Source organism: Triticum aestivum, chromosome 1D (assembly GCF_018294505.1).
Source record: "Triticum aestivum cultivar Chinese Spring chromosome 1D, IWGSC CS RefSeq v2.1, whole genome shotgun sequence".
Lineage (NCBI taxonomy): Eukaryota > Viridiplantae > Streptophyta > Magnoliopsida > Poales > Poaceae > Triticum > Triticum aestivum.
In genome coordinates this window covers 391665580-391737668 of record NC_057796.1, presented here as the reverse complement: position 1 = coordinate 391737668, position 72089 = coordinate 391665580, and the positions used below count along the sequence as shown (strand labels likewise).

The 72089-nt window shown below is 50.0% G+C and overlaps 1 protein-coding gene and 1 pseudogene across 1 annotated transcript; one reads left to right on the top strand and one right to left on the bottom strand.

The window, feature by feature from the left end:
- The first annotated feature begins 19404 nt into the window (after positions 1-19404).
- LOC123170728 (uncharacterized) lies at positions 19405-50944 on the top strand (annotated as a pseudogene).
- A 2851-nt stretch (positions 50945-53795) lies between these two features.
- On the bottom strand, positions 53796-55397 carry LOC123159504 (cytochrome P450 89A2-like; the record flags this gene model as incomplete). The annotated part of the gene is made up of 1 exon (XM_044577343.1): positions 53796-55397. A coding segment is annotated over one exon (1485 nt), but the record flags the coding sequence as incomplete, so codon positions are not given.
- Between the last annotated feature and the right edge of the window lie 16692 nt (positions 55398-72089).

The window sequence follows — 72089 nt, the reverse complement described above, 5'->3', positions numbered from 1 at the left end:
CATGTCGCCCGGCTTTCCTCCGCCAAGGCACGACGGCCAGACCCGTTTCTCGGGGTCGCCGGACGTTGGCTTTTTCGCACCGTCCACACCGCGCCCCGCGGCCGTCATCGACCTCAACGTCACGCCTGGGTCCAGCAGCGGCGGCCGGCCGTCCGTCGAGATGCAAAGAAAGCAAGCACGGGCACCGTTCACGGGCACCTTGCCGGCCCCCGCGTCTTGTTTGACGGAATGCCAACACCAACGCCACCGGTCGACGACCCCTTCTACAACCAGTACATGGAGGACGTGATCTTCGAGGGTGGGCAGGGCCGTGCCTACGACCCCGACGAGACCCAAAGTCAGGATGGCCGCGCCCAGTACGTCCCCGATGAAGAGGCCGACGACCGTGCTAACTATGACCATGGTGACTCGTGGCATGAAGACGATGACATCTATGTCGAAGGTGATGGTGATGAAGAAGAAGGCAATGACGTTGATATTAGTGGCGAGCCATTGTTCATCGACGAGCTCACCAAAGAGCGGAAGCACAAAAGAAGAGGAAGAGCATTCGCACGGGTTCATATACACAAGATGAGGACAAGTTGATTTGCCAAGCTTGGATGGAGATTAGCCAAGATCCGAGGACCGGCGCGCAACAAAAGGGCATTGTTTTTTGGACGAGAGTCCACAAAACATTCCATGAAAGGAAGATGTTTGAGCCCTACCAAATTACAAGCAACCGTGGCATCGGCTCGATTCAAAAGAGGTGGTTGTTCATCCAACAAGAGTGCAACAAGTATTGCGCCGCATTTGAGAGTGTTGAAGCACGGCCCGTGAGTGGTCTCGGTGTTGGGGACATGGTATGCTCTCCTCTTCCTAGTCCATTCCTTGCTACGGCCATGAGACTTCGTCCTTGTACATGTTTGCATGTTAACTTGTTGTTGATCATGTGGTGTAGGCATTTCAATCTTTGGAGGCATTCAAGGCCCGGCACAATGACAAGCCATTCACCCTTACGCATTGTTGGACGATCATCAACAATTGCCCTAAGTTCAAGGACCAATACCGTGAACTTCAAAGGAAGAGAGGATTGAAGACGGCCAAGTTCGCCGGAGGTGGAGATGGCGAGGCGTTGAAGAGGCCGAGGGGCAAGACCAACTCCAAGGTTGACGACATACGTGATGCCTCATACATGGCATTGCATGACACTTTGCATGGCATGATGTCTCAAAAGGATGTGAGGGACGAGCAGAAGCGGCAAAGCAAGGACGAGCAAATGAAGCAATACCTAGACCTTCAAAGGAAGAAGCTTGAGATGGAGGAGGCGGCCAAGAGGAGGAAGATCGACATGGAGGAGGCGGCCCGGCAAAGGCAGCTCGACATGGAGGAGGCGGCCCGGCAAAGGCAGCTCGACATCGAGGCCGACAACGTCAAGGCCAGGCAGAGGCAGCTCGACATCGAGGCCACCAATGCCGCCACCAAAGCGAAGGAGGTGGCCCTTGCGATCATGAGCGTGGACTTGTCGAAGATGAGCGAGAAGACGAGGGCCTGGTTCGAGGCCAGGCAGAAGGAGATGCTCGACGCCGAAGGCCTGAACTAGGTCGTCCGATCGGTCGTGGCTGTTCTTTTTGGAGACTGGCATGGGTGCCGCCCGCCCGCTGGGCCGCTGGCTGTGTGCCGGCGAGAAAAAATTCATTTTGGAGGCCGGCTGTGTTGCCGGCCGCTGGTTGTGTTGCCGGCGAGGACAACTATTCATTTTGAAGGCTAGCTGTGTTGCCGGCCGCTGGCTAAGTTGCCGGCGATGGACGTGTAGGCCGCTGGCTCTGTTGCCGGCGTGATGAACTGGGGCCGCTGGCCTGATGAACTAGGGCTTAGCATTTCAAACGTTGCTCTTTTTTAAAAATAGACGCGGACAGGATGAGGCAAACGGATGCGGCCGCACGCTGGGCGCACGGCCACCGCATCCCAGGACACGTCCGGACACGACCCCATTGCCCTACCCAAATGGACAGAATCCGGACAAAATGAACATCCATTTGCGATCGTGCGGTGGAGTTGGCCTAAGTCTTTGTAGAGATTTCACGATGAACCACATGCAGATGTATATAGATGCATTTTAGAGTGTAGATTCAGTCAGTTTTCTCCAAATGTAGTCCATAATGAAATATAAAGACTTATATTTAAAAACGGAGGAAGTAGTAGTGACTGATTTCCCTTTAATTGGATTGAAGTTCGGGTCCATGGCGATTGAGTAAAGGGTTGCCAGGTAGCTGCATAAAAATCTCGTTGATACCTCGACTAGTGGGGCGGGCTTTGAGTGGATGCACTGATTGAACTAATCTCTGGCAACATCCATTCAACCTGCAAAGATCTCCAAAGTTGTTGTGCATTCGGACACAAACAGAAGACTTGGAAGGTGTCTTCGTCCTCTGAGCCACAAACCGTGCAGTTTCAGAATCTGTCAAAGTTCTTCCGTGTTTATTGCACCATGTAGCAAGTGAGTTAGTAAGAGCAATTCTAGCAGACCCCACATCCCGCCGGCTCGCAAAACGCGTTTGCAGTTCGCGCAAAACCGCTTTTGTAGGCTGGCTCGGGCTGGCCCAGATGCAGAACCCCCCCCCCAAACGGATCCGTAAAAACGTATATTCGCGGAATATACCTTTTTACGGGTTGGCTTTGCGGGTGAAAGGATCGATATAGTTGACTAGAGGGGGGGTGAATAGGCAACTAACAATTTTTAGCTTTTCTTTACCAATTTAAACTTTGCATCAAAGTAGGTTGTCTAGATATGCAACTAGGTGAGCAACCTATATGATGCAACAAAAACAAGCGCACAAGCAAGAAAGGGATACAACACAATATAAGCGTGCACAAGTAAAGGTAAGAAATAACCAAGAGTGGAGCCGGTGGAGACAAGGATGTGTTACCGAAGTTCCTTCCTTTTGAGGGGAAGTACGTCTCCGTTAGAGCGGTGTGGAGGCACTATGCTCCCCAAGAAGCCACTAGGGCCACCGTATTCTCCTCACGCCCTCACACAATGCGAGATGCCGTGATTCCACTATTGGTGCCCTTGAAGGCGGCGACCGAACCTTTACAAACAAGGTTGGGGCAATCTCCACAACTTAATTGGAGGCTCCCAACAACACCACGAAGCTTCACCACAATGGACTATGGCTCCGCGGTGACCTCAACCGTCTAGGGTGCTCACACACCCAAGAGTAACAAGATCCGCTAGGGATTAGTGGGGGGAATCAAATTTCTCTTGGTGGAAGTGTAGATCGGGGCCTTCTCAACCAATCCCGAGCAAATCAACAAGTTTGATTGGCTAGGGAGAGAGATCGGGCGAAAATGGAGCTTGGAGCAACAATGGAGCTTTTGGGGGAAGAGGTTAGTCAACTTTGGGGAAGAAGACCCCCTTTTATAGTGGGGGGAGCAATCCAACCGTTACCCCCCCCCCCCACTACAGCCCCGCAGAGAGCGGTACTACCGCTTGGCCAGCGGTACTACCGCTCCCCCGCGCGGTACTGCCGCTGGGCCCAGAGCGGTACTACCGCGGTGCTCAGGGCGGTACTACCACACACGAGCGGTACTACCGCCCCCACTGCCGCGGCTAGTACCGTGAAACCCGACACGGAAAAAGACCCCTCGAATCGAGGCGGTACTAGCACGAAGCCGCAGCGGTACTACGGCTGGGGGCTACAGCGGTACTACCGCTGTGGAGCGGTACTGCTGCTTGTAGCACCCAAGCGGTACTACCGCTCCGGCCCGCGGTACTACCGCTGGGACCAGAGAGGGCACACTGAGAGAGGGGAACGAGCTCATCAACGAAGCGGAAAGGCTCGGAGGGTGTGCAAAGGAAGTGTATGTGATGATTCCACCCTAGCCTTTCCAAAGCGGACCTCCTCTTGATAGTACGGTGATCCCTACGAAACTAGTCCACCAAACTAATTCGAAAGTACTACACCGTCTTCACTTCAAACTCCGAGGGGAGGGAATCGTCTCTTGCCAAAGGATGAATCTCTGAAAAACTCAGTGCACACGATTAGTCCGCAAAAGCATTGTCATCAATCACCAAAACATCTAATGGATACAAATGCCCTTACAATCTCCCCCCTTTTTGGTGGATTGATGACAATACGGGATTTGCACAAACAGGAACAGACAAAGGACATAAGCAGACCCCAAATCTCTAAAATATAGACGGGCTCCCCCTAGATGTGTGCCACCAAGATAAGTGCTTTGGACTGCACGTCACACATACTAGGATCAACACTCCCCCTGTATTTTAGATACCAACAACCTAAGCGTGATACATGAGAGCAGGAAATATGACATAGTAAGCATGCTACTCATGAGATACTAAATGACAAGAGACATAGATAAAGATAAGATAAGGATAAGGTTGCATATGTCTCACACCATATGTCTGGAACTTAGGTCTCACGGAACACAAAACCAAACAAAGCAAATGGAAGCAAACACAACGAAAGCACACAGACACACTTGCAACACAACGACGCAAATCCCTAAACTCTCTCCCCCTTTGGCATCGAGACACCAAAAGGGGCAAAGAGCGCTCCTACGGCTCCAGGTGAGAGCATGCTGAGGATCTCGAACATCAGTACTCCGCGTGATCGTCTGCACCGCCGTCCTCGGTCGGAAACTGCTCGGCATCTGAATCGGTCCACGGATAGTGCTGCTGGATCCACTCCTCCTCCTCAGTGATGTGACCCTCAGAGCCGCTGGTGACTATCACACCTAACTGACGCATAAGCTCCTTGTGGCGTCCCCTGGCATTCTTCTCAGCCACATGTGTCATGTACTGACCGTGAGACTCCATGCAAAACAGCTTCTTCATCTTGAGCTTGAGCTTCTTTGCCCAAGAGGGCTCTGCCTCATAAGGCACATAGTCATGGTCAACACCAGTATCAGCCTCGCCCTCGGTCTCCATGGCAGCAGCAGAAGAAGGAACCCCAGATTTAGGAACGGAGGTGCCCCAATTGTCCTTCTTCCTCAGACGCTTGATCTCATGAGAAACCAACTCTCCAGTTTCCAGCAATTCCTCGGGATAGCTACTTCTCCAGGCCTTCTCAATGATCAACATGATAAACGGAGCATAAATCGGGCACTTGCGCTCAGAAACAGCAGACAGAAGTTCAGACCACATAACATGAGAGATGTCCAGGGATTCGCCAGTGTTTGCTTCCTTCTCACGCTGGCAGAAGAGAAGCATGTCCACGAGATAGGAGTGAACCATGTCCAGATTCCCGATACGAGGGAAGAGAGTCTCGCGGAAGATACGGTGAAGGATGTCCAGAAAGGCAGACAACTCATAGGTTTCCTTCTTGGTCTCAGGGTTGATCTTCAGAGTACAGTAGGGCCAGAGGGCTTGCTTGTGAGTGGAGGTAACATTGCGGTGAGGACGGAACCCGACTGGAGTCTTGAGCCCTTGATCTTCCACCTCAAGCAACTCCATGAAGGCCTTCCACTTGACAGCTAGCAACTTCCCATTAGTCATCCAAGTCAGAGTCCTGTCTTCATCAGTTCCTAGGTGGACAGTGGCATAGAACTAAGCCACCAAATCTGCATCAAAGTCCTTGTTGAACTGCATGATCCTGAGAATGTTCAACTGAGAGCACATCTGAAGGGCATCACCAAAGTACTCCGGGTCCTTCTCCATAGCATCCATGTTGATGGAATGAACATTGACAAAGAGGTTCTTCTTAGCCTTTATGACGTCAAAGTAGGTGGCATACTGAAACCGGTTCCAGAACGGGCGATTGACAAGGTTGGATTCTTGGTCTTCCTCATATGGGTTGCGGCGACGCTTGTCCAGAATTCCTTGGCAGTCATCTCAGTCACCTTCTTGCCAGTTGACTTCGGCCTGTTGGCAGTCTTCTTCTTGAGATGAGGATTAGCACTTGAGGAAGCACCCACTGGCGGCGGTGGAGCACTGGAAGAACCACCTGCAGACTCAGATGAGCGGTACCGCTTTGACGTTGAACGCTCGGGGTTGACACGGCAGACTTGCTGCTCAGGATGTTAATCACCTGGAACCAAACACACGGATACACGAAACCACCAGAAGGAACGATCAAAACCAAATAAACACAACAAACATGGATCAACATGCGGTAGGGAATGATGGAACTGGGCATCCGGCTGTAGTACCGCGCCTGCACAGCGGCAGTACCGCTCCAGCGGTAGTACCGCGCCATATGGGCGGTAGTATCGCTTAGTGCCGCTCGTGCGGTAGTACCGTGCAGGAGGGGCGGTAGTACCGCCCAAGACGGGGCACGAAGGATCCCTACTGCCATGGACAGATCCGGCACTACCGGGGATGCCAAATTCAAAAATAAACCTACCAAACACCAATCCAAAGAGTCTAGTTGCCTTCTCCAACCTACTCAAGCCTAGATTTGGCCAAAAATCTAGAGATGCAACCACTACTGCCCCTAAAACACGAGATCTGAAAACTAGACAAGAAGAGAAGAGGAACGGGGGCAATACCGGCATCCATGGCAAGAGGACGAGGTGGGGATCGACTCCACCGAGGGAAAAGGAGAGAAACGGTCCGGAGACGGAGGGCCGCCGGAGCCCTCCCACGGCGAGATGGCACTGGAGAGACAAAGAGGAACGAGGGGACAAAGCAAATAGGTATGGGGGGGAGGAAACCACCCCTGCCCACGACTTAACCCCCTGGTCCCGCCCCTCAGCGGTAGTACCGCGGTGATGGGCGGTAGTACCGCTTAGAGCGGTAGTACCGCGGCTGAGGGTGGTAGTACCTCTTATGCACCTAAGCGGTAGTACCGCGCAGCAACAGCGGTAGTACCGCGCAGCAACAGCGGTAGTACCGCCCAGCGCAACTCAAAACTAGACTCAACAAGCACGGCACAAAAGAAAAGAAAAGAAAACGACGGCAAGAAGAGAAAACCAAGAGACACCCAAAGAACACTAGCAAGAGGTCAGAAGACACACCCCTTCAAGAAAGGGGCGGTGGACGAGGCCACCTATGTTTGAGTCAATTGGTATGGCACCGCGAAGAATTATCCTTGGGCCCATGACCAAAACTCGTCTTTGAAGCACAAGTACCATCCAAAATGCCTAATGCGAAAGAGTGAGATTAGTTTATGCATTATGGGGGGAGGAAGAGTTCATTTAGAGAACAACACTCCCCCTATGTCCATTCCTACACCTAGACAAGAATGCATGATGAATGTGAGGGGTGTGCAAAGGTTCAAACCACATTGCTCGAATCAATGATATTTAGCTCATGCCTTAACTCGCGAAATCTTGCTTCATCCAATGGCTTCGTGAAAATATCTGCAAGGTTATCATGAGTGTTGACAAAGTTGAGCTCGATCTCCCCTCGCCTAATATGATCCCGGATGAAGTGATACCGAATCTCAATATGCTTCGTCTTGAAGTGTTGCACCGGGTTGAGAGAAATCTTGATGGCACTTTCATTGCCACACCAAAGAGGCACTTTGTCATAAATGACACTGTAATCCTTTAAAGTTTGCCTCATCCATAAGAGTTGTGCACAACAACTCCCGGCCGCCACATACTCCGCTTCGGTGGACGAGAGAAACACACAACTTTGCTTTTTAGAAGACCAACTTACCAAAGAGCAACCAAGAAATTGGCACCCTCCGGAAGTGGACTTCCTATCCACTTTGTCTCCCGCCCAATTGGAGTCCGAATAACCTACAAGCTTGAAGTTTGCTCCTCTGGGGTACCATAAGCCAAAGTTTGGGGTATGAGCCAAATATCGAAAGATTCGCTTGACCGCCACAAAGTGGGTTTCCTTAGGTGCGGCTTGAAACCGTGCACAAATTCCCACACTCAACATGATATCCGGTCTAGATGCACAAAGGTAAAGCAAGGATCCAATCATGGAGCGATATACCTTTAGATCCACCGCTTTACCATTGGGATCGATGTCAAGTTGGCACTTGGTGGGCATTGGAGTGGAAGCTGGCTTGACATCACTTAGCTTGAATCTCTTTAGCATGTCTTGAGTGTATTTGGCTTGGTTGATGAAGATTCCTTCTCTTCTTTGTTTGATTTCAAACCCGAGAAAGAACTTCAACTCTCCCATCATAGACATCTTGAACTTTGAGGTCATGAGAGCGGCAAATTCTTCATTGAAAGCTTTGTTAGGGGAACCAAAAATAATATCATCAACATATAGTTGGCATACAAACAACTCCCCTTTGACCTTCTTAGTAAAAAGAGTGGGGTCCATTTTCCCGATTTCGAATCCACGATCTTGTAACAACTCCGTAAGATGCTCATACCACGCACGTGGGGCTTGTTTAAGGCCATAGAGCGCCTTATGGAGTTGACACACATGATCGGGGAAATAGGGATCTTCGAACCCGGGGGGTTGTTTGACATACATCAACTCATTTATGGGACCATTAAGAAAAGCACTCTTCACATCCATTTGTTGCAACGTGAAATTATGATGAGAAGCATAAGCAATCAACAAACGAATAGATTCAAGGCGAGCGACAGGAGCAAAGGTTTCACCGTAGTCGATACCCTCGACTTGGGAGTAGCCTTGTGCCACGAAATGAGCCTTGTTGCGAACAATGATCCCATGAGCATCTTGCTTGTTCTTGAATATCCACTTGGTTCCAATGACATTATGGTTCCCGGTTGGCCTTGGCACTAATTTCCACACTTGGTTATGCTCGAAGTTGTTGAGTTCTTCATGCATGGCATTGAGCCAATCCGGGTCCTCGAGCGCTTCATACACCTTTTGGGGTTGGACACAAGAAACAAACGCATGATGTTCGCAATAGTTTGCTAATTGTCTACGAGTGCTTACCCCCTTTCTTAGGCTTCCAACCACATTCTCCATGAGATGACCTTTGGTGGAGAGCTTGGAAGCGATCTTAGCTGCACGACGCTCCAATTCCTCCTCGGAAGTGAAACGAGGATGGGTTACTTGATCATCTTGAGCGTCGTCTTGAGCTTGTTCTTGATCTAGAGCTTGCTCGTGATCTTGAACATGCTCAAGGGGGAGAACTCGACCTTGGGCATCATTTGGTGGATCACCGCCATCTTGAGGTTGATCTTGCCCTTGATCTTGTTCATGGGGTTGAGGGCCTTCACTTTGTTCTTCGGAAGCGTGTGGGTCTTGGGTTGATGATGGATCCACTTGAGTGGAGCATTGTCCTTCTCCTTCGGCCACAAGGGGTTCCTCAATGGGTAGGATATAACCAACACCCATTCTTCTTATAGCTTGGGGAGGAATTTCATCACCTACATCACAACTACCACTTTGCTCCACTTGGGAGCCGTTATTCTCATCAAACTCCACGTTACACGTCTCCTCAATAGGTCCCGTGGACTTATTGAGAACACGGTAAGCATGGGAGTTTGTAGCATAACCAACAAATATGCCCTCATGAGCTCTAGCCTCAAATTTAGACAAACGAACACCTTTCTTGAGAATGAAACACTTACACCCGAACACCCGAAAGTACTTGAGGTTGGGCTTGTTACCGGTGAGTTTCTCATATGGAGTCTTGTTCAAGCCTTTGCGGAGATAGAGCCGATTTGAAGCATGACACGCGGTGTTGATGGCTTCGGCCCAAAAGTTGTATGGAGACTTGAACTCCGCCATCATGGTCCTTGCCGCATCCATCAACGTCCGGTTCTTCCTCTCCGCAACACCATTTTGTTGAGGGGTGTAAGGTGCGGAATATTGATGCTTGATCCCTTCATCACTAAGGAACTCATCCAAGGTGTAGTTCTTGAACTCGGTGCCGTTGTCACTCCTTATTGTCAAGATCTTTGTATTGTGTTGACGTTGGGCTTCATTCGCAAAGTCAATGACGGTTTGTTGGGTCTCGCTCTTCCTCTTGAAGAAGTACACCCAAGTGTATCTTGAATAGTCATCAAAAATCACCAAGAAATACTTCCTACCCCCAAGACTATCAAAGGATGGAGGCCCAAAGAGATCCAAATGAAGGAGCTCCAAAGGCCTTTTCGAGTAAATGATAGTTGTGGGAGGGTGAGCCGTCTCATGTAGCTTTCCTTCGATACAAGCACTGCAAGCACGATCTTTTGCAAAACTAACGTTCGTTAGTCCACTTACATGGTCCCCCTTGAGAAGACTTTGCAAAGATCTCATATTGACATGGGCTAACCGGCGATGCCATAGCCATCCCACGTCAACTTTAGCCATTAGGCATGTCGCGGTCCTAGTGGGTCGCTCCGAAAAGTTAATCACATAGAGACCGTTCTCGACATGCCCAACAAAGGCTACTTTAAGAGTCTTGCTCCACAAGAGGGCCACGGTATCAATATCAAAGAAAGTGGCAAAGCCCATGATAGCAAGTTGACGAACGGAAAGTAAATTTTATGCAAGGGACTCAACTAGCATGACCTTCTCGATCGTGAGATCATGAGAAATGACAACTTTGCCGAGTCCCAATACATTAGAAAACGAGGCATCACCCCACTCGACATTGGTGGGCATAGATGGAATCTTGTGCACGTCCACCACCAAGTCCTTGCTTCCGGTCATACGATTTGTAGTTCCACTATCGAGCAACCATGATCCCCCACCGGAAGCAAACACCTACAAGAGATCAATGCTTGGTTTTAGGTACCCATTTTGTAATGGGTCCTTTGATGTTAGTAACAAGGGTCTTAGGAACCCAAATAGACCATTCAATATACTCATGAGAAGAACCAACAAATTTGGCATAAACATGCCCATCACTAGCACGGCATAGCACATAAGAAGGATTAAAGTCGCCGGCTTTGTTGGAAGGGGTGGCATTGCCCTTCTTGACACCGCCACCCTTCGCATTGTTCTTCTTCTCCTTGGAAGCACCCTCTCCCTCCTTCACAAAAGTTTGCTTGAGAGGAGGAGGTCGTTTGGTCTTGTCATTCTTCTTCTTGTTCTTGGGCTTGGGTGCGAACCCAATCCCCCCCTAGGCCACAACTTCCTTTTGATTGCTCAAAAGGTCGTTGAGGTTCTTCTCGCCTTGTATGCATGACACAAGGCCTTTCTCAAGTTGCTCCTTCAACTTAGAATTTTCCTCAACAAGATGCACATGCTCACAACAAGGATTAGTAGCACTTGCATTATCAACTAACACCATATGAGGAAAGGTGGCTTTCTCCTTAGTTAGCTTCACTTGGAGTTGATCATGACACTCCTTGAGGCTAGCATGAACACCCTTCAAGACTTTGTGAGCCTTGTCAAGAATTTCAAACTCCTCTTTGAGTCTATCAAGATCAACCCCAAGCTTTGCCTTCTCGGAGTTTAGCACACGAGACACAACAAGAGCATGATCGAGATCTTTCTTTAACTTAGCATGATTATCGTTGTATGACTCCTCAAGAGCCAAACGAAGACCACGCTCTTCGTCAAGAGCATTGGAAAGATCCGAAATCTCATCGGCATAGTCACGACTATGCCCCTCCATCTTAGAGATGGTGTCTTCGTGAGCCTCGATCATGTCATTGGCTTCACCAAGTTGTTCCAAGAGAGCGACGAAGTGCTTCTTGGATTTACCCTTGAGTTTACCCATAAAGGTCTCAAACTCATTTTCCTCCACATTTGTCCCCTCATGTTCATCAATGCTACCCGTCGAAGAAGGATGATTAATGATGGTAGTTTTGATGTTGGGGGTTACCTTGTTGGTGGCTTTAGCCATGAGGCACTTGGCGGCGATGTTCTCATTGGGTGAGTCGAAGAGAGACATCCGTGGAGTCATCGCAATGGCCACAGAGGCCATGGCAATCGACTCACCATCTTCATCATCGTCATCATCCTCGTTGTACTCTTCTTGTATGACTAATGCCTTGGGAGAAGTCTTCTTGGTGAAGTTTCTCTTGTTGGGGAACGACTTGGCCTTGTCCTTTCGGATGAGCTTGCCAACATTGTCTTCCCTCTTCTCGTAAGGGCACTCCGCAACAAAGTGGCTCACATTGCCACAATTGAAGCAAGTCCTCACCCGTTGCTTGCCCTTTGTGCCACTTGAATTGTTCTTGTTGAAGTTTGGCCTTGAGTTCTTCTTGCTCCAAAATTGCCTTGAAGCAAGAGCCATGTGTTCATGATAGGCATACTTTGTATCTTCGAGGTTGCCCTCCTCTTCTTCCTCTTCATCCTCTTCCTCCATACTAACCTTGGCCTTTAGAGCAAGGTTGGGATTCTTTACTCTTTGAGAGCGAAGAACCGCATTGTCAGCGGTCTTGTCCAAGATGCTCATAGCAACGAACTCATCCAACACTTCACTTGAGGACAAGGTGTGGAAGTCCGGCCTTTGACGAATGACGGAGGACATGGCTTTGTGGTAGGACATCATTGCCTTGAGGAATTTGCGCATTATCCAATTGTCATCCGTGTCTTTAAATCCATGATCTCGGAGAGAGACCGCGAGTTTGGTTACTCTCCAAAAAAGCTCACGAGGTTCTTCATCTTCTTTCATTGCAAACTCATCGGCTTCATCTTGCACCACTTCATAGTTGGAGCGTTGAATGCTTGCGCTTCCCCGATAGAGGGAAACAACTTGGAGCCAAGCATCTTTGGCCACGGTGTAGGGCCGGAGATGAGGAAGATCTTCGGGTGGGATTGCTTCTTGGATGATGAAGAGAGCATTCTCATTGAATTGATGATTCACAACTTCTCTAGGAGTGAAGTTACTTCGGTCATGCGGATAAAAACCTTCTTCAATGATTCTCCAAAGGTTAGTGTTCACATGATTTAAATGATGCTTAAAACGATAGACCCAAGAATCAAAATCTACATTCTTCTCAGTCTTAGGGGCCGGGCCGGCATGATTCAAATGAGTGGAAGGGAGCGGTCCACCATAAACAGGTGGAGGTTCCACATGGGCAAAGATGTCGGTCCCATTTTTACCACTAGAAGAAGGAGATTTCTCGCTAGTAGCTTCCCCCTTGTCGGAGGTAGCATCCGTCACCTTGTTAGCGGGATCACTCACTTTCAACGGTGCGGTGGAAAGTTTAAGCCCTTCTAAGAATTTATTAAACATGCTTTCGACCTCAGTCGTCATGGAGGTTTTCAATGTGTCCAACGCCACATTGAATTCCTCATGAGAGACCGCGGTTCCCCCATCTCCCATAGACGAGACCGGATTCACACCGGAGTGCTCCTCCACACCGTCTACGACGTCAACCATACTCTTCGGATGGTAAATCCTTAATAAAGAGACGAGGCTCTGATACCAATTGAAAGGATCGATATAGTTGACTAGAGGGGGGTGAATAGGCAACTAACAATTTTTAGCTTTTCTTTACCAATTTAAACTTTGCATCAAAGTAGGTTGTCTAGATATGCAACTAGGTGAGCAACCTATATGATGCAACAACAACAAGCGCACAAGCAAGAAAGGGATACAACACAATATAAGCATGCACAAGTAAAGGTAAGAAATAACCAAGAGTTGAGCCGGTGGAGACAAGGATGTGTTACCGAAGTTCCTTCCTTTTGAGTGGAAGTACGTCTCCGTTAGAGCGGTGTGGAGGCACAATGCTCCCCAAGAAGCCACTAGGGCCACCGTATTCTCCTCACGCCCTCACACAATGCGAGATGCCGTGATTCCACTATTGGTGCCCTTGAAGGCGGCGACCGAACCTTTACAAACAAGGTTGGGGCAATATCCACAACTTAATTGGAGGCTCCCAACAACACCACGAAGCTTCACCACAATGGACTATGGCTCCGCGGTGACCTCAACCGTCTAGGGTGCTCACACACCCAAGAGTAACAAGATCCGCTAGGGATTAGTGGGGGGAATCAAATTTCTCTTGGTGGAAGTGTAGATCGGGGCCTTCTCAACCAATCCCGAGCAAATCAACAAGTTTGATTGGCTAGGGAGAGAGATCGGGCGAAAATGGAGCTTGGAGCAACAATGGAGCTTTTGGGGGAAGAGGTTAGTCAACTTTGGGGAAGAAGACCCCCTTTTATAGTGGGGGGAGCAATCCAACCGTTACCCCCCACTACAGCCCCACAGAGAGCAGTACTACCGCTTGGCCAGCGGCACTACCGCTTGGCCAGCGGTACTACCGCTACCCCTCGCGGTACTGCCGCCGGGCCCAGAGCGGTACTACCGCGGTGGTCAGGGCGGTACTACCGCACACGAGCGGTACTACCGCCCCCACTGCCGTGGCTAGTACCGTAAAACCCGACACGGAAAAAGACCCCTCGAATCGAGGCGATACTAGCACGAAGCCGCAGCGATACTACGGCTGGGGGCTACAGCGGTACTACCGCTGTGGAGCGGTACTGCCGCTTGTAGCACCCAAGTGGTACTACCGCTCCGGCCCGCGGTACTACCGCTGGGACCAGAGAGGGCACACTGAGAGAGGGGAACGAGCTCATCAACGAAGCGGAAAGGCTCGGAGGGTGTGCAAAGGAAGTGTACGTGATGATTCCACCCTAGCCTTTCCAAAGCGGACCTCCTCTTGATAGTACGGTGATCCCTACGAAACTAGTCCACCAAACTAATTTGAAAGTACTACACCGTCTTCGCTTCAAACTCCGAGGGGAGGGAATCGTCTCGTGCCAAAGGATGAATCTCTGAAAAACTCAATGCACACGATTAGTCCGCAAAAGCATTGTCATCAATCACCAAAACATCTAAGGGATACAAATGCCCTTACAGCGGGGTCTGCTCTTTGCGTCGCTGCATCCCGCATATCTTCAGCCCACAAATATCAAATCCAACATATAATTCAACAATCTAAAACAAACTGAATTATTCAAATCAAACATAATACAATAATCATCCGCATTACAAATAATTATTCAAATCACCGTAGCAAACTTAAATAATGCAATACAAAACTTGTCATGAATACAAATACAAATGAATACAAAAATTAGTCACTGTCCAGCCCTTTGCCAATGGTGCTCAATGAGATCTTCCTGAAGTGAAAGTGTGTGTCTGCATTTTCAATCTCCTTGTATGTCTGAAGAAAAGCTGTAATGCGGTTTGGGTCTCTAGCTGGTTTGACACGGCTACCCACATTGTCGTAAAAGAATTCTAAATTCATTCCTCTCTCATCTTCAAGAATCATATTGTGCAGGATAACACAGCATGTCATGATGTTCTTCAAGGTTTTCTTATCCAAAAAACGAGCAGGACCATGGACAATGGCAAACCTAGATTGCAAAACACCGAATGCTCTTTCAATGTCTTTTCGGGCTGCCTCTTGCACCCTTGCAAATTCACATTGTATTTTTGTTTGGGATAATTAGATTTATGCCCCTAGTTGTGTCCCACTCGTCTGTTTTACCCATAATTCCCAAAAGTCACTGGTTCTGTCCATGTCACTTTGCTCCTATTATGCTTTTGCCCTTTGACCGTTTGAGCATCAGTTTGAAAACTTCATAACTAATTCATACTAAATCAGAAAAATGCAAACAAGATACCAAAATGTTCAGAAAAACATCACCTATATGTTATTGTCATTTGCATTCATGAAAAAAGTGTTGGAAAGTGCCCATCCGAGTTTTAGCTCTTATGCTACCACCATGAATAGTAAAATCAAAAAAGTTCAAAAAAAATAAAAAAAAATTGGTGGCAAAGAATGACAAATCTTTTAAGTGCCTGCCAAGTTTCGTCAGGGAATAACATTCGTGGGTGCCGCGGCAAAAAAAACAATCAGCACTCGAAAATAGATTATTTTTTTGCCACGACTTCCATGAATGTCGTTCCCTAATGAAACTTGGCAAGCACTTAGAACATTTGTTGTTCTTCGCCACCATATTTTTTTTGATTTTTTTTGAATTTTTTTAGAGTTCACTATTCATGGTGGTATCAAAAGAGCTAAAACTCGAATGTGCACTTTCCAACACTTTTTTCATGAATGCAAATGACACTGACATATAGGTGATGTTTTTCTGAACATTTTGGTATCTTATTTGCATTTTCTGATTCAGTATGAATTAGTTATGAAGTTTTCAAACTGACGGTCAAACGGTCAAAGGGCAAAAGCATAAGAGGAGCAAAGTGACTTGGATAGAACCGGTGACTTTTGGGAATTAGGGGTAAAACAGACGAGTGGGACATAACTAGGGGCATAAATCTAATTATCCCTTTTTGTTTTGGGTTCTTTGATGCTCTTGACAAATGTGCACCAAGGAGGGTATATACCATCTGCAATATAGTACCCCTTTGTGTATTCATGCCCATTGATAGTGTAGTCACAAGAAGGAGCATCACCACTAGCATGCCTAGCAAACAAATGAGACCGTTGCAACACATTGATATCATTGAGAGTGCCCGGCATACCAAAAAAGCAATGCCAAATCCATAAATCCTCGGATGCTACAGCCTCTAGCACAATTGTTGCATCACGAGACTTGCCACAGTACATTCCTTGCCAAGCATTGGGGCAATTTTTCCAATTCCAATGCATACAATCAATGCTACCTAGCATGCCAGGCCAACCTTTCCTCTCATTAGATGCCATCAATTTCTTTGTGTCATCTTCATTGGGTGCCCGAAGATACTCAGGACCAAAAGCACGGACGATCACTTTCGCAAATCTACGCACAGACTCAATTGTGCTATCTTCACCAATGCGAAGATACTCATCGGCATAGTCAGCGGGAACGCCATATGCAATCACCCGCATAGCTGCAGAGATTTTTTGATATGCACTAAATCCCTTTAAGCCCGCAGCATTCCTTCTTTGAGTAAAATACCGGCAATTTGCCTCGCAAGCTTGAACAAGTTTCACAAATAGAGATCGGCGCATTCGGTACCTTCTCCGGAAGAGGTGCGGAGGATATGTAGGATTCTCCATGAAATAGTCTTGCATCAACATCTCGTTCCCAAGATGGCGATTCCGAGGAATGCACAGACGCCCGACAGTCGATTCTCGCCTCCTCTTCCGGTGCTCGTCTTCATGCTCCTTCACGGCAAGCGCCAGGACTAATGTTTGCTGTCGAAAGTTCGCAAGCATGGTCTCAACATCCGAGTCGTCCGAATCGGACGAATCGGATAGCAAGAACTTCTCGCATGGGCTCAACTCCATCTACACGCACACCGGCGCGTCAATCAACTACACAGCTTGCAAAATCACAAAAAAGGGACTAACCGGTGGCGGGTGATCCCGGGCGGCGACGAGGGGGCGCGCTCGAGGTGGTCGATCCCCGGCGGCGGCGGTGACGGGGGGCGGCTCTTCTCGCCGGATCCGAAGGAGCGGTGCAGCGGCTCGGCGCAGGAGGGTGTGGGGCGGCCCCGCGGCGCGATTCCGCCCGCAGATATGGCCAGAATCGCCGGCGGTGGGCGGGCGGCGGCGGAAGGAGGGGGAAAAGAGCGCGGGGCTGAAATGTCCCTCCCGCCAACTGCTTCTCTCTGATGCAGGGCACCGCAACCGCGAGGGGGAAACCTGCGTTTTCCCGGGTTGGGGTCGGGAATTTGCCGCGCCCCTCAAAATTTTTTGCCGGCCGGGGCGGGATGTGGGGTCTGGTCGGGCAGGTTTTCCGGCCCATAGCCGCATTTTGGCGGTTATTTTGCGGGTCGGGGGCGGATGCAGGGTCTGCTAGAGTTGCTCTACCAACTCGCCAGCCAAATGACGTACCTTTGGAGGGGAAATCACCTTCTCAGCCCGAGCTCAAATGAGCTCAAGTGAACAGTAAAATAAACAAACTTTTTTTTACAAATGTTCTACGAGCATGAAAAAATTGATCATGAAATTACATTTATGAAAGTCGTGGCAAAAACACAAAATCAATGCTCCAAAATGCCTTTGAAAGTAGCATTTTCAGAGTATCGATTTTTTTTTGCCATGCCTCCCTGGAATGTGATTCCAGAGTTAAATTTAGCAAGCTCTTAGAACATTTGTGGCGGAGCAGGGGCGCAGCTTGCTGGCCGACCGAGGTGCGTCGCTGCGGTGTGCGTAGACGACTAGTGGCGCGGTGCATCTCGTCGGGCGGTGGTCGGGCTGTGCCAGATCCAAGCTGGCCGGGTGTGAGACGACGACTGGAGCTTGGCTGGAGGCGTGGTGGAGCGGCGGGTCTAGCGGGGACCGGCGGCGGTGCGGTAGCGCACCGATGGTGGTGGCGGCGGCATGAGCTCATGGTCAGGCGGGGTGACGGCGCTGAGATGGCTCGGCCAAAATGGAGTTCTAGCGAGCAGCGAGCGGCGGATCACACCTCTGTGGTGTGGCGAGTGGCGGTGCGCTCCGGATGGTGCCGGTATGGGAGTTCTTCGTGGTGAGGCATGTCTAGCCATTGCAAAGTTGTCCCTTGGAGTAGGAGACGGACGTCGCGAGCGGTCCTGGACATTGCCGGAGGAGTGGGGTGGCCGTGGTTCTCCGTCCAGGTCGGGAGATGGTGGTGTGGTCGTGGTTCTCCGTCCAGGTCGGGAGATGGCGGTGTGGCCGTGCTTTCCCCCTTGCCGCGTGTGTGGCCGGTCGCCGGCCCTCGGCTTTGCGGCTAAGTCGACTAGGTGTTACAGTGGAAGTGATGTGAGGCTATTTTGATGGTGTCGCCAAGTCCCTGGAGGTGTGGTGAGGTGTGAAGCGCAGATGAAAATCTTGCATGGATATCGTCGGGCCAGCGGCGGTGGCACCTATGGTTGTCATTCCCCTCCTTGGAAGCGTCGTTGAAGCATGTTCGTCATTCCCCTCGCTCTCTTGGGTTGGTGGCTGTCTCCAGGCGAAAGCCTCAATTCGGTGGTGGATCGGCATGATGGCAGCGTCCTCGACGTCGTTCCTCCGTTGAGAGCATGGTGCTTGGAGACATGGCTGCTTCCTTATTGTTCTTCTCTAGTGCTCGCCGATGTCCTTTCTTGATCCTCGGTGGTGCCATGTACGGCCGCCGCCGGTGTGCCCAAGACGGTGTTTTCTTCGGATTGGATCGGGTCCCACCATAGACTTGTCACTTTCTCTTAGGCGTTCAGAGTGGATGCTCCGTCAACAAGAGAAGCTCTGCGAAAGCTGGTGGTCTTTGGAGGTGACCGGCATCGGTCGTGACGTGGTGTTGTGTATTAGCTAGGACATGCACATTTGTGTTGTAGTTTGCTTTTCAGTGGTGTCCATCTTTGGTCTTACTCGAATGTGATATATGTGTGCTATGCTCATTGTTCACAGTGAGTGCTAGTTTTCTTACAATTGACATTCCGCTTTCTATAAAATTATGGTATATGCCTGGACATAATCTAATTAAAAAAACTTTGAGAGTTCGAATTCACCGGTTCACCCCAATCCTGTCCTCTTCTCCACGAGACGATTCGAGCTGAGCCGAAGAACGCCCAATGGGACTCCTCCTTTTGACTAAAGCTGTCAGAGCCGCCTGGACCGAGTCCATGTGCACCAACCAAACCCCCCTTCCTTCTTTCCCCACCGTCTTCGCTCACGAGCAGAAGCACAAACCCCTCCCCCCGTACTTGCCAGCCTGCCACACACAGCGTCGCCGGCAAAATGCCCCTCCTGCTCCAATGCCTCGTCGGCGCCGTCGCCGTCGCGGCCCCCCTCCGCCGCTCCCTCTGCACGGCGGCCCCGCGCCCTCCCTGGGCCATGGTGAACAGCCAGGCAGCGCTGGACGCGTCAGGGGCGCCGTCGCAGAGCGCGCGCGCGCTCGTCGACCTCAACACCACCCCGTGCGTCTCCCACCTCTCCGTCCCCGCTCGCCTCGTCACCCCCGACGGCGACGACATGGGTTCCCTCGTGGGCATCGTCCGCGGCGCGAGCAGCGACGGCCTCCTCCTCCTCGACTTCATCGACGCCCGCCACCGCCCCTTGTGGCCACACGAATTCGCCACGGCCCGCGGCGGCGTGGAACCGGAGGGCAAGCTCTTCGTCTGCAACCCTCTCAGCGGCCAGCTGGTCCGCCTCCTGTTAGATCCAACACTCTCAGGATCACACACACGAGGTGGACACAAGGAGGAAGATGACTAGGAAGAGACACCACACACACGAACGCTGGTGAGGCAGTTTTGCGACGCGTAATCTGTGCGTCTTTTCTGGCTTTCCTTTTATTCCTTCCTAACCGAATTGCTGCCCACGATCCGGTTTCCCCGTGCCATCCCACGGACAGATCGTGCTAGCTGAATAACTGAATTACAACGACAAAGTAAACACTACAGCTAGTCTGTCGCACCACGTACAGAGTGTGCGTTATTGTTACAGAATATAACAGAAAAACAAACTTCAGTGCAACTGGGTTAATTTCAACATTTCACCCCCTTAAACCAGATGCACTGACTTGACCAGTAGCATGCCAATCTTCTTCTTCAACTCTTGAAAGCGAACTCTGGGTAGTGCCTTCGCTAAAATGTCAGCATGCTGTTCTTCAGTCGTCACATGTTCCATGGCGATAGTGCCATCTTCAACACAGTGCCTCACGAAATGGTACCGCACATCAATGTGCTTAGTTCTTTCATGGAATACAGGATTCTTGCATAGGGCGATAGCTGATTGATTGTCAACTCTGATCACTGCTCTTTCTATCTCTTGATCAAGTAGTTCTCCTACCAACCTTGCCAACCACACGGCTTGACCAGCAGCAGAGGCTGCAGCCACATACTCGGCTTCGCACGATGACTGAGCAACAATTTTTTGCTTTTGGGAGATCCAGGTTACAGGGCACCCCCCAAAATAGAACAATACCCCTGAAGTACTTTTTCGATCATCGATGTCTCCTGCCAAATCACTATCACAATAGCCCAGCAGCCAAGGACCATTTACTCTGCACCTCTTGTAGCTGCAACCGAGGTCTAGTGTCCCTTTTATATACTTGAGGATATGCTTAACAACCACCATGTGCTCCACTGTAGGCCTTTCCATAAATCTGCTCACAAACCCAACTGAAAAACTAAGATCTGGCCGAGTGTGGAGGAGATACCTCAGACTACCAACCACACTTCTGTACTTTGTAGGATCCACGGCTTCAGCTTGACTTTCTTTGCTAAGTTTTAGTCTGGGCTCCATGGGTGTGTGAGCTGAGTTACAATTTGACATTCCCATTTTCTCAAGGATCCGAGCAGCATACGCAGATTGGCTCAGAGTGATTCCATCCGCTGATTGCTCCACCTCGATTCCCAAGTAGTAACTCATCAGCCCCAAGTCACTCATACTGAATTTGGACTTCATCTGTTTTTTGAAATCTGCTATGACACGATCACTGCCACCTGTGATGATCAAGTCATCCACATAAACTCCCACCATCAGCACCGACTCCCATTCTTTTTTCCTGTAGAGTCCTGAATCTGAGGGGCATTTTTCAAAGCCAAGTTCTCTCAAAGTTGCATCAAGTTTGTAGTTCCATGCCCTTGGGGCCTGATGAAGTCCATAGAGAGCCTTATGCAGCTTGTACACCTTGCTGTCACTCCCAGCAACCTCAAAACCAGGCGGCTGACTCACATAGACCTCCTCAACTAAGTCACCATGTAAAAATGCAGACTTTACATCCATATGATGCATCTTCCAAGTGAACTGGGCAGCAAGGGCGACCAACAATCTTACTGACTCGATGCATGCCACTGGAGCAAAAACTTCTTCAAAAGCAATGCCTTGTCGTTGCACGTACCCTTTAGCGACTAACCTCACCTTGTGTTTGATCACATCCTCGCTAGCATCTTTCTTTAGCTTGTAAACCCATTTTAACCCAATCGGGTTATGACCTTTCGGCAGCTCACACAGCTCCCAAGTTCCATTGGATTCTATCGAGCTCAGTTCTTCTTTCATGGCTCTCTGCCAGCAGGTCTCCTTCATTGCTTCAAGGTGATTTGCTGGTTCTTCCAACGCATACAGACACAAACCTGCATCAGCTGCCTTGATCGGCACAGTTTCCTCATAGAGTTCCTCCAAGAATCGCTTTCCCTGTGGTCCCTCGGAGGGTTCGGTCCAGGGCGTTCCTGGTGTCACCGGTGCGTGTCCAGGAGTCACCGGAGAGGCACTGAGATCACAAGGGATTGGCGTTCCAGCACCTATGCGCCGAGTTTTAGCACACGGTTGTGGCGCTACTACAGCAGCAGAATTCACTGCCATGTCAGCGTTTTTCCCTGCCATGACGGGGGTCTCCGGTGCGCCTGCCTCGATGGAATTTGCTGCTCCTCCAGCTGCAATTTCTGGTTCATCTGAATTCAGCTGATCTGGATAGCTTACGACAAATGATTCATGACCACCGCTTGCTGCGGATCCTTGGGAGCCCCAATCCCAACACCTATCCTCCTCGAACACAACATCCCGTGTCACAACCAATTTCTTGCTCTCTGGATCAAACATCCGATAAGCCTTTGAGCCGGTTTCATAACCAATGAAGACCATCTGTGAGCTTCTATCAGAGAGTTTTGACACTCCGGGTCCGACCTTTTTCACATGAGCAACACAGCCAAAGGTGCGAAGATGTTGTACTGACGGCTTACTCTCATGCCATGCCTCATACGGTGTTTTTCCCTTTACACTCTTTGTCAGTGATCTGTTCGGCAAATACACGGCAGTGATGACTGCTTCACCCCAAAATCGAGCTGGCATCCCCATACTTTTCAGCAGACTGCGCGCCATACCCACCACGGTTTGGTTTCTCCTTTCAACCACACCATTCTGCTGTGGGCTATATTGTGACGTGCAAAAATGCTTGATTCCGTGCCGCTCACAGTGCTCTGCAAATTCTCTTGAGGTGAACTCACCCCCTCGGTCTGTTCTAATTGCTTTCAACTGATGCCCACTTTCAACCTCAGCTGCTTTTTGGATTTTCTGCAGTCCACTGAGAGCTTCATCTTTGCTCCGCAATAGAGTAATCCACATAAACCGAGAGTGATCATCCACGAGCAACAAAAAATACCTCTTTTCGCTGGGCGTTTCAGGTGTTATAGGCCCGCACAAGTCTCCATGAACTAGCTGAAGTTGCTCCGTTGCACGGTAAGTGGCCTGAACCGGGAAGGAGAGGTGTCTCTGTTTTGCTACCATGCACCCATCACAGATTTGCTCCACCTGGTCGAGGTACGGCATGCCATGTACCATCTCTTCTGCTGCAAGTGTACGAAGTGACCTGAAATTTACATGTCCATACCTCATGTGCCACAACCATGCTTGATCCTTAGCGTGAGCAAGCAGACACACGGGTTCAGTGGGCTGGATGTTCAGTATATACATCCTGTTCTTGGTCCTATTCACTCGTGCAAGAACATTTCTTTCTCTGTCCCACACGGTCATTACTCCATCCTCACTTGCATACTTGCATCCATTTTCATCTAGCTGGCCCAAACTGATGATGTTGTTCTTAAGTCGAGGAATGAAGTATACATCCGTCAGAATCCAGTGCTCACCCATGAGACACTTCAAGAGAACTGAACCTCGTCCACGGATGTCCACAGCAGAGCCATCGCCAAATTTGACCTTGCCGTTTACTGCCTCATCGAGCTCTGCAAACTTGTCGCGGCAACCGGTCATATGATTTCTTACTCCGGTGTCCAAGTACCAGGAGATGTCCCGATCACCGCTTAGCTTCGGAAGAACCTGCTTCTCATTCAAGAACACTTGTTCCGTCAACTCGATCTTTGCTGGGGCCAGCTCACAGGCTGCGATCATGAGCAGAGGTTGCCCATCTGCCTCCTCCTCCTGGGCAAAATATGCCTGCTCTCGTTTGGGCTCTGGACAGTTAGACTGAAAATGTCCCATCTTATTACAGTTAAAACACCTGACCTTAGTGATGTCGAACTTACGGTGTTTCTTCTGCTTCCCCACGTCCTTGTTCTCGCCGCGCCCGGCTTGTCCGCGGTCACCGCGGCCACCGCCTCAACCTCGACCACCTCCGCGGCCACGACCGGCGTTGCTACTGCCGGCTCCCGGTGGCCCCTTTTTGCCCTTCATCAGCTGCTCAAGGGCTTGTGTCATCAGCATCAGTTGGTCCTCCTTCCCGCCGGAGTGACGGCGCCGGCCGCGCTGGCTCTCTTCAAACGCGGCGAGACACCCAACTGCCTCTGACACGGTCATGGTAGTGAGGTCACCCCACTGCTCGATGGTGGTCACGATGTCCCCAAACCGGCTCGGGATAGCGTTGAAGAGGACCTCAATGATCGACTCATCCGACACCGTCTCGCCAAGCGATCGGATTTCTCCAACGAGCGTCATCAATTTCTGCGCGAACACACTGACAGACTCAGAATCGTCCATCTCCATGCGATCGAGCTGGCGCTTGAGTTGCTTCACTCGCGCCTTCTGGACACGATCTTCGCTGACGCGCATGCGTCGGATGGCCTCCCAGGCGTCGTGAGCAGTCTCGCAGTTGGCCACCGCCATCATCACCGCGTCCGGAACGGACTGGGAGAGAGCAGCGAAGGCCTCGTCATCCTTTCCTTGGTCTAACTCCGCGGTGCCCTCCAACGCCGACCACACGCCGAACGGACGGAGCAGCACTCTCATCTTTACGGCCCACAGACCGTAGTTGGAGTCGTTGAGCATCGGATATTGGATCGGGACGCCGCCGGTCCTCGTCGGCGCGCGCTGGACGACCACGGCGCCATCATCTCCGGGCCTCCTTGCTGGCGGCGTGTACTTTCCGCCGCCGCTGCCGCCGCTGATCTGATCCTTCTTCGGTGACGTATCTCCCATCGCCGATCACCGCCGCCACAACTCCTCGTGACTCCGCCGCCGTGCACCACCTCAGTGAACCCTAGCTCTGGTGCCAAATGTTAGATCCAACACTCTCAGGATCACACACACGAGGTGGACACAAGGAGGAAGATGACTAGGAAGAGACACCACACACACGAACGCTGGTGAGGCAGTTTTGCGACGCGTAATCTGTGCGTCTTTTCTGGCTTTCCTTTTATTCCTTCCTAACCGAATTGCTGCCCACGATCCGGTTTCCCCGTTCCATCCCACGGACAGATCATGGCTAGCTGAATAACTGAATTACAACGACAAAGTAAACACTACAGCTAGTCTGTCACACCACGTACAGAGTGTGCGTTATTGTTACAGAATATAACAGAAAACCAAACTTCAGTGCAACTGGGTTAATTTCAACACCTCCCGGCCCCGGGCATGGATGTCCCCAAAATGGGAAGTACCTCTTTCGGCCTGCTCACCCAATCTCAAGGCTCACACGGCCCGCCGGATAGGTACGTGGTCGGTCAGCTCAGTAAAACCAGTCGTGGGGGGGATGACTAGGATGGCTAAGGTAGGTGACCACACGGGCGACAACACGGGTGACGCGCCTGCTGCGGTGTGGCAGCCATTCGCGGCGGGGATGGCGGGCTGGTCTGTGGTCTGGCGCAGCGCGAGCGAACACCGGGTGAGCGGCGGGGAGGGCCGCGCCGGCTCGCCTGCAGCGGGGAACGGCGGCCGCCACAACCGTTTCTGGGCGCTAGCGGCGGAGGACTCGGAGGAGGAGGACGATGGCGAGGAGCTGGATCCGGAGCGGGGCCTGTGCGCGGTGCCTGCAGGGCCGTCGATTGGAGATTTCGTGGCCTTTGCGGCGAAGCAGAGCGGTGTGGCTTCGAGCTCGGGGCGTGGGAGACGCTTCGCGCCGGGCGGCCGTGGCTCCAGATCCATGGCCTCACGCATCTGGCTGTCGTCGAGGGCGTGCAGCTCGGGCTCGGGTGCTGGCGGTTCGTCGGGGGCGGCGACGCTTATTCGAGCCAAGGCGGCGGCGAGCCTGATGGTGGAGCAGACGGAGTGGACCAGGGAGGACTGGCCGTGCCTGCCGGCGCCCCCTGTGGTGGCGGCGGCGGAGGCGGCGGGGGTGCCGTGCGGTCCGGAGATGATGCGCCCTAGGGTTGGGCCTGATGGGCCAACGGTGGGGGCCCTTCCTGCTCTGACGTCGGGTGTGGGGCTGGATGAGGGTTCTGGGCCTGGGCTGGGGGGACAGTCTGGGGCCTTTTCTGACCCTCCAGTGGGGCTGGGCCTGGAGACGGCCTCGGACTCGCGGTCTCAAGTGCCACATCGGCCCAACGCGCCTCGGCCCGTCACTCGCCCGACCACTGGCTATAAGTGGGTGAGGAGGGGTTGCCTGGATCCCCTTTGAGGGTTTCCAACCACCACTCGCGAGGTGCGGCGCCTCGCTCACTCCGCCCGCACGATCAAGATCTGCCCCCCTCCTCCCCCCCTCCTCCAATCTTTCGCGGCGGTGGTGATGGGAGATCGGCGTGCGGACAAGAGGCCGATGGAGGTGTCAGATCCGGAGGCGGAACGGCGTAGGGAGCGGGAGTTGCGCGACAAGGCGAAGCGCGTGATGCGCGAGCGTTCGGGTGGCCGCAAGGCCAGAGAAGAACATGTTGGAAATATGCCCTAGAGGCAATGATAAATGGTTATTATTATATTTCTTTGTTCATGGTAATTGTCTATTGTTCATGCTATAATTGTATTGTCCGGAAATCGTAATACATGTGTGAATACATAGACCACAAAGTGTCCCTAGTATGCCTCTAGTTGACTAGCTCGTTGATCAATAGATAGTCATGGTTTCCTGACTATGGACATTGGATGTCATTGATAACGGGATCACATCATTAGGAGAATGATGTGATGGACAAGACCCAATCCTAAGCATAGCATAAAAGTGTTGGGAATCGTAGCATAATTTTTAAAATTTTCCTACGCTCACCAAGATGCATCTATGGAGTCTACTAGCAACGAGGGGAAGGGAGTGCATCTACATACCGTTGTAGATCGCGAGCGGAAGCGTTCCAATGAACGTGGATGACGGAGTCGTACTCGCCGTGATCCAAATCACCGATGACCGAGTGCCGAACGTACGGCACCTCCGCGTTCAACACACGTAAGGTGCAGCGACGTCTCCTCCTTTCTTGATCCAGCAAGGGGGGAGGAGAGGTTGATGGAGATCCAACAGCACGACGGCGTGGCGGTGGATGTAGCGGCTCTCCGGCAGGGCTTCGCCGAGCTTCTGCGCGCGAGAGAGAGGTGTTGCAGGGGAGGAGGGAGGCGCCAAAGGCTGTGGTATGCTGCCCTCCCTCCCCCCCCTTTATATAGGCCCCTGGGGGGGTGCGCAGCCCTAGGAGATGGGATCTCCAAGGGGGGGGCGGCGGCCAAGGGGGGAAGGGGTTGCCTTGCCCCCCAAGGCAAGGGGGAACTCCCCCCCTAGGGTTCCCAACCCTAGGCGCATGGGGGGAGGCCCAAGGGGGCGCCCCAGCCCACTAGGGGCTGGTTCCCCTCCACTTTCAGCCCACGGGGCCCTCCGGGACAGGTGGCCCCACCCGGTGGACCCCCGGGACCCTTCCGGTGGTCCCGGTACAATACCGATAACCCCCGAAACTTTCCCGGTGGCCGAAACTGGACTTCCTATATATAATTCTTCACCTCCGGACCATTCCGGAACCTCTCGTGACGTCCGGGATCTCATCCGGGACTCCGAACAACTTTCGGGTTTCCGCATACATATATCTCTACAACCCTAGCGTCACCGGACCTTAAGTGTGTAGACCCTACGGGTTCGGGAGACATGCAGACATGACCGAGACGCCTCTCCGGTCAATAACCAACAGCGGGATCTGGATACCCATGTTGGCTCCCACATGTTCCACGATGATATCATCGGGTGAACCACGGTGTCGAGGATTCAATCAATCCGTATGCAATTCCCTTTGTCAATCGGTATGTTACTTGCCCGAGATTCGATCGTCGGTATCCCAATACCTTGTTCAATCTCGTTACCGGCAAGTCTCTTTACTCGTACCGCAATGCATGATCCCGTGACTAACGCCTTAGTCACATTGAGCTCATTATGATGATGCATTACCGAGTGGGCCCAGAGATACCTCTCCGTCACACGGAGTGACAAATCCCAGTCTCGATCCGTGCCAACCCAACAGACACTTTCGGAGATACCCGTAATGCACCTTTATAGTCACCCAGTTACGTTGTGACGTTTGGCACACCCAAAGCACTCCTACGGTATCCGGGAGTTGCACGATCTCATGGTCTAAGGAAAAGATACTTGACATTGGAAAAGCTCTAGCAAACGAAACTACACGATCTTTTATGCTATGCTTAGGTTGGGTCTTGTCCATCACATCATTCTCCTAATGATGTGATCCCGTTATCAATGACATCCTATGTCCATAGTCAGGAAACCATGACTATCTGTTGATCAACGAGCTAGTCAACTAGAGGCTTACTAGGGACAGGTTGTGGTCTATGTATTCACACATGTATTACGATTTCCGGACAATACAATTATAGCATGAATAATAGACTATTATCATGAACACAGAAATATAATAATAACCATTTATTATTGCCTCTAGGGCATATTTCCAACAGTCTCCCACTTGCACTAGAGTCAATAATCTAGTTACATTGTGATGAATCGAACACCCATTGCGTCCTGGTGTTGATCATGTTTTGCCCTAGGGAGAGGTTTAGTCAACGGATCTGCTACATTCAGGTCCGTGTGTACTTTACAAATATCTATGTCTCCATTTTGAACACTTTCACGAATGGAGTTGAAGCGACGCTTGATATGCCTGGTCTTCCTGTGAAACCTGGGCTCCTTCGCAAGGGCAATAGCTCCAGTGTTGTCACAGAAGAGAGTCATCGGGCCCGACGCATTGGGAATCACCCCTAGGTCGGTAATGAACTCCTTCATCCAGACTGCTTCCTGTGCTGCCTCCGAGGCTGCCATGTATTCCGCTTCACATGTAGATCCCGCCACGACGCTTTGCTTGCAACTGCACCAGCTTACTGCTCCTCTATTCAAAATATACACGTATCCGGTCTGTGACTTCGAGTCATCCGGATCTGTGTCGAAGCTAGCGTCGACGTAACCCTTTACGACGAGCTCTTCGTCACCTCCATAAACGAGAAACATATCCTTAGTCCTCTTCAGGTACTTCAGGATATTCTTGACCGCTGTCCAGTGTTCCTTGCCGGGATTACTTTGGTACCTTCCTACCAAACTTACGGCAAGGTTTACATCAGGTCTGGTACACAGCATGGCATACATAATAGACCCTATGGCCGAGGCATAGGGGATGACACTCATCTCTTCTATATCTTCTGCCGTGGTCGGGCATTGAGCCGTGCTCAATTGCACACCTTGCAATACAGGCAAGAACCCCTTCTTGGACTGATCCATACTGAACTTCTTCAATATCTTGTCAAGGTATGTACTCTGTGAAAGACCAATGAGGCGTCTTGATCTATCTCTATAGATCTTGATGCCTAATATATAAGCAGCTTCTCCAAGGTCCTTCATTGAAAAACACTTATTCAAATAGGCCTTTATACTTTCCAAGAATTCTATATCATTTCCCATCAATAATATGTCATCCACATATAATATGAGAAATGCTACAGAGCTCCCACTCACTTTCTTGTAAACACAGGCTTCTCCATAAGTCTGTGTAAACCCAAACGCTTTGATCATCTCATCAAAGCGAATGTTCCAACTCCGAGATGCTTGCACCAGCCCATAGATTGAGCGCTGGAGCTTGCATACTTTGTTAGCATTCTTAGGATCGACAAAACCTTCCGGCTGCATCATATACAACTCTTCCTTAAGGAAGCCGTTAAGGAATGCCGTTTTGACGTCCATCTGCCATATCTCATAATCATAGTATGCGGCAATTGCTAACATGATTCGGACGGACTTCAGCTTCGCTACGGGTGAGAAAGTCTCATCGTAGTCAACCCCTTGAACTTGTCGATAACCCTTAGCGACAAGTCGAGCTTTGTAGATGGTCACATTACCATCTGCGTCCGTCTTCTTCTTAAAGATCCATTTGTTTTCTATGGCTCGCCGCTCATCGGGCAAGTCAGTCAAAGTCCATACTTTGTTTTCATACATGGATTCTATCTCGGATTTCATGGCTTCTAGCCATTTGTCGGAATCCGGGCCCGCCATCGCTTCTTCATAGTTCGAAGGTTCACCGTTGTCTAACAACATGATTTCCAGGACAGGGTTGCCGTACCACTCTGGTGCGGAACGTGTCCTTGTGGACCTACGAAGTTCAGTAACTTGATCCGAAGCTTCATGATCATCATCATTAACTTCCTCCCCAGTCGGTGTAGGCACCACAGGAACATTTTCCCGCGCTGCGCTACTTTCCGGTTCGGAAGGGGTGACTATCACCTCATCAAGTTCCACTTTCCTCCCACTCAATTCTTTCGAGAGAAACTCCTTCTCTAGAAAGGACCCGTTCTTGGCAACGAAGATCTTGCCTTCGGATCTGAGGTAGAAGGTATACCCAATAGTTTCCTTAGGGTATCCTATGAAGACGCATTTTTCCGATTTGGGTTCGAGCTTTTCAGGTTGAAGTTTCTTGACATAAGCATCGCATCCCCAAACTTTTAGAAACGACAGCTTAGGTTTCTTCCCAAACCATAATTCATACGGTGTCGTCTCAACGGATTTCGACGGAGCCCTATTTAAAGTGAATGCGGCAGTCTCTAAAGCATAACCCCAAAATGAGAGCGGTAAATCGGTAAGAGACATCATAGATCGCACCATATCCAATAGAGTGCGATTACGACGTTCGGACACACCATTTCTCTGAGGTGTTCCAGGCGGCGTGAGTTGTGAAACTATTCCACATTTCCTTAAGTGTGTACCAAATTCGTGACTTAAATATTCTCCACCACGATCTGATCGTAAGAATTTTATTTTCCTGTCACGTTGATTCTCAACCTCACTCTGAAATTCCTTGAACTTTTCAAAGGTTTCAGACTTGTGTTTCATTAGGTAGACATACCCATATCTACTTAAATCATCAGTGAGAGTGAGAACATAACGATATCCTCCGCGAGCCTCAACACTCATTGGACCGCACACATCGGTATGTATGATTTCCAATAAGTTGGTTGCTCGCTCCATTGTTCCGGAGAACGGAGTCTTGGTCATCTTACCCATGAGGCATGGTTCGCACGTGTCAAATGATTCGTAATCAAGAGACTCCAAAAGTCCATCTGCATGGAGCTTCTTCATGCGCTTGACACCAATGTGACCAAGGCGGCAGTGCCACAAGTATGTGGGACTATCGTTATCAACTTTACATCTTTTGGTATTCACACTATGAACATGTGTAACATCACGTTCGAGATTCATCAAAAATAAACCATTGACCAGCGGGGCATGACCATAAAACATATCTCTCAAATAAATAGAACAACCATTATTCTCGGATTTAAATGAGTAGCCATCTCGAATTAAACGAGATCCAGATACAATGTTCATGCTCAAAGCTGGCACTAAATAACAATTATTGAGGTTTAAAACTAATCCCGTGGGTAGATGCAGAGGTAGCGTGCCGACGGCGATCACATCGACCTTGGAACCATTCCCGACGCGCATCGTCACCTCGTCCTTTGCCAGTCTCCGTTTATTCCGTAGTTCCTGATTTGAGTTACAAATATGAGCAACCGCACCGGTATCAAATACCCAGGAGCTACTACGAGTACTGGTAAGGTACACATCAATTACTTGTATATCACATATACCTTGGGTGTTGCCGGCCTTCTTCTTGTCCGCTAAATATTTGGGGCAGTTCCGCTTCCAGTGACCACTTCCCTTGCAATAAAAGCACTCAGTCTCGGGCTTGGGTCCATTCTTTGACTTCTTCCCGGTAACTGGCTTACCGGGCGCGGCAACTCCCTTGCCGTCCTTCTTGAAGTTCTTCTTACCCTTGCCCTTCTTGAACTTAGTGGTTTTATTCACCATCAACACTTGATGTTCTTTTCTGATCTCCACCTCCGCTGATTTCAGCATTGAATATACCTCGGGAATGGTCTTTTCCATCCCCTGCATATTGTAGTTCATCACAAAGCTCTTGTAGCTTGGTGGAAGCGACTGGAGGATTCTGTCAATGACCGCGTCATCCGGGAGATTAACTCCCAGCTGAGACAAGCGGTTGTGCAACCCAGACATTCTGAGTATGTGCTCACTAACAGAACTGTTCTCCTCCATTTTACAGCTGAAGAACTTGTCGGAGACATCATATCTCTCGACCCGGGCATGAGCTTGAAAAACCAGTTTCAGCTCCTCGAACATCTCATATGCTCCATGTTTCTCAAAACGCTTTTGGAGACCCGGTTCTAAGCTGTAAAGCATGCCGCACTGAACGAGGGAGTAATCATCAGCACGCTGCTGCCAAGCGTTCATAACGTCTTGGTTCTCTGGGATTGGTGCTTCACCTAGCGGTGCTTCTAAGACATAATCTTTCTTGGCTACTATGAGGATGATCCTCAGGTTCCGGACCCAGTCCGTATAGTTGCTGCCATCATCTTTCAGCTTGGTTTTCTCTAGGAACGCGTTGAAATTGAGGACAACGTTGGCCATTTGATCTACAATACATAGTGTAAAGATTTTAGACTAAGTTCATGATAATTAAGTTCATCTAATCAAATTATTTAATGAACTCCCACTCAGATAGACATCCCTCTAGTCATCTAAGTGAAACATGATCCGAGTTCAACTAGGCCGTGTCCGATCATCACGTGAGACGGACTAGTCAAGATCGGTGAACATCTCCATGTTGATCGTATCTTCTATACGACTCATGCTCGACCTTTCGGTCCTCCGTGTTCCGAGGCCATGTCTGTACATGCTAGGCTCGTCAAGTCAACCTAAGTGTATTGCGTGTGTTCCGAGGCCATGTCTGTACATGCTAGGCTCGTCAACACCCGTTGTATTCGAACGTTAGAATCTATCACACCCGATCATCACGTGGTGCTTCGAAACAACGAACCTTCGCAACGGTGCACAGTTAGGGTGAACACTTTCTTGAAATTATTATAAGGGATCATCCTACTTGCTACCGTCGTTCTAAGCAAATAAGATGCAAAAACATGATAAACATCACATGCAATCAAATAGTGACATGATATGGCCAATATCATCATGCTCCTTTGATCTCCATCTTCGGGGCACCATGATCATCTTCGTCACCGGCATGACACCATGATCTCCATCATCATGATCTCCATCATTGTGTCTTCATGAAGTCGTCACGCCAACGATTACTTCTACTTCTATGGCTAACGCGTTTAGCAACAAAGTAAAGTAATTTACATGGCGTTATTCAATGACACGCAGGTCATGCAAAATAATAAAGACAACTCCTATGGCTCCTGCCGGTTGTCATACTCATCGACATGCAAGTCGTGATTCCTATTACAAGAATATGATCAATCTCATACATCACATATATCATTCATCACATCTTCTGGCCATATCACATCACATAGCACTTGCTGCAAAAACAAGTTAGACGTCCTCTAATTGTTGTTGCAAGTTTTTACGTGGTTTGTAGGTTTCTAGCAAGAACGTTTCTTACCTACGTATGACCACAACGTGATTTGCCAATTTCTATTTACCCTTCATAAGGACCCTTTTCATCGAATCCGTTCCGACTAAAGTAGGAGAGACAGACACCCGCTAGCCACCTTATGCAACTAGTGCATGTCAGTCGGTGGAACCTGTCTCACGTAAGCGTACGTGTAAGGTCGGTCCGGGCCGCTTCATCCTACAATGCCGCCGAAACAAGAAACGACTAGTAGCGGCAAGAAGAATTGGCAAACTCAACGCCCACAACTGCTTTGTGTTCTACTCGTGCATAGTAACTACGCATAGGCCTGGCTCATGATGCCACTGTTGGGAATCGTAGCATAATTTTAAAATTTTCCTACGCTCACCAAGATGCATCTATGGAGTCTACTAGCAACGAGGGGAAAGGAGTGCATCTACATACCCTTGTAGATCGCGAGCGGAAGCGTTCCAATGAACGTGGATGACGGAGTCGTACTCGCCGTGATCCAAATCACCGATGACCGAGTGCCGAACGGACGGCACCTCCGCGTTCAACACACGTACGGTGCAGCGACGTCTCCTCCTTCTTGATCCAGCAAGGGGGAAGGAGAGGTTGATGGAGATCCAACAGCACGACGGCGTGGTGGTGGATGTAGCGGGTCTCCGGCAGGGCTTCGCCGAGCTTCTGCGAGAGAGAGAGAGGTGTTGCAGGGGAGGAGGGAGGCGCCAAGGCTGTGGTTGCTGCCCTCCCTCCCCCCCTTTATATAGGCCCCTGGGGGGGCGCCAGCCCTAGGAGATGGGATCTCCAAGGGGGGGGCGGCGGCCAAGGGGGGAAGGGGTTGCCTTGCCCCCCAAGGCAAGGGGGAACTCCCCCCCCTAGGGTTCCCAACCCTAGGCGCATGGGGGGAGGCCCAAGGGGGCGCCCCAGCCCACTAGGGGCTGGTTCCCCTCCACTTTCAGCCCACGGGGCCCTCCGGGACAGGTGGCCCCACCCGGTGGACCCCCGGGACCCTTCCGGTGGTCCCGGTACAATACCGATAACCCCCGAAACTTTCCCGGTGGCCGAAACTGGACTTCCTATATATAATTCTTCACCTCCGGACCATTCCGGAACCTCTCGTGACGTCCGGGATCTCATCCGGGACTCCGAACAACTTTCGGGTTTCCGCATACATATATCTCTACAACCCTAGCGTCACCGGACCTTAAGTGTGTAGACCCTACGGGTTCGGGAGACATGCAGACATGACCGAGACGCCTCTCCGGTCAATAACCAACAGCGGGATCTGGATACCCATGTTGGCTCCCACATGTTCCACGATGATCTCATCGGATGAACCACGGTGTCGAGGATTCAATCAATCCGTATGCAATTCCCTTTGTCAATCGGTATGTTACTTGCCCGAGATTCGATCGTCGGTATCCCAATACCTTGTTCAATCTCGTTACCGGCAAGTCTCTTTACTCGTACCGCAATGCATGATCCCGTGACTAACGCCTTAGTCACATTGAGCTCATTATGATGATGCATTACCGAGTGGGCCCAGAGATACCTCTCCGTCACACGGAGTGACAAATCCCGGTCTCGATCCGTGCCAACCCAACAGACACTTTCGGAGATACCCGTAATGCACCTTTATAGTCACCCAGTTACGTTGTGACGTTTGGCACACCCAAAGCACTCCTACGGTATCCGGGAGTTGCACGATCTCATGGTCTAAGGAAAAGATACTTGACATTGGAAAAGCTCTAGCAAACGAAACTACACGATCTTTTATGCTATGCTTAGGTTGGGTCTTGTCCATCACATCATTCTCCTAATGATGTGATTCCGTAATCACTGACAACCTATGTCCATAGTCAGGAAACCATGACTATCTGTTGATCAACGAGCTAGTCAACTAGAGGCTTACTAGGGACAGGTTGTGGTCTATGTATTCACACATGTATTACGATTTCCAGACAATACAATTATAGCATGAATAATAGACTATTATCATGAACACAGAAATATAATAATAACCATTTATTATTGCCTCTAGGGCATATTTCCAACAAAAAGATCGTGTAGTTTCGTTTGCTAGAGCTTTTCCAATGTCAAGTATCTTTTCCTTAGACCATGAGATCGTGCAACTCCCGGATACCGTAGGAGTGCTTTGGGTGTGCCAAACGTCACAACGTAACTGGGTGACTATAAAGGTGCATTACGGGTATCTCCGAAAGTGTCTGTTGGGTTGGCACGGATCGAGACTGGGATTTGTCACTCCGTATGACGGAGAGGTATCTCTGGGCCCACTCAGTAATGCATCATCATAATGAGCTCAATGTGACTAAGACGTTAGTCACGGGATCATGCATTGCGGTACGAGTAAAGAGACTTGCCGGTAACGAGATTGAACAAGGTATTGGGATACCGACGATCGAATCTCGGGCAAGTAACATACCGATTGACAAAGGGAATTGCATACGGGATTGATTGAATCCTCGACACCGTGGTTCATCCGATGAGATCATCGTGGAACATGTGGGAGCCAACATGGGTATCCAGATCCCGCTGTTGGTTATTGACCGGAGAGGCGTCTCGGTCATGTCTGCATGTCTCCCGAACCCGTAGGGTCTACACACTTAAGGTTCGGTGACGCTAGGGTTGTAGAGATATATGTATGCGGAAACCCGAAAGTTGTTCGGAGTCCCGGATGAGATCCCGGACGTCACGAGAGGTTCCGGAATGGTCCGGAGGTGAAGAATTATATATAGGAAGTCCAGTTTCGGCCACCGGGAAAGTTTCGGGGGTTATCGGTATTGTACCGGGACCACCGGAAGGGTCCCGGGGGTCCACCGGGTGGGGCCACCTGTCCCGGAGGGCCCCGTGGGCTGAAAGTGGAAGGGAACCAGCCCTAGTGGGCTGGGGCGCCCCCCTTGGGCCTCCCCCCATGCGCCTAGGGTTGGGAACCCTAGGGGGGAGTTCCCCTTGCCTTGGGGGGCAAGGCACCCCTTCCCCCCCTTGGCCGCCGCCCCCCCTTGGATCTGATCTCCAGGGCCGGCGCCCCCCCCAGGGGGCCTATATAAAGGGGGGGAGGGAGGGCAAGCAAACAACAGCCTTGGGCGCCTCCCTCCTCCCCTGCAACACCTCTCTCTCTCTCTCGTAGAAGCTCGGCGAAGCCCTGCCGAGACCCGCTACATCCACCACCACGCCGTCGTGCTGTTGGATCTCCATCAACCTCTCCTTCCCCCTTGCTGGATCAAGAAGGAGGAGACGTCGCTGCACCGTACGTGTGTTGAACGCGGAGGTGCCGTCCGTTCGGCACTCGGTCATCGGTGATTTGGATCACGGCGAGTACGACTCCGTCATCCACGTTCATTGGAACGCTTCCGCTCGCGATCTACAAGGGTATGTAGATGCACTCCTTTCCCCTCGTTGCTAGTAGACTCCATAGATGCATCTTGGTGAGCGTAGGAAAATTTTAAAATTATGCTACGATTCCCAACAGTGGCATCATGAGCCAGGCCTATGCGTAGTTACTATGCACGAGTAGAACACAAAGCAGTTGTGGGCGTTGAGTTTGCCAATTCTTCTTGCCGCTACTAGTCGTTTCTTGTTTCGGCGGCATTGTAGGATGAAGCGGCCCGGACCGACCTTACACGTACGCTTACGTGAGACAGGTTCCACCGACTGACATGCACTAGTTGCATAAGGTGGCTAGCGGGTGTCTGTCTCTCCTACTTTAGTCGGAACGGATTCGATGAAAAGGGTCCTTATGAAGGGTAAATAGAAATTGGCAAATCACGTTGTGGTCATACGTAGGTAAGAAACGTTCTTGCTAGAAACCTACAAACCACGTAAAAACTTGCAACAACAATTAGAGGACGTCTAACTTGTTTTTGCAGCAAGTGCTATGTGATGTGATATGGCCAGAAGATGTGATGAATGATATATGTGATGTATGAGATTGATCATATTCTTGTAATAGGAATCACGACTTGCATGTCGATGAGTATGACAACCGGCAGGAGCCATAGGAGTTGTCTTTATTATTTTGCATGACCTGCGTGTCATTGAATAACGCCATGTAAATTACTTTACTTTGTTGCTAAACGCGTTAGCCATAGAAGTAGAAGTAATCGTTGGCGTGACGACTTCATGAAGACACAATGATGGAGATCATGATGATGGAGATCATGGTGTCATGCCGGTGACGAAGATGATCATGGTGCCCCGAAGATGGAGATCAAAGGAGCATGATGATATTGGCCATATCATGTCACTATTTGATTGCATGTGATGTTTATCATGTTTTTGCATCTTATTTGCTTAGAACGACGGTAGTAAGTAAGATGATCCCTTATAATAATTTCAAGAAAGTGTTCACCCTAACTGTGCACCGTTGCGAAGGTTCGTTGTTTCGAAGCACCACGTGATGATCGGGTGTGATAGATTCTAACGTTCGAATACAACGGGTGTTGACGAGCCTAGCATGTACAGACATGGCCTCGGAACACACGCAATACACTTAGGTTGACTTGACGAGCCTAGCATGTACAGACATGGCCTCGGAACACGGAGGACCGAAAGGTCGAGCATGAGTCGTATAGAAGATACGATCAACATGGAGATGTTCACCGATCTTGACTAGTCCGTCTCACGTGATGATCGGACACGGCCTAGTTGAATTCGGATCATGTTTCACTTAGATGACTAGAGGGATGTCTATCTGAGTGGGAGTTCATTAAATAATTTGATTATATGAACTTAATTATCATGAACTTAGTCTAAAATCTTTACACTATGTATTGTAGATCAAATGGCCCACGTTGTCCTCAATTTCAACGCGTTCCTAGAGAAAACCAAGCTGAAAGATGATGGCAGCAACTATACGGACTGGGTCCGGAACCTGAGGATCATCCTCATAGCAGCCAAGAAAGATTATGTCTTAGAAGCACCGCTAGGTGAAGCACCAATCCCAGAGACCCAAGACGTTATGAACGCTTGGCAGCAGCGTGCTGATGATTACTCCCTCGTTCAGTGCGGCATGCTTTACAGCTTAGAACCGGGTCTCCAAAAGCGTTTTGAGAAACATGGAGCATATGAGATGTTCGAGGAGCTGAAACTGGTTTTTCAAGCTCATGCCCGGGTCGAGAGATATGATGTCTCCGACAAGTTCTTCAGCTGTAAAATGGAGGAGAATAGTTCTGTTAGTGAGCACATACTCAGAATGTCTGGGTTGCACAACCGCTTGTCTCAGCTGGGAGTTAATCTCCCGGATGACGTGGTCGTTGACAGAATCCTCCAGTCGCTTCCACCAAGCTACAAGAGCTTTGTGATGAACTTCAATATGCAGGGGATGGAAAAGACCATTCCCGAGGTATATTCAATGCTGAAATCAGCTGAGGTAGAGATCAGAAAAGAACATCAAGTGTTGATGGTGAATAAAACCACTAAGTTCAAGAAGGGCAAGGGTAAGAAGAACTTCAAGAAGGACGGCAAGGGAGTTGCCGCGCCCGGTAAGCCAGTTGCCGGGAAGAAGTCAAAGAATGGACCCAAGCCCGAGACTGAGTGCTTTTATTGCAAGGGAAGTGGTCACTGGAAGCGGAACTGCCCCAAATACTTAGCGGACAAGAAGAAGGCCGGCAACACCAAAGGTATATGTGATATACAAGTAATTGATGTGTACCTTACCAGTACTCGTAGTAGCTCCTGGGTATTTGATACCGGTGCGGTTGCTCATATTTGTAACTCAAAACAGGAACTACGGAATAAACGGAGACTGGCAAAGGACGAGGTGACGATGCGCGTCGGGAATGGTTCCAAGGTCGATGTGATCGCCGTCGGCACGCTACCTCTGCATCTACCCTACGGGATTAGTTTTAAACCTCAATAATTGTTATTTAGTGCCAGCTTTGAGCATGAACATTGTATCTGGATCTCGTTTAATTCGAGATGGCTACTCATTTAAATCCGAGAATAATGGTTGTTCTATTTATTTGAGAGATATGTTTTATGGTCATGCCCCGCTGGTCAATGGTTTATTTTTGATGAATCTCGAACGTGATGTTACACATGTTCATAGTGTGAATACCAAAAGATGTAAAGTTGATAACGATAGTCCCACATACTTGTGGCACTGCCGCCTTGGTCACATTGGTGTCAAGCGCATGAAGAAGCTCCATGCAGATGGACTTTTGGAGTCTCTTGATTACGAATCATTTGACACGTGCGAACCATGCCTCATGGGTAAGATGACCAAGACTCCGTTCTCCGGAACAATGGAGCGAGCAACCAACTTATTGGAAATCATACATACCGATGTGTGTGGTCCAATGAGTGTTGAGGCTCGCGGAGGATATCGTTATGTTCTCACTCTCACTGATGATTTAAGTAGATATGGGTATGTCTACCTAATGAAACACAAGTCTGAAACCTTTGAAAAGTTCAAGGAATTTCAGAGTGAAGTTGAGAATCAACGTGACAGGAAAATAAAATTCTTACGATCAGATCGTGGTGGAGAATATTTAAGTCACGAATTTGGTACACACTTAAGGAAATGTGGAATAGTTTCACAACTCACGCCGCCTGGAACACCTCAGAGAAATGGTGTGTCCGAACGTCGTAATCGCACTCTATTGGATATGGTGCGATCTATGATGTCTCTTACCGATTTACCGCTCTCATTTTGGGGTTATGCTTTAGAGACTGCCGCATTCACTTTAAATAGGGCTCCGTCGAAATCCGTTGAGACGACACCGTATGAATTATGGTTTGGGAAGAAACCTAAGCTGTCGTTTCTAAAAGTTTGGGGATGCGATGCTTATGTCAAGAAACTTCAACCTGAAAAGCTCGAACCCAAATCGGAAAAATGCGTCTTCATAGGATACCCTAAGGAAACTATTGGGTATACCTTCTACCTCAGATCCGAAGGCAAGATCTTCGTTGCCAAGAACGGGTCCTTTCTAGAGAAGGAGTTTCTCTCGAAAGAATTGAGTGGGAGGAAAGTGGAACTTGATGAGGTGATAGTCACCCCTTCCGAACCGGAAAGTAGCGCAGCGCGGGAAAATGTTCCTGTGGTGCCTACACCGACTGGGGAGGAAGTTAATGATGATGATCATGAAGCTTCGGATCAAGTTACTGAACTTCGTAGGTCCACAAGGACACGTTCCGCACCAGAGTGGTACGGCAACCCTGTCCTGGAAATCATGTTGTTAGACAACGGTGAACCTTCGAACTATGAAGAAGCGATGGCGGGCCCGGATTCCGACAAATGGCTAGAAGCCATGAAATCCGAGATAGAATCCATGTATGAAAACAAAGTATGGACTTTGACTGACTTGCCCGATGAGCGGCGAGCCATAGAAAACAAATGGATCTTTAAGAAGAAGACGGACGCAGATGGTAATGTGACCATCTACAAAGCTCGACTTGTCGCTAAGGGTTATCGACAAGTTCAAGGGGTTGACTACGATGAGACTTTCTCACCCGTAGCGAAGCTGAAGTCCGTCCGAATCATGTTAGCAATTGCCGCATACTATGATTATGAGATATGGCAGATGGACGTCAAAACGGCATTCCTTAACGGCTTCCTTAAGGAAGAGTTGTATATGATGCAGCCGGAAGGTTTTGTCGATCCTAAGAATGCTAACAAAGTATGCAAGCTCCAGCGCTCAATCTATGGGCTGGTGCAAGCATCTCGGAGTTGGAACATTCGCTTTGATGAGATGATCAAAGCGTTTGGGTTTACACAGACTTATGGAGAAGCCTGTGTTTACAAGAAAGTGAGTGGGAGCTCTGTAGCATTTCTCATATTATATGTGGATGACATACTATTGATGGGAAATGATATAGAATTCTTGGAAAGTATAAAGGCCTATTTGAATAAGTGTTTTTCAATGAAGGACCTTGGAGAAGCTGCTTATATATTAGGCATCAAGATCTATAGAGATAGATCAAGACGCCTCATTGGTCTTTCACAGAGTACATACCTTGACAAGATATTGAAGAAGTTCAATATGGATCAGTCCAAGAAGGGGTTCTTGCCTGTATTGCAAGGTGTGCAATTGAGCACGGCTCAATGCCCGACCACGGCAGAAGATATAGAAGAGATGAGTGTCATCCCCTATGCCTCGGCCATAGGGTCTATTATGTATGCCATGCTGTGTACCAGACCTGATGTAAACCTTGCCGTAAGTTTGGTAGGAAGGTACCAAAGTAATCCCGGCAAGGAACACTGGACAGCGGTCAAGAATATCCTGAAGTACCTGAAGAGGACTAAGGATATGTTTCTCGTTTATGGAGGTGACGAAGAGCTCGTCGTAAAGGGTTACGTCGACGCTAGCTTCGACACAGATCTGGATGACTCGAAGTCACAGACCGGATACGTGTATATTTTGAATGGAGGAGCAGTAAGCTGGTGCAGTTGCAAGCAAAGCGTCGTGGCGGGATCTACATGTGAAGCGGAGTACATGGCAGCCTCGGAGGCAGCACAGGAAGCAGTCTGGATGAAGGAGTTCATTACCGACCTAGGGGTGATTCCCAATGCGTCGGGCCCGATGACTCTCTTCTGTGACAACACTGGAGCTATTGCCCTTGCGAAGGAGCCCAGGTTTCACAGGAAGACCAGGCATATCAAGCGTCGCTTCAACTCCATTCGTGAAAGTGTTCAAAATGGAGACATAGATATTTGTAAAGTACATACGGACCTGAATGTAGCAGATCCGTTGACTAAACCTCTCCCTAGGGCAAAACATGATCAACACCAGGACGCAATGGGTGTTCGATTCATCACAATGTAACTAGATTATTGACTCTAGTGCAAGTGGGAGACTGTTGGAAATATGCCCTAGAGGCAATAATAAATGGTTATTATTATATTTCTTTGTTCATGGTAATTGTCTATTGTTCATGCTATAATTGTATTGTCCGGAAATCGTAATACATGTGTGAATACATAGACCACAACGTGTCCCTAGTAAGCCTCTAGTTGACTAGCTCGTTGATCAACAGATAGTCATGGTTTCCTGACTATGGACATTGGATGTCATTGATAACGGGATCACATCATTAGGAGAATGATGTGATGGACAAGACCCAATCCTAAGCATAGCATAAAAGATCGTGTAGTTTCGTTTGCTAGAGCTTTTCCAATGTCAAGTATCTTTTCCTTAGACCATGAGATCGTGCAACTCCCGGATACCGTAGGAGTGCTTTGGGTGTGCCAAACGTCACAACGTAACTGGGTGACTATAAAGGTGCATTACGGGTATCTCCGAAAGTGTCTGTTGGGTTGGCACGGATCGAGACTGGGATTTGTCACTCCGTATGACGGAGAGGTATCTCTGGGCCCACTCGGTAATGCATCATCATAATGAGCTCAATGTGACTAAGGCGTTAGTCACGGGATCATGCATTGCGGTACGAGTAAAGAGACTTGCCGGTAACGAGATTGAACAAGGTATTGGGATACCGACGATCGAATCTCGGGCAAGTAACATACCGATTGACAAAGGGAATTGCATACGGGATTGATTGAATCCTCGACACCGTGGTTCATCCGATGAGATCATCGTGGAACATGTGGGAGCCAACATGCGTATCCAGATCCCGCTGTTGGTTATTGACCGGAGAGGCGTCTCGGTCATGTCTGCATGTCTCCCGAACCCGTAGGGTCTACACACTTAAGGTTCGGTGACGCTAGGGTTGTAGAGATATATGTATGCGGAAACCCGAAAGTTGTTCGGAGTCCCGGATGAGATCCCGGACGTCACGAGAGGTTCCAGAATGGTCCGGAGGTGAAGAATTATATATAGGAAGTCCAGTTTCGGCCACCGGGAAAGTTTCGGGGGTTATCGGTATTGTACCGGGACCACCGGAAGGGTCCCGGGGGTCCATCGGGTGGGGCCACCTGTCCCAGAGGGCCCCGTGGGCTGAAAGTGGAAGGGAACCAGCCCCTAGTGGGCTGGGGCGCCCCCTTGGGCCTCCCCCCATGCGCCTAGGGTTGGGAACCCTAGGGGGGTTCCCCCTTGCCTTGGGGGGCAAGGCACCCCTTCCCCCCACTTGGCCGCCGCCCCCCCCCCCTTGGATCTGATCTCCAGGGGCCGGCGCCCCCCCAGGGGGGCCTATATAAAGGGGGGGAGGGAGGGCAGCAAACAACAGCCTTGGGCGCCTCCCTCCTCCCCTGCAACACCTCTCTCTCTCTCTCGTAGAAGCTCGGCGAAGCCCTGCGCGAGACCCGCTACGTCCACCACCACGCCGTCGTGTTGTTGGATCTCCATCAACCTCTCCTTCCCCCTTGCTGGATCAAGAAGGAGGAGACGTCGCTGCACCGTACGTGTGTTGAACGCGGAGGTGCCGTCCGTTCGGCACTCGGTCATCGGTGATTTGGATCACGGCGAGTACGACTCCGTCATCCACGTTCATTGGAACGCTTCCGCTCGCGATCTACAAGGGTATGTAGATGCACTCCTTTCCCCTCGTTGCTAGTAGACTCCATAGATGCATCTTGGTGAACGTAAGAAAATTTTAAAATTATGCTACGATTCCCAACAGAACATGGCGGAGCTCGCGACCATGGCGGGCGTGAGGGGGATTGGGGTCCTCCTCCCCCGTGGTGGATCCAGCAGCAGGAGCGCAAGAAGAAAAAGAAGGTTCAGCAGCGGCGACGCGAGCTTGAGAGGAAGCATGAGACGCATCCCAACTGTGGTGGGGGCCACGGGGACCCAATGGCCAAGAAGCCGCGTGCAGATCCACTGGCGGTGGCGCTTCCCTCTGCATCTAAGGGTACGGCGGAGGAACCCATCCCAGTGGAGGAGGCACCGGACGTGGAGTGCTTCAAGTGTGGGCGCCTCGGCCACTTCCAATCCAAGTGCAAGTTCTTGCCCCTTTGTGTGCTCTGCAAGGAAGAAGGGCACGCGTCCGCTCACTGTCCGACGAGGGGCCGGCAGCTTCACCTTCAAATCATGGGAAGTGCCATATCTGGGGAAGGATTTTTCTGCCTAGAGTTCGAGGACGCGGACGAGACCGAAGCCCCCATCGATGCTCGCATCAAGAACGCGGCCATCCTAGCTGCGAAGCCGGGGAAGTTTAATCTTCGGATTCTCAAACAAGAACTGAAGCACATGGTGACAGGCGATTGGGATTGGCAGGTAACACAAGTGGGCGATGACGATTTCGTGGTGGTCTTCCCTTCTGCAGATCTGTTACATATGGCGAAGTCAAGTGGTAAGTTGTTTCTGTCCATCAATGACATTACTGCGCGTGTGCGTGACATGCTACATGAGGAGGTCCAGCCCATGGCGATGCCGGAGACTTGGGTGCGGCTCCATGGCATTCCAAAGAAGCATAGGCGTGAAGACCGCATCAGGGAGGGGTTCCGGATGCTGGGCCGGCCAATTGTGGTTGATGAACTATCTCTGATCAGGTTGCGGCCTGTTCGGATGAAGCTTGCTTGCAAAACCCCGGAGAAGCTGAATGGTGTCGTCGAGGTGTGGTTCAACCACGAGGGATATCAAATCAAGGTGGAGCGCGAGACCTTGCCCAAAAAGGGTGGTGAGCGGGCCGTGTTGGGAGCCGGCCCTTCCAATCCTCCTGCCAAGGACGCGAATCCGGCGCTCGGACGCTGCGCAATGACAAACATGGCAAGGTTGAACCAGGCATTGAGCCGCACGGGCGCGAGGGCGGCCCTACTGGTGCGGTGAACCAGGACACCAAGATGCAAGACAGGGGAGAGGATCAAGACGACAGCATCTAGGACACATCCATCGACACGGAAACTTGGGATAAGCTGGGTGCGTTGTCGGCTGAGACTGGTGCCGTGGGGGTGGCGACTCAGGACACCGCGGTGAGCGTGCCTCCGCTAGCCAGGTTGCTGGAGCTTTCCTTCAACGAGTACGGGACCAACCTTGCCCCGACCCAGGTGGCGGCGACTCTGAGTGGCGCGGGCAGGGTCTCCTCTGCTGCCTCTCTTCCAGCCTCTTCCTCTCCAGTGGCCGTGGGGACGGACTCTGGTTGCGTGGTGATCGAGGGTGCTGACCTTACGCCTGCTCCGCGTCGGGGCTCCAACAGCGGTGGCAGGCAACCTAAGAAAACGGTGGGGAGGAAGCTGGCTAACAAGCAGGCGATGGTGGTGGCGGAGGTGGAGACTTCTGACCTTGGTGGTGAGTTGGGGGCGGCGCTGGGGGCGACGGGAACTAACAACAAGGCCAGGCGCACCAAGGCAATCCCGGTGGTGCAGCGCGCTCCTAGCGTTCGGGCCAAGGCCAAGCTCGGCGATCTCTCTTCCTTGGAGAGCGCCAAACTCCGCATCGCCGACAAGAACATGGACGCCGCAGGTAATCCCTTGCCATCTTTCCGCATTCTAAATGCCTTCTCGGATGAGCACCTGGTGAGCATTTTAGACGACTGCGGTGTGGAGACCCGAGGGTCCCAGTCCGAAATTATATCTCTTGTGCATGCTAGGGAAGAGGCGCAGGCTGCGCTGGCGGCCGCCGCCGTGCGCTGCGCTAACAACAACGAGTTAGCCATTGTGCCAGTAGAGGCTGGTGACGAGAGAGTGCCCGACGAGGTGACACAAGCTAGGGAAGCTGGTGTCCTTCCTTCTAATGGCCGAGTGACGGCTAGGAAGAGAGTGGCGAAGGCGGTGACCTCTCGGGGTGTGCGCCTACGTAACAGGGTGATTTAGATGAGATACATGTTCTGGAATATCCGTGGCTGTGGCCACGGTGGCCGGCGCACGCAGCTTAAAGAATACATGGCCAAAGAACGTATTGACGTGGTTGCGCTACAAGAGACGATTAAAACTGATTTTACCTTCAGAGAATTGCTTGCTTATGACCCCCTACAACGTTTTGATTGGCATTGGGTTCCCTCTGTCGGTCATTCTGGTGGCATTCTGTTGGGTTGTAATAAGGATGTATGTGATGTTCTGCATTGGGATGTTGGTGTTTTCCTTTTATCCGCTACTATTAAACATCGTGTATCTGGTTTGTCGTGGGTGGTCGTTGTGTTTATGGGCCTGCCGACCACTCCAGATCGCCGGCGTTCCTGCTAGAACTGACCAACCTGGTTGGGGCCAAAAGGGCAATCAACCTCCCTGTGGTGGTAGGGGGTGATTTTAACTTGATTCGCTCGGGGCGGATAAGAATAATGCTAATATTGATTGGACGAGGGTGTCCTTATTCAATAATGCCATTGCGGCAGCAGCATTGCGGGAAGCAGCACGGACTGGTGCCAGATATACCTGGACTAACAAACAAACGCAGCCGGTCCGTAGCGTGCTGGATAGGGTCTTTTTTACGCCTGAGTGGGAGGTGCTGTTTCCCATGTGCTCTCTCGTGGCGGAGACGCGCATTGGATCAGACCATGTTCCGCTGATATTTTCCTCAGGGGAGGATCTCATCCGTCGTAGCCCTAGGTTCTACTTCGAAACGGCTTGGTTCGAAGCGGAGGGATTTGCCCAGATGGTGGTAGAGCGTTGGGGTGAGATTTGTCTCATCTGGGGCCCCAACGCGGGCCAGCAGAGAGCTGGAACGCGGCTGCTGGCAAGCTTCGTGCCTTCCTCCGCGGGTGGGGCGCTAACCACGGTAGCGAGTCCAAGAAAGAGCGCGCACGCATTGTAGAGACAATTGCGCTGTTAGATGCGGAGGCAGATCGCCGCCCCTTCTCGGAGGCCGAGTGGGCACATAGGTACGCATTAGAAAATCAAGTAACGGCGATTTTGCGCGCGGAAGAGGAATATTGGCGACGCAGGGGCGGAGTCAAATGGGTCACGAAAGGAGACGCAAACACAGGGTATTTCCATGCCTACGCGAACGGGCGGAAAAGGAAGTGCACCATTCTGCGTCTCCAAACAGAGCACGGTATCCTGTTGGCGCAGGAACAAATTGTGGCTCATATCTACGAGTTTTTCATAGGTCTTTTGGGGACGGCCGTTGAAAAACCGTTACGCTTGCGCGGTGATCTGTGGGATACCGCGGAACGTGTCTCACAAGAGGAGAACGATAGGCTAGCCCTTGCTTTCCTACCTGAGGAAATAGACCAGGCCTTACACGGCATGAAAACGAGCACGGCGCCTGGGCCGGACGGATGGCCTGTCGAGTTCTTTAAGAAGTTTTGGCCCTGCCTTAAACACTTGTTTTATGATATTGTCAACGGCTTCGCTTTAGGCACGGTGGACCTATCCCGTTTGAACTATGGAGCCATTAGCCTTATACCTAAGGTGAAAGGGGCGGATAACATTAAGCTTTTTAGACCCATTACCTTGATCAACGTCCCGTTCAAAATCTGTGCGAAAGCTTATGCCTCGCGCTTGGCTCCGGTCGCTCAACGAGTTATTAGCTCTAGTCAAACGGGTTTCCTCAAACACCGCAACATCCTCGAGGGACCAATTGCGTTACAAGAGATCGTTCACGAGTTGAAACGGACCAAGGCACAGGGAGTGCTGCTTAAATTAGACTTCGAGAAAGCGTACGATCGCGTGAACTGGGAGTTCGTGCGAGAGGTCTTCCTCAAAAGGGTTTTGAGGCAGGATTCGTACATCGCATCATGCACCTCGTGTGTAGTGGGCACACGGCGGTCAATATCAATGGCACAATGGGCAAGTTCTTCCGTAACAAACGTGGTCTCCGTCAGGGAGACCCAAGCTCGCCGCTCATTTTTAACTTTGTTGCGGATGCCCTGGCGGCCATGATTAATAAAGCAAGGGCAGCGGGGCACATTAAAGGGCTGGTAGCCCACCTTATTCCGGGTGGGGTCACGCATCTGCAATACGCAGATGATACGATGCTCTTATTCGAACCCGACGACCACAGCATAGCTACCACCAAGTTACTACTACTTGCGTTCGAGATTTTATCGGGGTTTAAGATCAACTTTCTGAAGAGCGAAGTGATCACCATTGGGATGGATGATCTAGCTAGCACTCGGATTGCGAATCTACTTAATTGCAAGCTAGGGAGCTTCCCGATTAAATACTTGGGCCTCCCGATCTCGACCAAGAAACTTACCATAGCGGAATGGGAACCGCTGTATGGGAAAGTCGCTAACAGAGTGAGCCCTTGGAGGGGCAGGTTTATGTCCTCGGCGGCGAGGCTCATCCTCACCAACTCGAGCTTATCGTCCCTTCCTATATTCACAATGGGAATGTTCCTACTTGCGGATGGGGTTCACGCTAGACTCGATACTCCGCGTTCCCGGTTCTTTTGGGAAGGAGCTGGGACCAAGCGCAAGTACCACTTAGTGAAATGGGCAGCGGTGTGTAGGCCAAAAAAATTTGGCGGCCTAGGTATTACGAACTCTAAACTCATGAACGTGGCCCTGCTTACTAAGTGGTGGTGGCGTCTCGCCCAAAACGAGTCGGGACTCTGGGCAGACATCCTCCGGGCTAAATATTTCCCGGAGGGGAATTTGTTCAAGGCTAAAATCAACGGTTCGGCCTTTTGGAACGGGATCCAAGCGGTCCGACCGGCTTTTACAGTGGGTGCGCAGTTCCGGGTAAACGATGGCAAGTCCACACGCTTCTGGCTCGACCATTGGTGGGGTCAGGAACCGTTATGGCAATCACACCCGGAACTGTACCAATTGGCAACGGACACCAACATTATGGTGGCCGATGCTATGCGCGTCCAACCTCCAGCCATTTCTTTCATTAGGACTCTAGAGACTACGGAGGCCGCTAGCTGGGACGCTTTGTCGGCTAACTTGGGAGGGCTGACTCGTAGTAATGGGGCGGATACGATACGTGGAAGTTGACCGCCTCAAATAGATTTACGGTCAAGTCCCTATACGACAAGCTCTCCGAGGGTACTACGCTAGATATAGCTAGGGGGCTATGGAAGGCTGGCATTCCTCTCAAAATCAAGATTTTCCTATGGCAAATGTTTCGCAACCGCTTACCTACGTCGGATAACGTTGCCAAACGAAATGGGCCGGCGGACGGAACGTGCACCACTTGCGGTTTAGGGGAAAACGCGAACCATGTGTTCTTTGGCTGTGTGCTCGCTAGATTTGTGTGGAGTGCGGTGAGGGACGCCTTCAAACAAAATTGGAATCCACTGTCTTGTCACGACGTGTTGTCTATCTTAACGTCGCAAAGAGGGGCCAATGATAGGATTGTTTGGAGATGCGTTGGGGCGCTACTTTGGTCCCTCTGGACGGTTCGGAACAAAATTACGATTGAACACAAGTTCCCGGCCCACCCCGCTGATATTATCTTCAAATGTCATATTTTCCTTCAGGTATGGGCACCGCTGGGGAAGAAGCGTGACGTCGAACGCATGAACGAGACTTTGGAGCTGATCAAGATGGTGAAGGCTCGGCAAGGGATGATGGCTGCATCATGAGACCCCTTCTTTTTTGCTAGCTTTTGCCTTGATGGTCCGCTTTTGAGATATTGAACTCGTGGCTGCGCTCTACTTAGTTATATCCTGAGCCATGGGTTCGTTGACTGTTTTTATTCGGTTAGTAAGATTTTATGTGTGGATGCTGCTTAGTGGCTTTATTAAGTTAAAGCCAGACGCTTCTAGCGTCTACGTTCCAAAAAAAAAGCAGTCGTGGGGGAGGGGTGTGGCGCAGGGTCGTTCGCCGGTTTCTGTCCGAGACAGGGGAGTGGGACGAGCGGCCGCTGGTCGGGGTGGCCGAGATGGATCCTGGGCGGAGCATGATGATCAACCATGAGGTACTGGCGTTCGGCGACCGGCCATGGTGGCTGGACGTGGCCTGGGGTGCCTGCTCCGTCGACCCCTTCAGCGACCGGCCGGAGGCCGCTTCGCCGAGCTGCCGCGCTCCAGCGTGCTGCCTGTTTCTGATTCCCCGACGCTGAGCAGGTACCGGCGCATGGGGGTCAGCGAGGGGAAGCTGCGCTACGTCCAAGTGTCCCATGGACACAAGCACGACAAGTGGTGCGTGATCCTTTCGTTTTCGCTGGATGACGAGACCTACAGCTGGGCGCTGGATCACGAAGTTGAAATTACAGATCGGCAAGACCCTTGCTATGTTCAAATTGCTGCCATAGATCCATTCAATGCCGACCTTGTGTACCTCCAACATGGTAGCGCTGTTATTGCCATGGCCCTGGCTAAGGGGAAGGAGATTTGGAGGGGTTACCTGGCTAAGGAATTCGTCTTTCAGAAGTTGCTCCACTGTAGTCTTCTTGTTCCGTGCGTGCTCCCAACATGGCTTGCCACAAGCCATATCCCTTCTGCAGGTAAATATAAGCTTCATACACTTGGTACTGAATCATTCAATCCAAATTTTACTGTCCTATAATCAGTTTGTTAGATTTCACAGGATTTTGTTTGTTAGCATACACCAGTTGCATTTATGTTGAAGTTTCTGAAGGGTGTGATGTTATCTTAACACATTGGGGTTTAATAATTGCACATAGGCTCATATTTTTCTGAATTATAAATTGCCATTGTTAGCATTGCTTTCTAACCTTTTAAGGATATCAAAGGTGGAATCTGGCATTGCTAGAGAATCTGATGTATTTTATTGATTGCGTTGGTTATGACATTGTCTATGATGTTAAAAAATGTTTTGCCGATCTAATTAATGTCAGCATATAGATATGGAATTGTCCTGTTAAATGCCTATATGTTGTTTTCAATTCAAGTCTTGATGTAAGGATGCACATATATTGCTCTTGTTGCTCTATGTCATTTTTATTCAAGTTCTTGTATCTATTAACTGAAGGAACCCTTTCAAGCAACAAGGCTGATTGCAAAAGGAAGACTTTGGCAGACATGCTGGTTCGCGTAGACAAATGCTAGACAAACTGAAACGTGACAACTAACTTATCTCCGGTACTCTCTCTTTCTTAAGTAACTCTTTCTTATTTGGGTAGCTTTCCTGTTTCGTTTGATTTTTTGTCATATCTTGTTCTTTCTTGTGGCATGATTCTGCATTTCTCCTACACTGCCCATAAAATGTGTTACTTGCACAAACAACGGAGTATCGGTCATGTTTCCAAATCAGTATGTTGAACTGGTTATCTTAATTGTTCAATACTTATACTCCATTGTTATCTTTAAATTGAACCTGTCAGGATTGTATGTACAAATTGTGGCTGATTGCATGACAAGACACTTCCTTCTCTCCAATCATGCTGCACATATGATGCTTGAATATGTTGCGACTAGTCAATGAACCAGTACCATGGTGACTGATTTGGCCTCTACTTCGTTTTGACTCTTATAATCGCTGGTTCTGTCTTCAATGCTGGACTGCTACACAGAGTAGTATTGCCTTGTCTGAACTAGTACTACATATTACCCGGGAAAGCTAAAAGATGCATGCTTCTTCACCATGATAAGGATTTGTCTTTCATTAATAATAGGTAAATGTTTCCAGACGGTGCACCGGCCCAAGCTTCGGCCGGTCGCACGCCTCGTGACGCGCCCAGCGCGAGCGTAGAGGGCCACGCCCCCTTTTTTTCGTGGACCCGTGTAACCGTCCTTCCCCCTTCCTAATCCAACCTCCCCTTTTCCACCTCAAATGGCGCGAGCTCACCTCCGTTCTCCGCTGCCAAGCCACGCGTCTCCACCGCCGCCTCCCCGCACTCCCCCCCCCCCCCCCCCCGCTCCTCCGCCGCCAACGATGCTACGTTTTTGCTGCAACTGGTATCGAGGAAACTACCACCGGTGCTCGGTTTTGTTGCAACCAGGACGACAGCGACGATGGCGCCTGACTTTGCTACAACCAGATGTTCAAGTGTAAAATGTTGCAACCGACGAAAACAAAAGCTGGAACGGGCGTTCACATTTGCTGGAAGCGTTTTTTTTGATTTTGCTTCAACCGCCCACCGGAGCTCTTGACTCCCTCGCCGGCGACGCCGTAAATTGTTGCAACCGACCAAACAAAAGCTGGAACGGGCGTTCACATTTGTTGGAAGCGTTTTTCAATTTTGCTTCAACCGCCCACCGGAGCTCTTGACCCCCTCGCCGGCGATGCCGTAAATTGTTGCAACCGACCAAACAAAAGCTGGAACGGCCGTTCACATTTGCTGGAAGCGTTTTTCAATTTTGCTTCAACCGCCCACCGTAGCACTAATTTTGTTGCAACCGGAAACCTGCAAAGCTTCCACCGGTGAGTTTTTTTGCTTCGATGGCGACAGATGGAAGTGGCGACCAGGGAGACGGCGGCGATGCGAGCGGCATGCACCCGGCGGCGAGGGTCGGCGAGGGTGGCCGGGCGCGCACCTAGTATTGCAACCATGAGGGGCGGCGAGGTGCTACTGCTGTCAGCCGGTGCTACATAGGCGTGATGTCAGAGCGGCGACCCGCCATGGCGAGAAGCTGCAAAGAACATGACGCCCGGCGATGAGGGATGGGAAGGGCGGCGACGAGAGGTTGCAAGCGCAGCACGGGAAGTCCGGTGGCGTGGCTCGCTGTCGGGTGCGGGGGCGGCGCTCTCCTTCCTCTCCTTTTCCCCCGCGCGGGAGGTTGACGATGGGTGCGGGAGAGGATGTGGGAGAGATCTAACGGCAGAGCGTGTAGATCGAATGGATCTGGCCAGACCGGCTGAAAGTACCGCCCTTAATAATATGCTGAAATGTTATCAACAAATCATGACTGAACTGAAGCATGGTGCTTGCTATTTCTTACCAAGTGACCATACAGTATATTGACTTATCACCACAATTGCAATGCTATCCAGTAATCCTTCAACAGAAGTGTTCCCCAAGTATGTCATCACTAAACCTATCTCTGTTTACTACTTTGTCTTGCAGATTCCTTAAATTTGACCAACAGCAGAGTTGAAGGTTTCATCTGTGAGACAAGAGCTCTTATATTAGGGAATATGTGACAATTTTGGGCTTGTTCTTCCGGCTGATGCAATTCTTTTTGAAAGGACAGATGTTCTTACATATTTCGGAGAAATGTAGTTGCAAGAGATAATGCTTATGTTCTTTGTAAAAGTGTTATTGCCCAAAGTGTTTTTTGTTCTGACATGTTTCGTTTTGTATTCATCAAATCTGGGATATGCTTGATTGGATATTTGCATGCTGATGATGGGAAACCTAGGAGCTCTCTTATCTTGTTAAATGCTTCTGCATAACTAGAAAACCGACCTCTCACTGGCATACATGTTAATTTGACAGTATTGGTTATCACGGTCTGTGTTGATGTAGAGCATACCTTTTATGTTGCTGTTATCTGCCATATCCAATATAAAGCAAAATTCATCTTATTAGAATTATTGTAGAATGCATGTGTTTTAGATTGGATGACTGAAATATTCATCAGAAAATTTTCTTTCCTGATGAATGGAAAATGTATGATTTTTTGTACTAGTAGAAAACAGGAGGTGATCTGCCTACTCTGAAAATTGTGTTAATAGGTAAATTACAGGCAACCTAAAAACTAGTGTTATACAAATCTGGCCAACCAGCCTGCTGAGATCAGAATGGGATCTTTTCCTAGATTCATAGATCGAATATTGTGTTGATGAATGATGTTGTTATTAATATTATTATCATGCACTACTGCCCATGGGTAACTTAGGTCACTATTGTAATCTGAATCTGGAAACAAAAAGATTACAATTGGCAAACCTAGACACTGCATTATAAAATGGTACTCCAACAATGTTCCTTGCTAGCTCTAAACATTTCTCTCTGGAAAAAAAAACACTTCTCTCTTAAACTAGGTAGACATGTTCATTATGATGATCTAATCACACACGCAAACATCTTATATAATGCTAATTAAACCAAAAAAAAGAAGATAAGCTGGTTTTTCAGTTCCTGGGCACAAGGCGCGGGCGCAAGGGCTTGGCCATGACGGTGGTGAACTCGCGCTTCTCGGCGAAGTCCACCTCGTGGCCGGCCACCTCCTTCCACTCGAACTCCTTGACCATGTTGGCCACGAAGTACTCGAGGTGCAGCATGGCGATGCTGAGCCCCGCGCAGATCCTCCGCCCAACGCCGAACGGCATCATCTTGATCCCCTTGCTGCCGTACAGGTCCACCGCCGCCAGCTTCTCGCCGGCCTCCAGGAACCGCTCCGGCGCGAACTCCATGGCCTTGTCCCACGTGCCCTCGTCCCTGCCCATCTCCGCCACCATGAAGTTCACCGTCGTGCCCTTGGGGATCAGGTACCCGCCCACGTCCATGTCCTGCGCCGCCTTGTGCGGCAGCACGAAGTGCCCCGGCGGGTGCTTGCGCAGGCCCTCCAGGATCACCGCCTTGAGGTACGGCATGGTGACCGCGTCGATCTTCTCCTCCGAGACCTCCCCCTCCCCGGCTCCGCAGGTGGCCTTGATCTCGTCGTAGAGCTTGTCCTGGACTGCCGGGTTCTTGACCAGCTCCGCCATGATCCACTGCAGCCCCGTGGAGGTGGTGTCGGTGCCGGCGTTGAGGAACTCGGAGCAGAGCGCCACGATCTCGTCGTCGGTCAGCGGGCGGTTGCCCTCCTCGGGGAGCGTGACGTCGAGCAGCGTGTCCACGTACGAGTGCTCGAACGTGGTCTCCTTGGCCGGCGCCTGGCCCTCGCCGACCAGCCGCTTGTACTCCCGCCGCGCATGGATGAGCGGCACGAAGAGCTCCCTCTGGCGCATCCGCAGGGCGTGCGCGACGCGGAGGCGGTCGCGGAAGAGGTGCTTGGTGACGGCCGGGAGGAAGAAGAAGACGGTGAGCTTCCTGGAGATGTAGAGCAGCCAGGCGCGCTCGGCCTGCTCGATGGCGCGCACCGCGGGCTCGTCCAGGCGCTCGCCGAAGCACATGAGCACGAGCAGGCAGAACATGGTGTACTGGAACGCCTCCATGACGTCGGGCGTCTCCTCCTCCCGCAGCTTCTCCATGAGCACGCGGCGCACCCAGGCGCGCGCCGGCGCGAACAGCCTGACGCGGCTGGGGTGGAGCGTCTCGGAGACGAGGTTGCGGCGCAGGAGGCGCCACACGGGCCCGTAGTTGGCGCGGGTGATGATGTTGTCGGTGACGCCGAGGAGCGAGCTGGTGGCGGCGCGCGGCCGGTCGGCCAGCGCCACGCCGGCGCCGACGAGGGCCTTGTGCGCGAGGTGCCGGTCGGCCACGAAGACGGAGAGCCGCGACCCGATCCGGAGCGTCACGATGGGGCCGTACTGCTTGAAGAGGCCCAGGAGGAGGGGCTCCACGTCGGACGCCGAGTTGCGCAGCCAGAGCAGGTTGCCGAACAGCGGCAGCGCCGGCGGGCCCGGCGGGAGGCGGCGTCGGGCGGCGGCGTTGCGGAGGACGACGAGGACAATTCAAAGGCGGGAGCCTACCGTGTTGGATATGTCGGTTGTTTGATTTGATTTGAAGAGTTGTGGTGGGTTTTGGGTTCCTGGAAGAAATCTAGAAGCCCAAATCTATCCCGTTCTTGAACGGCAAGATGTAAAGGGCACATCGTCACAATCCAGTCATCTAGATGCATTCCCGCAAAACAAAGCAAAAAACACGGATCTACAATTCTTTCTACATGCATATGTATTTGGTTTTTTCTTTTTTCTTACTCTATTAGCTAATTGTCCGTGCGTTGCAACAAACGCATCCATATTCTAGTGGTTCAACCCTAATTATATCTAACACATATTCTGGATTTTGATAAGATTTAATTTGATTTTTGTATGGGTAGGGAATGCAAGGGAAGTTTTAATTTAGTTGAGATTTTGGTAAGATTTGATTTGATTTGGGTGTTTGTATGTGAAGAAAAGGAAAGTTTGAATTTAGTTGTGAATTTGGGAAGATTTGATTTGAGTGTGTTAATGCAACACGTGATTTCTAAAAAGTATTGATTGGTTTAGATTATTCCAAGTTACTCTATTTATGTTGGTTTTAATTTTGTGAAACATCGGTTCAGAGTACCAAAAAATCAACAAAAATCAAGGAGGGAGGGGGTCGTGTGGAGTAAAATCGAGGAAGGAGGTTGATTTGATTTGGGTATTTGCATGGGAGGAAAAACCAAAGGAGTGGTAGAGATATATCTTTTTCTGTTGGTTAGGTGGTTGGGGAAATAACCGGCCCCTTGCCCCCACCCGATCGAAGAACATTTCAAAACAACATATGCAACAAAGAATTATGTCTGTGCAACAAGTCTATTGATCGCAAGAAATTGTGAACGTTTTTTTGATAGGCGAAAATTTTTAATCGTAGAATTTTTTGGAAACAATTCAGGAATATTTTTAGAAATTCCCAAAAACAATCTGAAATTCACGAACATTTTTTGAATACGCAAACATTTGTTTTGTAAACAATTTTTATGAAATCAGGAACATTTTTTGAATACGCGAACAGTTTTTACTAATTCCCGATCATTTTTTGAATTCACTAACTTTTCTTATAACTCGTGAACAAATTTTAAATATGTGAACATTTTTCGAACAACACAAATATTTTATTAATCCAAGAATATTTAATGATTTCTTTAACCTTTTGTTTATCAAAATTCACACTTTTTTGGAATTTTGGAACCATTTTATAATTCCAAATTATTTTATAAAAGAATAAAATAAAAACAGAAAAAAGACAAAAGAAGAAAAAAAAACGGGTGTCTAGCCCTGCAATTGGGTCGGCCCAAAGTGGGCTGGTGTGGGGAGGGAAGGTGCGCGTTGGCCAGCGCGCTGCACTAAATAGGAGATCCTTCCACAACAGACTTCCAACGCAACAACGCGAGCTCGCCAATCCACAACCCCGCGCGCCAGCTTTGGCCCAGACTAACCCAGACCAGGCCCGCCCGCTCGCAGCCATCACTGAGCCTACCGAAGCCCAGCTTGAAGCATCGCCGATGGCCTCCGCACCAGGCCCGCCTTGGTGCGATGACACCCGCTTGACGATGGCCTTCGCACTAAGGCGATGCCTCATAACAGCAACCATTGGAGCGTCGTGCAGCCAGAGAAGCTCCCCGCCGCCGCCGTCTACAGCTGGCGACGGTTTCTCCTCTTGAGTGGCCAAGGGAGGGCGACGTGGGGGCGTCATTGTAGGGTTTTAGTGTATCAGTTTGTTGCTAGTAAGTTCATCTTGTACTCTGTAAATTTAGCTCCGTAAACTTCTTCAAAACCCAGATCTTCCTTGGATTCACCGGTATAAACAAAGGTATTCTCAGAACATCTTGGCCAATACATCAAGACCATCTTTCCTTTGGAAGGTGGTTAAGCAAAACATCTACACCCTCATTACTTACTCCTCACTTACAACGGTTTGGCAATGTTTTTCTGGCTTGATAAATGGTTGCTAAACTTGCCACTAGATAAAGCTTTACCACACTTATTCTCCCACTCCATCGATGACAAGGTCTTAGTAGCTACTGTTTCGCAAACCAACTTATTATCTTACCTGAAGCATTGCCTTACTAATGTCGCATCTCGAGAGCTGGACTGTTTGTTGTTGTTACTGCATGACTTTCACCACTCGGACCATCCGGATGAGAGATCTTTTACCCATGGGTTGCCTTTTCGGCCAAAAACGCCTACAATACAATCAATGTTGAAGACAACTTCGACGTGCAACATGTTATTTATCTGGTCATCCAGTGTGCCCATCAAAGTCCAGATTTTTGTGCTGGCTACTATTTCAGGACCGGCTCAACACCAAAGCTAACATGGTTCACAAGCACATTGCTCAATTTGCGGCTTGCCCAAGATGCCAAGACCCCACCTCAGGTGCTTATGCTCTCTTTTTTTGCGAGAATGATCAGATCTATTATAAAGATTCACCGGAAATGCAAAACACCTTAAACATAATAAAAATTATATCGAGGTTCACGGACCACCGAACGACCACTGCCGCCGCCAGAACGCGCCGCTGTCGCCGCTCCCCACGTGCTTATGCTCTTATGCCACTCAAGTTTGGCTTTTGATTGGGCTTCCTCCTCCCAACTCCTTGATGGATATCCAACAAGCTGCCTCCCCTGCTGACCCCAATTTTTAGCCTACTGTGTTGGCCATTCCGTAGAAATTATGGGATTCAAGAAATGCCACAATATCCAGAGCTGAAGATCATCCTTTCAGGATCATCTTTTTTTCGAAAAGGGGGATTCCCCGGTCTCTGCATCAGAACGATGCATACGGCCACCTTTCAGGATCATCTTGAGGAACATAGTTGCTGATCTTTTTTTTTTTCCTTTTGGGTTTTCCGTTTCAAGAACATTGAACTTAGAGACAATGCCGGCCAATGGCTAAGTTTTCAAGTGCGTGTACCGACGAGAATGTTGTACTGCTCAGTTCCATGTACAGAAACTAACACACATTTTACGGCACCTGACGCCGCCCAAGTTCCGATTATTCGCACTTGACGCCGCCGAGTTAGAGGTAGCAGGCGGCGGCTAGGTTTTCTCCACCGAACAGCCACGTCTACATCCAGATCCAGCTCGCGTTCCTCCCCCGCCCACCTCATCCTGTTCCGCTTCCGCAACCCAACCTACCCGGCGCAGCGGCGTTCCCCTCCAACTCCCACCGGCAGCCTCCCCTTTCCTTTGCCCACGCCGGCGAATCGGAACCAACTGATCCGTGAGACTGTACGTGGCCAACAGTGCACGTGGAAATTCCAAACCCAATCGTGCAACAATGGCGAAAGCACGCAAAAACGAGGCAACGAAAACCGCTTCTCGTGTGGACAACGGTATGCACAAAGGTAAACCCACCACTGTTATCAAAATCGATCCATGGAATCCTCCGTATCCCATGCACGGTGACGGCCGTTGTACTCCTGAGGAGTTTGTTCGTCAAAGAACATCCTTTCTGATCACCTCCAGGGCGACCAACACGATCATCCCGGATCGTACTCCTCCGGAGGCGAATTCTCAGTTCTACTTCTACCATGGGGTGTACCCCCGCTGGCTGCCCATCCTGGAGAAGGACAACGTCCGGTGCTTCCTCCGCCTGTTCGCCGAGTGCCGGGACGACTGCATGACTTATGGCTCCATCATCATCCCAGAAGCCTTCAACCACATGGTCGTCGAGGACGCCCTGCGGTGCGCAAAGGTTGCCATGGAGGGCAAGGCTCCGGAGCTCGAAGGGCACTGTGCCAATCCCAACTACATGAACTAGTACGGCTACTTCCCCCTGCATGAAGCCGCGGAGAGTTTCTCCATTGGGATGATCAGGCTGCTGCTCCGTCATGGCGCGTTGACCAATTTACGGACGGCCGACGCGCTAGGCACCACCGAGGCCCTGCTCCCACTTCATGTTGCAGTGGAGGACACTTGTTTGCGCAAGTATCTGGAGGACAATCTACTACTCCCCAAGGAGGATTCCAATTACCCGGCGCCGACAGATGTCGATGTCTACAGGATTATTCATCTTTTGTGCCTACCCGAGATGAAGATTTTCTTGGATACGACTCGACTGCTTGCTGCGCACACAGATAATCTAGTTGATGAGATATGCAATTACATAAATGATGGAAAACTTTTGTAAACTGCAGTGTTGCTCCTGGCAGCTCAAGCACATATCCGCGTGGGATATCGCTGCAACCGTAAGAGAGTAGCCTATGGTTTTACTATGATCACCGCTCACATCGGTCAGCACATCATTGACACAAAATTGGAGATGCTTCGAAGCGGGAAGGAAATGCTGGATCTGGAGGCAAAGTGTCAACATTTGTCATCTGCATTGTTGCTTGTCCAAATAATTTCCAAAGCTGGTAAGGCTCTGGATTCATACATTCGGACGCATCAGGAGGTACCTCAAACAGATGTCCTTGAACGTGTTCCGCAGATTCTCAACAATCATGGGTTTTCCCCTACCGGAGAAGGCATCCGTATCGAGGACCTCTGTCCTTATAAACGGTGGCCGATGACCGATGGTGAGGCGCCTAAAACCCATGGGGTTGCTGTTGGAGCTGAGGTAGCTGCAGAGACGCCTCATCGCTATCCTGCAGATAAAAAGGCAGCTACAAGTAAACTTGGTCGACATTGGGAGCACGAATGAACATGGTACAATTTCTTCCCGTTTTGGAGATCAGTGCTAGCACGTCGACATCCCGTAAAGCTGAATCCGGTCTATGCACAAGATGGTGTTCTGCATCTGCCTGATTGTGAACCCATCCGTAACTCTGGGAGCAAGTCGTTTGGTGAACTGTCTATGCCGGCAATGAGTAATGCACATTCATTGGCAAGAAGAATCCCGCAGGTCTCAAGTATGAATCGACCCCACAGACTATTTGGCACCGTTGCATTGAAGATCTTGAAGCTGCTAAAGAATGCATGAGTCAGTAGAGAGGTCTCCTCGGACAGTTAGCCTCAACTTTGTATTCGGTGTCCAAGTACCCTTGTAATTTTGTTGCTAGCATACATGGCGTGTTGCAAGCTTAATCAATGCCATACAAATACCTTATATACAACTGATCTGTACAATATTTATATATAAAGTGGGAAGTTACATCCAGCTATGCTTCCAAGTCACTATGTCACTTGTCTTAATTCTCCAAGACCTATGCTACGATACTATTGTTATCCTTAATTCCAACTTCTTTGGTTCAAATCATGCATGCTTAGTTGCACATGAATGTCAAAAAGATGATGGCGTTTTTAGTTTCTGACTTGTATGCTCAAACTGCGGCTAATTTACATCATGCTACTTAAGCGAATTAAGCTTGCTGCCTGAATATGCTCTTTACAGTTTTTCAGTGCTTCACTGCTATATATGCAGAGTTGTGTTAACTTGTCTGAACTACTCCATTACCTTACCTGATCTGGCTTATCCTAGACATAAAACTGAGATAAGGCTTTTCACCATGATAAGCTTTTGCCTTTCACTAGTCAACAAGAATGAAATGAAGTACGCTGCTTGCTATGTCTTAGTGTCTTGCCAAGTGAGCATGTTATAACTTGACTTTTCACCGAAATTGAAATGCTATCCAACTAGCCCTTCAGCAGAAATATGTTACCTAAGTACATGATCACCAAAAGTATTTATGTTTAATACTGCCTCGCAGATTCCTTATATTTGACCAACAACAAAGTTGAAGGTGGCACCTGAAGACATGAGCTCTCAATTTCAGAAAATGATACAGTTCTATTTGAAATGGATGGATGTTCTTATATAATATTTCAGACTTCGTTAGGTGCAACACTTTGGAATTGGATCCCAGATGAAAAAAAATATCGTGAGGCACTGGAAAATACCAGGTGGCTACTGGATAATTCGTTTGAATGAATTCAAATCTGGATAAAATTCGTCCAAATTTTAAAATTGAAGATTTTTTGATCGGTAATGCGATTTCCCATGGGGTACTGGGATTTGCGGTTACCTCCCACAGTCATGCCCTTGAAGGCAAAAAAGAAAAGGATCCGAAGGATCCACAGCAAGCTCATTAGAGCTAGGGTACAAAACGAGAATGTAGTGTTCGCTGGCATATATACTCCCTCTGATTCATATTACTTGTTAGTTAAACAAATGTATCTAGCAATCGCTCAAATGTATGTATCTAAAGTTATGAGGTTAGATCTATTCTCTTGAGAACAAGATCCATATATCTACACTATTGCCCCCTTTGTGGCCAACAAATAACTATCTATTTCCACAAAAAGAAAAGTTATCTATGTTAGGATTTGTATAAAACGTCTTAACTCTCCAACGAGGAGAGCCCTCATGTATATTTGTATTGATCGAGCAAGGTCAACTCTCATAGAGGCATACATTGGTTCGGTTGAAACAGCCAGAGACAGAGACATGGCGATAAGGAAGAATGAAACAAGAAATAAAAGAACAGTTAGATCTTCCTAACAACCCAACGTGGACGCCAAGTCTATCTTGGCTCGTGAAGTAATATGTACTCTCTCCGTTCCTAAATATAAACCTTTTTAGAGATTTCAATACTGACTACATACAAAGCAAAATAAGTAAATCTACACTCTAAAATATGTCTGAATACATTTATATCTATGTAGTCCATATTGAAAAGACATAACTAGAAACAGAGGAAGTACAACGTGACATGTTTAACAATCTATCCATCACCAAGATAACCCAAGGAAAACCCCACAAAGGAACAAAATATAATGAGGCAAAACAAAACATCTTCATCGCCGAGTTTTCGTGGTGGTGCCGAAAACCATGGCGGCGTCCGGCACGACGGGCAGGTGTCGCTCCTCTTCAACCACTGTTCGATGCAGCTGTAAGATTTGATAGGAAGCGTTGAACCCTTTGCTCGGGCCGCATGTATATTTATAGAAGAGTTGCCGTGGCTTACAATGTTTTGGAATATCACTAGGACTTCCAGTTTACAACGAGAGATAGACTTGGAGAAGAAGAACAGAAGAAGAGATAGAAACAGAACTAGTTTAAACATATCTGACTACCTCTACGTATCCTATTCTAACATCCTCCCTCAATCCAAACCTAGGAAAATTTCTCTAGGTTTAGATTGTATTTGAACTCGTTCATTCTCCTTGTAGTAAGCGATTTAGTGAAGCCATCAGCAAGTTGATCTCCTGTGGGAATAAACTTGATGTCAAGTAGCTTTCGTGCCACTCTTTCTCTCACGAAATGGAAATCAACCTCTATGTGTTTTGTACGTGCATGGAACACAGGATTTGCAGAAAGATAGGTGGCCCCAATGTTGTCACACCATAACCTCGCAGCTTGTGGAGCTTTGATCCCTAAATCATATAGAAGGGTCTGAATCCACATGATCTCGGCTGTTGCATTTGCAAGAGCCTTGTATTCTGCTTCAGTGCTTGATCTTGACACAATAGCCTGTTTCCTTGCACTCCATGACACAAGGTTTGATCCCAGAAACACAGCAAATCCACCTGTGGACCTTCTATCATCAGGGCATCCTGCCCAGTCAGCATCTGAATATGCACTAACTAGCAAAGATGATGACTTAACAATCTTGATTCCAAGTCCCATTGTGAACTTTACCTCAGAATTCTCTTTACTGCAGTCCAATGAACTATACTAGGTGCATGTAAGAACTGACATACTTTGTTGACAGAATATGAAATATCAGGTCTAGTCAATGTTAAGTATTGTAGAGCACTAACAACACTCCTATAGTTTGTTGTATCATTCGGTCCAAGTAACTCACCTCCTTCAACTGTAAGTTTCTCAGAAGTGGAGAGTGGTGTACTTACCGGTTTGCAATGTTCCAGTCCTACCCTTCTTAAAATATCTGTGGTGTATTTCTCTTGTGTAAGAAGTATTCCATCATTGATCTGTTTTACCTCTATACCAAGAAAATAATGAAGATCACCCAAATCCTTAAGTGCAAACTCCACATTAAGATCACGAAGCAGGCAGGTAGTGGCTTCTGAGCTGGAACTAGCAACAATTATATCATCAACATAGATGTAACACCCTAAGAATCATGCTACAGTAACCCCCTGTGATTAAGCTAATCATATTGCTAAACAGGGCTAGATCACATTTGAACCACACCCTTGTCAAACTCCTAGTTCAAACTTCAATTAAATTTAAAAGTGGAAAATAAAAGTTTTCAAAAATTCAAACAAAAATGTTCAGTGGGTTCTAAATAATACACTGGTAATTATGGTGGAGAAATCACATTTTTATAAAATGTCTAAATACTTTTAAATGAAATAAAACAAAAAAGGAAATAAACAAATAAGAGAAAACAGAAAACAAAACAGTCAAAAGAAAAAAAGAGCAGGCCTCCCCCCCCACTGGACCCGCGGCCCAAACCCCCCCCCGGCCCAAGCTGGGCCGCCACCCGCGCCCCGACCCCGGCCCAGCCCACTCTCCCCCTCGCCCCTTCCCTGTTCCCCCGACCGGGGGCGGAACCATGGCCGTCCCCGCCGCACCCCCTCGCCGGCGACGGGGAGGATAAGGGCGCCAGCTCCCCCGCCTCCTCGGGCCTCTCTCCCACTCGCCCCCGCTCTCCCTCGGCCTCTGCGCCTTCTCCCCCGCCAGATCCCCCTCCCTCTCCCCTCCGTTCCCCTCTGCCCGAGAGCGCTCGCCGCCGTTCACCGTAGTTCCCGCGGCCACCGTGCCCAGATCGCCCCGACGACGTGCCCGAGCGACTCCCCGCCGTCGACTACGCCGACTGCGCCATCGGGAACGAGCCGAGCGTCACTGCATCGACCTCCCCGAGCTCATCTTCCCCGCACGTCCGCCGTCGATCATCGCCGACTCCGGCTACCCCGCGCCCTCCCCGAGCTCGCTGCCACCCCCTACGGCTGCACTGTGAGCTCCTCTACCTCCTCCCCCTCTCCGCTAGCTCGCCCGCGCTCCGTAGCTGCTCCCCCACGCGCGCCCGAACGCCGCGCCGCGGAGCTCGCCGCCGGCGGGTCTCCGGTGACCAAATGGTCACGGGGTCAAGCCCGTTACACTCCCCGCCGTTTGTAGATGCCCCCCAGCCCCTCCGCTTTTTCGATAGCTCGCCGTAGCCATGTCTCCGTCGAGCACCCGTGCGCGCCGCCGCCTCCGCCGCTCGCCGGAGCCGATTCCGGCCAAGTCCGGCGAAGCCCCGGCCACCACTGGATGCGGCGCTGCGAGTTCTTTCGAATGGGCCTAGCCCCGTTCCTCCCCGAGCCCCGTAGCACGATTCCGGCCAACTCCGGCGAGGGACCGCCGCGGTTTTGGTCGCCGGAGTTGCGCCGGCGCCGGCCGCCGACGTGGCTGGCCTTGCCCCACCCCCAGTGTCCCTGCCAGTGGCCCCCACGGGCCCCAGTTGACTGGGTTGACCCAGTCAACTGCTGACTGGGCAGGCCCAGTCACTGACATGCGGGCCCCGCCGCAAAAATTAAAAGAAAAGAAAAGAAAATGTTTTTTTATAAATAAAAATAATTAGTTTAATTAATCTCTCACTGACAGGTGGGCCCAGTAGCTAATTAACTAAAGATTAATTAGTTTAATCCTCGGTTAACCCACTGTCTATGACAGGTGGGTCCCCCTTGTCAGTTTGATCAGTCAACCGGGACTGTCGACCGCTGACGTCACTCCTACGTCATGCTGACGTCATATTCCTTTTTCTGTTAAATTAAATAATTCCAGAAATTCAAATAAACTTTGAAAATTCATATCTTTTAAACCGTAACTCGGATGAAAATGTTTTCTATATGAAAGTTGCTCAGAACGACGAGACGAATCCGAATACGCAGTCCGTTCATCCACCACACCTCCCTAACCTATCGAACTAGCAACTTTCCCCCTCCGGTCCGTCTGTCCGAAAACGCGAAACATCGGGAATACCTCCCGGATGTTCCCCCCTTTGCCGGTACCACCTGCTGTCGCGTTAGGACACCCCTAGCACCGCTCATTGTCATGTCACGCATCGTCATGCTTATGTTTGCATTGTATTTACTGTTTCTTCCCCCTCTTCTCTCCGGTAGACTACGAGACCGACACTGCTGCTGCCCAGTTCGACTACGGAGTCGACGACCCCTCCTACTTGCCAGAGCAATCAGGCAAGCCCCCCCCTTTGATCACCAGATATCGCCTACTCTAATCTCTACTGCTTGCATTAGAGTAGTGTAGCATGTTACTGCTTTTCGATATCCTATTCTGATGCATAGCCTATCCTTGCTACTATTGTTACTACCTTTACCTGCAATCCTACATGCTTAGTATAGGATGCTAGATTTCCATCAGTGGCCCTACATTCTTGTCCGTCTGCTGTGCTATACTATCGGGCCGTGATCACCTGGGCGGTGATCACGGGCATATACTTATATACTATATACATGACACATGTGATGACTAAAGTCGGGTCGGCTCGTAGGAGTACCCGCAAGTGGATCTTTGTGGCGGAGCGACAGGGCAGGTTGAGACCGCCTAGGTGAGAGGTGGGCCTGGCCCTGGTCGGCGTTCGCGGATACTTAACACGCTTAACGAGATCTTGGTATTTGATCTGAGTCTGGCCATTTGGTCTATACGCACTAACCATCTACGTGGGAGTAGTTATGGGTATCCCGACGTCGTGGTATCAGCCGAAGCTCTTTTGACGTCAGCGACTGAGTGGCGCGCGCCGTGTTGGACCGCTTTGACGTAACCGCCGTGATCGTGTGGGTTGCTAGGTCTGCTCGCGGCCGCGTTCGCAACGTGCAGGTGTGCATAGGGCGATGGGCCCAGACCCCTGCGCGCATAGGTTTAGACCGGCGTGCTGACCTCTCTGTTGAGCCTAGGTGGGGCTGCGACGTGTTGATCTTACGAGGCCGGGCATGACCCAGAAAAGTGTGTCCGGCCAAATGGGATCGAGCGTGTTGGGTTATGTGGTGCACCCCTGCAGGGAAGTTTATCTATTCGAATAGCCGTGTCCCTCGGTAAAAGGACGACCCGGAGTTGTACCTTGAGCTTATGACAACTAGAACTGGATACTGAATAAAATACACCCTTCCAAGTGCCAGATACAACCCGGTGATCGCTCTCTAACAGGGAGACGAGGAGGGGATTGCCGGGTAGGATTATGCTATGCGATGCTACTTGGAGGACTTCAATCTTCTCTCTTCTACATGCTGCAAGATGGAGATGTCCAGAAGCGTAGTCTTCGCCAGGACTAGCTATCCCCCTCTTATTCCGGCATTCTGCAGTTCAGTCCACTGATATGCCTCTTTACACATATACCCATGCATATGTAGTGTAGCTCCTTGCTTGCGAGTACTTTGGATGAGTACTCACGGTTGCTTTTCTCCCTCCTTTCCCCTTTCTATACCGGATTGTCGCAACCAGATGCTGGAGTTCAGGAGCCAGACGCCACCGTCGACGACGACACCTACGACACTGGAGGTGCCTACTACTACGTGCAGGCCGCTGACGACGACCAGGAGTAGTTAGGAGGTCCCAGGCAGGAGGCCTTGCCTTTTCGATCGTTGCTACTTTTGTGCTAGCCTTCTTAAGGCAAGCTTGTTTAACTTATGTCTGTACTCAGATATTGTTGCTTCCGCTGACTCGTCTATGATCGAGCACTTGTATTCGAGCCCTCGAGGCCCCTGACTTGTATTATAATGCTTGTAAGACTTATTTATGTTGTAGAGTTGTGTTGTGATATCTTCCCGTGAGTCCCTGATCGTGATCGTACACATTTGCGTGCATGATTAGTGTACGGTCAAATCGGGGGCGTCACAAGTTGGTATCAGAGCCGACTGCCTGTAGGAACCCCCCTTCCACCCTCTTTGGCCGAAGTCGAGTCTAGACATTGCAAAACTTTTACTAACATGGCTGTGCGGCTTACGGGCCCACGTCGCCATTGGGTGGTACTAGGATCTTTTACTCGTCGACCTTTACTCTGGGACTCTGAACTCTCTTCTACTCGGGTTAAACGAATTTACTAACTCTAACACTAGGATCCCGTGACCGCGTTCACCCCAAAGATGGATAAGCCTTAGTTGTTTCTTAGAATAGTATTTTGACCAATTCACACACTGTCATTTGACTCCTTTGAAACGTCTTTGCTTTCAGATGGAACCCACGAGGCAGGTTGTTCGCCACATGATGGCCATTGGTGCCTCGGGATCACCTGCGGTGCTAGCTGAGATGATGACCTATCTGGGTTATCGCTGGCACCCTGAGTTCACCGTCTACGAGGAGTACCAGGACTTTAACCAGGAGCAGTACCGTGCCATCGTCCACCTCTACTCTCGGGAGTACGACTCCACTACTGTGCTGCACACCGCACATGGTGTTGGTGTGACCATCGATATGGCTGTCCACGATGCTGCCTATGCTGCTCTGACACGTCTTCGTGGAGAGTATCAGGAGTTGGACACCTCCCCTTTCAGGCACATTGCTATCGCCTCTGATGTTGGTGCGGAGGGATACTATACTGCTGCCTACTCCACTGTCACCCGGGAGCCCTTCTACCATCAGCACCTGGTTCTGCATGCTGATGGGCTGGATCGAGCTAACCGAGCTCTTCGCCACGAGATGTACACCACCCGTCAGCACCTTTACCGTGCTCTGACGCTGCTGCACCCCTTTGTCCGGTCTGGACAGGTACCGCGTACTGCGATCTACCCAGCCAGGACCGTGATGCCCCACGGTGTTGGTTGGCCAGAGGTGGGAGGCTACTCTCCCGCACTTGGTCCTCTTCTGCCACCTGAGCGTCGGGCTCTACACCTGAGTATCCGCGGCCCCCAGTCTGCTGACGTGGAGGGCTATCCGTTGCCTCACTACCAGCTGTCGGGCTACGATTACCTCCACAGTACCTCTTGGGACTGATGTAGTCTTGCTTAGTTAGTATTAGTTGCAGTCGCCGCGAGCCTGTGTGCCGCCTATGGTGTTTTAGCCTATGTACTGAACTCGATGTACTGAACTCTATGCATGACCCCTTTTGTAAAGTTATGCCGACTACTATGTAGTAGCTATCGTGCTCCTTTCATTATGCATGTTTCATCATGAATGATTCTTGTCATTGCAAATTTTCTCAATGCTGAACTACCCCTGTTATATATTAGCAGGATGGTTAGACCAGGTGGTCGTGGTCGTGGTGGCGATGCCCCACCACCACCTGAGTACATGGCTGGTATGATCCAACAGTTTGAACTGAACCGCCAATTCATGGAAAATATGATGGCTCAGTTTCCTCGCCCCAATATGAACCAACAGCCAGCTCAAGTGACTCTTCAAGATTTCATACGCCTCAACCCAACCATCTACCGCAGCTCAACTCAGCCTCTGGATGCTGATGACTGGCTCCGTGACATCACCTATGAGATGGAGTCTGCTGATGTAGCCCCTGCCAGCTATGTCAATTTTGCTTCCTTCTTCTTGAAGGGACCCGCAGCTCAATGGTGGGACAGCCACAGGCGCACTCTGCCAGCTGGAACAATCATCACCTGGCCAGACTTCCAAGCTGCTTTCCGTGCCCGCTTCATTCCTCAGGGAGTCATGGACCGGAAGAAGCGTGAGTTCCGCAACCTCACCCAAGGCAACAAATCTGTCGAAGCTTATCAGCGGGAGTTTCTGGACTTGTCCCGCTATGCTGAAGAAGACATTGCAACTGATGCACGCAGACAGGAGAAGTTCCGTGATGGACTACAAGCTGACATCAAGCTCGCACTTCTAGTGCATGACTTCGCCGATTTCGCCACCTTGGTGAATAAGGCCATCAATGTCGAGACTGGTCTGCAGGAATACCAGAGCTCTCAGAGGCGCAACCGTGACACGGGCTCATCTTCGGGCTCGCCCTCACAGAAGCGTAAGATATGGATCCCGAACAGCATGTATCATCCAAATGCACCTGCTCCCAGGAAATCTTATGCTGCACCGCGTCTGCCTCCTCCACCATCTAAGCAGTCAAAGCTACCAGCTCCCCCACCTGGGGCTCCTGTTCCCACTCCCGATAATGGTCTGTGCTTCAAGTGTGGTCAACCGAGTCACTTTGCCAGGAACTGCTATCAGAATCAGAATCAACTGGCCCTTCCAGCAGCTGGCCGTGGTAACAACCAGCCCCGCAACAACAATGCTAAGTCTCATGGTCGTGCTCATGCCAACCACGTTGATCTCAGCGAAGCTCAAGACCAGCCTGCTACTGTGATGGGTACACTCCTCGTAAATTCAGTACCAGCATCCGTTTTATTTGATACAGGAGCATCCCACTCATTCATTTCAGCAGAATTTGCATTCCTGCATGGCATTAATCACGAAGAGATAAACACTCCGCTAGTGGTACACACCCCAGCGGGACAATGTCAAACCTCTATGGTTAGTCGCGATGTTACTGTTGAAATTGAAGGACTGGAATTTCTTGTCTCTCCCATCGTACTGAAGTCCTGTAGCATTGATCTCATTCTGGGAATGAATTGGTTAACAGCGCATACTGCTTCAATCGTTTGCACCACTAAGACCGTCCATCTGCTACACCCTTCGGATGAGATAGTTACTTACCAAGCCCATCTGGTGCAAAATGCCGAGGCAAGGCTCTATGCATTGAATGCATTGAACACTGCACCACTCGAGGGCATTGAAAACATTCCCGTCGTGCGTGAATTCCTCGACGTCTTTCCTGAAGAACTTCCGGGGATTCCCCCTGCTAGAGCTGTCGAATTCATCATCGACTTGAAACCAGGCACCACTCCTATAGCCAAGCGACCCTACAAAATGCCGCCGCATGAACTCCTTGAGCTTAAGGAGGAAATCGACAAGTCTCTTCGCAAAGGATTCATTCGCCCAAGTTGCTCTCCTTGGGGAGCACCTTCTCTCTTTGTCAAGAAGAAGGATGGGACAAACCGATTAGTTCAAGACTACCGTCCTATAAACCAAGCTACCATTCAGAATAAATACCCTCTTCCTCGGATCAATGATCTGTATGATCAACTGGCGGGTTCGTCAGTGTTCTCTAAGCTCGACTTGAGGTTGGGCTACCACCAGATCCGTGTTCGCGAAGAGGATATCCCAAAGACCGCCTTCGTGATTCGCTATGGTTCATACGAGTACACCGTCATGTCTTTCGGTTTAACCAATGCTCCAGCCACCTTCTCTCGTCTGATGAACTACATATTCATGGATTACCTCGACAAGTTCGTCGTGGTTTATCTGGATGATATCCTGATATTTCCAAGAACGAAGAAGAACATGCTGAACATCTTCGTCTTGTGCTAGAAAAGCTACGAGAACATCAACTATATGCCAAGTTCTCTAAATGTGAATTTTGGCTACCCGAAGTAACCTATCTCGGGCATGTCATCTCTAAGGATGGAATTGCCGTCAACCCCGAGCGAGTTCAGGCTATTCTTGATTGGACTCCTCCCAAGAACGTTAAGCAAGTCAGAAGTTTTCTCGGTCTCGCCAGCTATTGCCGTCGATTTGTCGAGAACTTCTCCAAGATCGCCAGGCCTCTGACTAACCTGTTACATAAGGGCGTCAAGTTCCAATGGACAGACAAATGTCAGGAAAGTTTCCAAGCACTCAAAGACAAGTTGACTTCTGCTCCAGTTCTAGCTCCACCTGATACTAAGAAGGACTTTGTCATTTACTGCGACGCTTCCCGTCAAGGATTAGGCTGTGTCCTAATGCAAGACCGCAAAGTGATTGCTTATGCCTCTCGACAATTGCGCCCTCACGAAGAGAACTACCCAGTTCACGACCTCGAACTTGCTGCTGTCATTCATGCGCTGAAGCAGTGGCGACATTACCTTCTCGGTAATCGTTGCAAGATCTTCACTGACCACCAAAGTCTGAAGTATCTGTTTACTCAGCCAGATCTGAACCTCCGTCAACAGAGATGGATGGAGCTCGTTGCAGACTTTGACTTGGGTATTTCCTATACTCCAGGCAAGGCTAATGTAATGGCTGATGCCTTGAGCCGCAAGTCTTACTGCAACCACCTTCAGGTTCATAAAGTTCAGCCCTCACTTGTTGAAGAATTCAGGAAGCTGAACCTCCATATTGTTCCTCCGGGTGCGCTCGCTCCCCCTCCTAAGGAGTTCCGCAAGATGAACCTCCGTGTCGTTCCCCAGGGTTCCCTCAATACCCTGGTCGTCGAACCAGATCTCCTGGACTCCATCAAGAGAATACAGGGGTATGACTCTGAAGCCCACAAGATTAAGCGCTACCTCGCAGAAGGAAAGCCCTCATTCTTCACCAGTTCTGAAGATGGCGCCCTATACTTCAAGGGCCGCCTAGTGGTGCCATGTGCAGAGAAAAACCTGGATATGACACAGGAAGTTATGAAAGAAGCTCATGATACGCCTCTGTGTATCCATCCTGGTAGTACAAAGATGTATCAAGATATCCGTCAGAGATTCTGGTGGACTAATATGAAGCAAGACATTGCTCGTTATGTTGCTGAGTGTGACGTTTGCCGTCGTATCAAAGCAGAACATCAAAGGCCTGCTGGAACTCTGCAACCTATCTCTATTCCTGAATGGAAATGGGACCATGTTGAGATGGACTTCGTCACTGGATTTCCCAAATCGCAGAAAGGTAATGATGCTATTCTTATCGTCATTGACCGGCTTTCCAAAGTTGCACATTTCCTGGCAGTCAAAGAAACGATCACTGCTAGCCAGTTGGCAACGCTCTATATGTCCAGGATTGTTTCGCTCCACGGTATTCCATTGG